Here is a 72,089-nt window from a genome sequence, read left to right on the forward strand (position 1 = left end):
TTTTATCTTTCAAGCTACGAGATGTTTTCCTACATTTCTCATGAAAAATTATGTCTCAGGAATGTAGGGTTTGGGAATTATGGCAGGTTTAAAAGAAAATATGAAGGCAAAATTAAATCTGTCCTCCACTCTAAAATCTGAAGAAGGCCTCTTTACCAAGGTCTGAACAATGTTTAATATCTGTAAAAGTAAGAATCAGATTTAAAAGTTGTGTTACACGAATAATGTCAGAAAGATGTGTGACATTTTAAAGTTGGAATGAGGTTTCTGAGTGAAAGTATGAAGGAGCAGTGAGCAGTTGAAGAAGGAGCAGTTAGCAGTTGAAGTTGCATGAAGATTGTTGAAGTCTGAAGAGTTCTCCATTGACTTCCATGTTAAAAATGGGATGTATTATGGGATGTATCTCTGGAATTATGAAAGTTATGAATGATAAAAGTAATAGCCATCGATTCCCGACCGAGCTGAACGTTTTGATGTTTGAACGGAGTTTCTGCGATGTTCAATGTGGGAGAAGAAGCAGCGCAAAATAACCCGGCGGAAAACTAAAGAATTTTGTGCGTAGCATAACAGATAGTTGGAATGCTGTGTCAGCATTCCCACTAAATAATGCTGTCATGTTTAGCTGGTATGTTTACTATCTCAGTTCAATGTGTCAGCAAGCTAACATTTCTTGGCATTAAATGTCATTCATTTGGCACGACTGTATTTAGTTGGAACAGTTAGTTGCGAAGAAGTTAATTAGGCTTCTTCGCATGTTTACATGACAAGTTAAGGGATCGCCAATGTTATAACATTTTATCTGGAGAGACATGCATGTGCATATCAACTTTCATGGTAATCTATTTAAACGTTTTCAAGACATTTGAAAGTGTCAGCCTTAGTGGCACTAGACTAGAGGAACCAAAGTAACTGCGCGTCATCCTCTGGGGACACCGAAATGTGTGCAAATCCATCCAGTAGATGTTGATTTGCCTTGCCATGCTAGTAGCACTAGAGGAACAGTCAGGGGATCCCATTAGACATTATGTTTCATCCTAAGGGAAACATATCTGTACCAGAATTCAGGGCAATCCATAGTTGATATATTTCAGTCCGTGGAGGAGCGACAGACTGACCCACTGTGAACGACAAACTGCCATATTTAATCTGCATGTGATTAAAAGAGCTTATCACAAGTTAAACATTTAATAACTGAAACTATCTACATGACAGTTAGAGTTGCTTCCTCCTAAAAGGTGTGTGTGTGTTCGTGTGTGTGTGTGTAGAGATGATAAGGGATGACAGTTTCTTAAAATAGTTTGACACCTAAGGCAACCATGGTTACAAGTATGAGGCCGAGGAGAGAAGGAGGGAGACATGGGCTATAGGATGAGTACAGTTAACTCATTAGGGTTGGGCATTTTTATATATGTTCTATACTAGACACAATGTGTGTGTGTGTATGTTTGTATACCTGTGCAGATTGTAATGGAAGAGTGCTAATAATAATAAAATTAAAGCTACTAAATGCCTTAGCTCCATTTAAAGGTTCCTGTAACTGCAGGCTTGTTCGCCAAGTTTTGTTGGCAAGCAAATGAGTGAGAAACAGGAAATCTCAGAGACAGACGTGAAGGGAGGAGACACAAGTTCAGCAAAAGTGTTTCATTTTTTTGAGAAACAATTTGTTGCTTTTCTAAAACAGTGTTTATGTGTGAAATAATAAACGGAATTTGCAAGAGGACAACTCTTACAGAGTATGACTAGCTGTATATTCACAAATATTAATGACCGTTTGTTTGTTTGCACCAGGAACCAAACAGCTGATCTCAGACCAACTATAAGGGATACAAAATGAGAGCAAAACCTTTTAACAGTAGATTCTTACCCTTGAATATATTTGTTATCTGTTATCTCAAATGATAACATGAAGCAAGTTTAAAAACATACCCTGTTATTCTTTAAGTGTATTAGATACATTAGGTTTATAAATTGTAAAACTATCTTTATGTGAAACATATTAAAAGTGAATATACAGTACAGTGCTGAATAAAAAATTATAATGTGAACTGTGGCGGCTGCGTTGTGACCTTGTTTTTGCTCATTATTTCTGTTTTCATCTCTCCCTGTCCACTTCCCACTCCACTTTTAAGTGTGAGGAACTTTTGCAAGTAATTGCAACACAGCTTGCAGTGCTTAAGTCCAAAGTCACACATATAAATAGTTGTGGACAGCAGGCTTTTGTACCATGCAACAATAAGAAAAGTGCTGCGGATATAGGAAATGTACTAGTGGGAGTGAGAAGTTTGCTCTCGCCCACATATCTATTCTCATCATAATAGCCAAAACTTCAGGAGACAATATTATCTGTCCCTCAATTTGTGCAGCACATTGCCCCGCTCGCTGATTCCACAGGGGCGTGAGAGTTTGAGGCTTTATGACATGCCAGGAGAGAGGTTCCCAGGCGATGTGATGTATAAATGAAGAGTAGTGGCTGCAGAGGTCTGAGCTGTCGACTCATATTATCTGCAGGCTTCCTCCTCTCATGCACTTGGCACCAGGAAGGTCAGGAGTCAGTCTTATTTCTGGACCTTGTGGGTCGATTGAAAGATTAGACCTTGCAAGCAGCTGGTACGGTCATTACCTCACTGCAGCAATTTCACATAAATGACTGATGAGCAGTACAGGTATGTCTCTGTTTAATCTGTTGATGAAGCATTCTTTCATTTTAAGTTTGGAAAAACAAAGCAGGAGGACCATATATCTGTTCCCGTTATCTTCTGAAGCAAATGGTCTTTCTCCAGGGATGCCTGCACAGAGAAAAGCATCAAATCGCATTCATCTGAGCATTTGGCCGCTCCCTGTGGGGGGGCTGCAGACAGATGGCGGAGAGTTGTTTGCGATGTTTTGAACTTCTCTCAAGTTGACCCAAATTAACTTGTGCCAATCACATTAACTGACTCCAGGGATCAGCAAGGTGATTCACGATGATGACATTAAAACAATATTGGTTGGAGTTTAGCAAAGAAATGCAACATGACATTTTGTTAATGTAGGTAATCATGATGTTAAAGGAGAATGTTCGGTGTCTATTAGACTTGTTTTTCATAACAACTTAAACCTACAAGATCCCGTGGATAATGATGCAACTGAATGTATTTATTCTTAATGTGACTTACATTCCCCCCAGACTTGATAGGAGAACAATGAGCAACTATGATCTGCTATGTTTAGTATGAATATCATATTGGGGAAAAAATAGATATGCTATACAATGTGAAGTCTGACTGCTTGTTTCCCTGTGAATAACAGCCTTTGTGTTTTTCGGGAAGTAGAATGAACAGAAAGCTTGGAATTGTCTAGTTTTGAGTGATACCAAACACAATGGCTTATCTTTTTTATTTTAAGTATGTTTTGCACATACACTTACACAGTATACTGTACAAAGTATGCCCTGTTTTGTCATAACATTGCACCTTGAACTTGATTATCTTGCTCATACAGTATATCTGTTTACAAAGGGTTGTCAGATTGCAGTAGGACATCCTGGCATTTTGACATCATGCATTGGACATACTTTGTATTGGGACAATAGATGTTGACTCAACGATGCACCCATAGTTTTCTCAAGAGCCCTTATGAAGTTCAGGTTTCAGCCGCTGCTATTTTGGCAGTAACTCCCCTGTCCATACTCCTGCTAATCCAAAAATCTGCATTGTCCGTGAACCTGAACATAGACTGTATACATGGACAGTATTTACCATACAAATGAGAGTGGTATAGATCTTCCTATCTAACTAAAAATGTGGAACCATTCCTTTAACTGGTTTATACAAGATATAACTCCCCTTCGCTCTCCTAAACAGCGAGCAGTTGTAAGTAGTAAGTAGTTTTGCTCATGTACCTCATTGAGAATGGAATACACTGTCAAACAAATCTGCAATAACATCGATGCACAAACAGTGCCGCATTATGATCTTATTTTTCCATCATGCAGTGACCATACAGCTTCTCTTTTTCGCCTTGAGATCTGACCTTCAAAGAGAATATTGAATTGACTTGGGGAAGGAAAGATATAACTATCTCTGCTTCTGACCTTTCAGTGATGTATCACCTCTGAGCAGTAAGTGATATCAATGGTTTTGTGTCGTTATGATGTGCCAAGTACATAATGTCAGTGTACCCGCCTCCAGGCATTTTAGGTAGTCTGTGCTGGACACGTGGACTTCACCTTATCTCCTGGGTCATTTGAGGGTGGTAGACCAACTAGCAACTAGCAGACTCTGGAACAGCCCGCTGGCCTTCATTAAAGCCCTGCGGCTATTTCATTCATCCGTGATGGAGAGGTGTGTGACTGACGCTGTGAGTAAATGGACAGTCTCACACTCCCTCTGTGTCATTGCTGCAAAGAACAACGTATCATTTTACATGCACTGCTGAGGCAAACTCAAGCTCCATTTAACAAATTACCACAACTCAGCAGAGTGATTGTGTTAGAAAGCCCTGAAATGTGAGCTTGATTTGATTGTATCATTAACACACCATGTGCTGCAGTACATATCAGTAAGGTTCCTCGGACACAATGTAAATCAAAAGCCTGGAAATATTGTCCCACTCCAAACTAAGGCCTGATTAAAAAATGAATCCATCAGGGAGACGTAACAGGATACGATACACAGATCCCTGTCATTGTGTATCCTTTCACTAATAGCATAGTATAACATGTCATTTATATTTTCACATTTTATAGGGGCCCATTTTAGTGGACATGCAGCAGTTATTGCAGATGATCCATTTGATGTGCTATCACGAGAAGAACAATGTATTAATGTAAAAACATTGGCTCCAGTTATTGCATTTGATCCCAGTTTTTATTTTCTGTCTACTTCAAATGCGCAATGAATCTGCTCCTGCTGGAACTCACATATTGAAGCAAACTATGACTGTTTGGATATACACTGTGCAAACATACTGTGTACAGGCTGGTCTATAAACACGTGGCAGTAGCTGAGGAGGGCTTACCTTAAAAAAAACAATCAAGTACTGCCAGAGCAAGAAGCATGAGAGCAGAAATTAATTCAAAGGCTTTATTGTACCTTTGATAACTTTGCTTGAGTGAAATAAACACTCTACAAGCTTATGTAATTTATTGGAAATGCAAAATCCCAGAAAAGACATGAACCAGCTTTTAACTTAATGGAAATATGTCAACAACCATTGGATGGATTTTGATTGAATTCAGAGCATACATTCTTACTCCCTATACAGTATAGGATTGATCCTACTGACTTTTTATCTGCGTCGTCTCAGGTCTGTAAAACTAATGGCATTAGCAGCTGTACTTTGTGTTATGTGCTTATTACGTAACAGGCATGTCATTGTGAGTATGATAGCAATTTAGTGTTCAGCTCAAATCCCTGCTGCTGGTGAGGCTTTATCTGTCCTGGGTTCATCACTTGACTGGGAAAAGCTCTTAAAACCTCATATAAACAACCTGCTTAGCACCACACGGCAGAAAGACACAGGAAGTAAGCTAGATATTCCTATCAGGAGTTGGTTTAGCACAAAATACGGTGCTAAAAGGAGAGTACATATTTGATTTTCATTTATTTGTGTTAAAGTAGCATTCAATGTGTTACACATGCACTAGCCTGGCTTCCTGCAGGTGTAATAATAGTCATTTTTATCTTTTCTACATTTCTTATTAGAAATTAGAATAACTGCACTTAAATCGTTTTGCAGCATCTTAATATGTCCTAGTCAAATAAAGACCTTTATTGAGGATCCTGCAAACAGTAACACACACAGTTGTAAACACACAAGCATAGCATCAAAGACCATTTCTCCTTTCACAGAGTGCTGTTTCTGTGTTTGTGTAAGCAGCAGACCGTGGTTCCCATAAGACAGGTAGAGGAGTCCAACTGTGACGCACTGCTCAGCTGAAACAGAAAGAGATGTTGAGTTAAGTGGGTTCAGATAGAGATCGGCTTAGTCAAGTGCTTGATTTTCTCAGTGTTACTCAGCTTTATCAGGAATTCTCACTGTGGGTTAACTAACTCCTACTTCTTCCTCGCTCTGTAAATGCTCTTTTAGTGCACTGCTTTGCTTCACTTTCCTTCATCTTGGCTGTGTTGTTTCAGAAGGTTCTGCAGATAGTTCAATGCTTTGGTTTCTCCAGAATGGCAACCTCTGCTCTTCTTCTTTCTCAGCCTGCTTTCTCTTTTTCATCAACAAATCTTCCTCTTCTGCAGTCTGTCTTTGCGACTCCTGACTTTTCCGTGTGTTTTATTTTTATTTTGTTTTTAAGATATATCTGTTGTAATTTATTGTCGTTTATTGTGATTTGTAGTAATGTGTTTTTATTACATGTACAGCACTTTGGCTCGACCAAAAATCGCTTTTAAATGTGCTATATAAATAAAACCTGATTTGATTTGTTAGCCTTGAATTCTTGGCATTTTACATCAAATGCCATAATATAACTTGGCAGCTTCATGATGTACAACTTCTTGGCTTAAAACGACATTACACATGAAACCAGATCTTGTGATGTTTTCTTCAATACAACTCAGATGTCCAAAAGTGCATTTGCAACATTTAGAGCTGATTCTTTGTTTATTCCGCCACCGCTTTCCACTCAATTGCACCTTGAGGAGCAATTACAAGAACGTGAAAAATCATGATGTCTAGTATACTGTGTCTAACAAGTCGCAGGAACAAACAGTTCCTATTCTGACAATATACAAAAAACAACCTAAATAAGGGGTGTGTTATTGTTACAAGCTTCTTTGTATCCTGCCAAATACATATTCCTGTGGCTTAACCAAGTTGGGAGCTATTACGACAAGGAGAGAAGTTGCCTTGTTTGGTTCTGGACGCAAAAGCAAAATTCTGCTTTAAGGCTCGACTGTGCTGCCTGATTCTGAGAAATTCAGTGCCAGAAATGTCAGCTGATGTTTCTTTGTGCGTACTTCCAGAGGCAGCAATGTAGCCCCCAAATTCATTATCCCTGTATGAGCTTCAGGCGTTGCCTCTTCTCTCTCTCTATTTTGCGTTTACCAGGAGCTGATAAATGGATTTAGTCTGTATTACAAAGCAAACCTATGTGGTTGATAAAGGCCAAAAACGTGGCACTGCTTAGCACATATGTTTCTCTTGGGAAAACTCCTGTACAGCCCATCTCTTGTTACACTCCTCCACTCATCAAGGTTAATTAAAAATGTCACCATGGCTTCACACAGTTTTTAAGCCACCTCCGGAAAACGTTCACACATTGTGTATCTCCCTCTGTTTTCCCTCGAACTCCACTACAGTTTCTCTCTTTTCCTCTGCTCTCCACAAAGGGTCCTTTGGCCATCGTTAGAACTTAATGAACTCAGTTTAATAATCCAGGGAATTAGTGTAGATCAGCATTGCTGTATCCTACAGGCATTGTGTTGCTGGCTCTTCCTAGCGTTTAAATGAGTGTGTGTTAAATGTGTTGTGTTCTTATTGCGTCCCACACTCCGCTATCAAGGGGACATAATGGGATGTTCCACATCTTTCCCTAATTAGTTTCGGAGAGTGTGTTCATTAGACTTAGCAGATTTAGTTAACTTATCGGTATCTCACAATGGCCCAATTCCCCCAAGTACACTGATGTCTGGGTGATTAATCATCTCAGTCTGCACACTGTAATGAGGACTTTTGAAGAGTCATAAGTTGCTCTTAATGTATGGAAACATTAGGTATATGCACTGTAGCCCACATGTATTGCAATATCCTTGAGGCTCAAGTGCACCACAATTAATTGTGTTTACATTTGTTGGGTTTCTAAATGAATTTCAGACTGATGTTTTTAATGGCTTGCTTTACATGTCAGAGTACACACATTTCTAATTTCACAAAGCTTACAGTGTTGATGGAAAAAAAGCAGCCTTTTTCTAGGGCATCATCCCTGGAGGTTAACACATGGGTCCCTCTGTCACTTTCCCCCGGCCAGCTATGATATTGGAAATTATTCAACATTAGTGTGCGCAGAGCCCGGGTAGACTTGGGGTGTTACTCCCTTGCAGCGGGGTGTCACATTGAAATAGAAGTAAATTAGCTGTCACCGAGGCTCGGCTTGGGATCTGCTGCTATGCCTCAGAGAATATCCCTTTTGTCACAGGGTCTCTCCTCGCTGCCAAGTCGATGCAAGGCAACAAGTCATTATAGCTGCAAGAAATAAAGAAGCACACTATAATTTGAGTCAAATGGCTTTCTTTATCTGAAGATGAATTGCCACCATAGAAATGCACATGGCTGGATCACAGCACCAGGGTACATCACCTGCAGTGTGCAGTAGTGCTCATAGAAAGCAGTAGCATTAGGGTGTGATTAAGTCTCTGCTTCTCCAACAGCAGACAGTTTCTCTCTCATTATCTACGGGCCAACATTATGTGTGTGTATAGCAGGACTCATTACCAGCAGCAAAGCCCAAGGGGCAGGGCAGATTGGCTCAGTCTCAAGACAACAGGGTGAACACAGCTGGCTTTAAAGGGTATCCGAATTCATCATTCCACCATTCCCACATTTTCTAGATAATCTAAATCTAAAGGAAGCTACACAAAGTATTCAAGTAAATATGGTAGGTTTAATTAAGCAAAAAGGCTTTAGCGTACATCCTTTTGGTCAGTGCAAATCTTTAGTTTGGTTTGACAATACATCAGAATGAATGACTTTTTTTATTTGAATTTGAGAAATTACAAGAATAAATAAACACAACTACCTTTGTTTTTGAAAACTCTGCTTCCTCATTTTAAAACTACACAATGATTTTTTTTAAGTAGAGAAAACGATCAGATAAGGGTTATTTGTGGGGGTGTTTCATTTAACAAACATGTCTGAGGTAAACACAAAGAAAACTAATTATAGTGCAACATGTATAGTAACACATCAGCAGTATTAAAACTGTGAGTCAATAATCATGACTGAGAGGAATGAAACAAATATTATGATGCCGTTATGACCCCCAGTGCTCGGATTGAGTAACGCACGGCAAGCAATGCTTTTATATAGAATACAGTATTTATTATTACATTAAAAGAACAATACTGAGAAAAATGATCAATCTTGTCTAATTAAGATAGCACTGTGTATACTTTGTATTTAAAGTCAATTACACACATTGCAAACACATGTATCTTGACTTACAGTACAACACTGCTACAAGGGACCACGTAACGTAACATAACATAGCTACACAATAAAAAATTAAAGTATCAATATGATGCCAACACACAAAAGCATAACCCGTACGCTGTACAAAATGTTCGTTTCTGTTACTTTCTATGTGAACTGTGTAGTGTTTGAGAAAATAAATATTAAAAGGAGCACTGACAACATCTTGTGTTCATATGAACAATGATACAGAGCAATATCTGAAGCCTCTAACCTTTCTTCTGCTGTTTTATCAGTAGGCCATCTTATTTAATAATAATAATAATAATGATGATGCACCTGTGATATACACAATAAACTTCTTGTTTTCCTCTGTTTTTCATTTTATGTTTAACATAAATATTTAGTCTCATTATTGATCAAGAAATGATCAAACAAATTCTGCATTATTTCACTAAAATATATGGCATTCAGTTTCAGTATTTTGTGAACGGTCCGTTACAGTAAAGGGCTCCTTCTGCTTACTTAAAACTCTTATAAATATAACAATGCTATTTTTTACATTTTTTGTGTATTGTGTATTTGTGTATTGTGTGGTTTCAAAATATCCATACACACTTCACAAATGTCCTCATATTTGGTGACATAATGACAGGCTTTTTTTGACTGACTGTCTAACATTAGCATTAAAACACCTTGACTGGCATTATACTAGTAAAATACTCACTATTTATAACCAATAACTGAAACATTGAAGCTAGATTTATACATGCTGCCATAGGGGGGCAGCACCATACTCCCTATGGAGGTCCAGTGTGTGGCTCTAGGAGGAGGAGTCCTCCTCCACAGGGTGGAGAGCGTTCCTCCTGAGCAGTGTCTTTAGTGTCTCCACCTCCCGCTCGGCTTTCCTCAGCTTCTTACGTAGTGTCTCGTTGGCTTTCTGGAGCCTCTGGTTGTCCTGGGAAAGACACAGAACATGTTAAAGAAGCTCAGTAACTGTGGTGCATTCAAGTATTTTGCATTTGTTAGGAGAAATGACACTTACTGTTTCCAGAGATTCATAGTTGGGTTTGTTTTCCTCTTCTGGCTCTACAGGCTTTAGTGCAACGGACGCTCTGTTTTCCCATTTGGCACAGTGTCGCACTTTTCTCTGGGGCACAGGGCTGGGACACGAGGTGAGCGTGGGCGCCGCTGGGACCAGCAGACAAGGCTGAAGGACGCCCGCCTCAGGGTCTGCAGTGGAGAGTTGGGGTCCATCTGTCTGGGTGCCACTATGGACCTTCTGAGGCCTCAAATGGGAGGCAACTGGAGAGTCTGGGCTCCAGTCTTTACTTTCATCTGGCGGGTAGGGGAAAGGACATTCATCTGAACCTGGAGAGCAAACCATTATTAGTAATCATTTCATATGGAAAATATACTTGACTGTCTCAACTTCTCAGCCTTTTATTAAAAAGGAGAATAAGCTCACTAGACAACAACCACAAAACAAAAATACTGAACTCTGTCTCATATGAAACAAAGGCCAGATACACCATATGAGGAATAGCACGTCACACAGACTCATTTATAGAGGGGCTGTGCTAATATAGCCCCCTTGTTTTTCATTTATGTTTTGGTGTAAGTAAAATCGAAAGTCCTTCTGTTCTGAATATAGCAGCTTTCTCATGGCAGGTGGGTAGCTTCAGTTTTACTGTAAGTGAAACGGTTCCTACTGACAGCTGAAGGGAAATCACCCTGACAATAGACCCTGTGTCCTCGGCTGCAGAAAACTGAAGTGAAATGCGGTAAATTATGAGTTTTATTGTTTTCATTGCAAAGTGGCAGGCAGTGATTACAATAAATAACACTGCCAGGTGGCACCTGCTATAAGGACTTGATTGGTGACATGCAAGGTGCATGTGTGTGGTGTGTGTGTGTGTGTGTGTGTGTGTGTGTGTGTGTGTGTGTGTGTGTGTGTGTGTGTGTGTGTGTGTGTGTGTGTGTGTGTGTGTGTGTGTGTGTGTGTGTGTGTGTGTGTGAATCAATAGGACTGGTAATGCTGGTAATGAACTCCATCACTCAAACCCACCCTCAGAGGGGCCCATGCTGACAGGCGTGGTGCTTGGCGTCGGACTGTCGATGGCGTTGGTCATTTTGGCGTTTTTCTTGCACTCAAACGCCACCTGGTCCTTGCACAGCTTATGGCAGTTCATCCCGCAGTCTGAGAAAGCCAAAAGAATGCACACAACATGTCAGAGCAGGAACTAGCGTTAGTCGAACATCTACAAACTGACATTTCTTTGAACACTATCACTTCTATAAAATGCAAATCTCAGACCTCTGCATGATAACTGTCAGGCAAACAAATAGCTTTCAGATCTTTTGAGGGAAGGGGGAGGGGGAAAAACTGTGGTTCAGGCTGCAGCCTCTCTTTTTTTTTCATGTTCTGCAAGTTCAGCTATCTGTGTGCAACACAGAAAACCACACTACACCGTCTTAAGATAGCTTCACATTACCTGCTCGCCACGAGACACTGTGTGTACCTCTACTGATTTTTAGACATTACACTGACATGTGGCCAAAGATCAACATGCTTAAGTTGCACAGTGTAAAGTGAAAGAATCACCTTTGCATCTGTAGCCTTGCTTGATAACACCCCACAACTGTGAAGAAAAACACAACTGTATTTGCATCATTGAAGCCTAAACAAAACTAAAAACAATGTCACATTTGGTAAGAGCTTTTAGATTGTGATATAGCTTGTTAAGCCGTTTCTATATATTATCATACACCAAATGTGTGTGCTGACTTACAAATCCTGAGCAGTTGTCACAGAAAGTGGGTTTCATGTAAGTGGCCTCCTGGAAGTTGTGGACAAAGCCAAGACCCAGTTTGGAGCAGATGACACTGGCACGCATGAAATATGCCGTGATCTCCTTTCTGCTGATAAGGCCTTCCCTGAACAACCACAACACATACACAGTATAACTTAACAGAAGAAATTGAGCTGTAAATGAGACAGAATGAATGGGAAATAAACATTTTCATATCTTAACTTCACACTTTAATGTTTGGTCATGTCTGACCTGATTTATGTGTGTGCACTCTCATGCCACATGGGTAAACACCATACCTCTCTGTCATTGTGTAATGTAAAACAGAATCACCAACTATAGTGGTTTTCATATTAAGGTATAAATGAAGGATCACATGTTCTTCTGTGGCTTGTAAGAATCATGTACCATTGGATGTGCATGAGAAAAAGACGGAGAATATTTAGAGGTGAGGGTTATGGTTAGTTCTACCGCTATTTTATGTTTCCTGTTGCTACACTCATCACTACAAATACCACTTTTTCTTCCTCTCCTCTGAAGTCATAAATGAGCGTGTGTGCTCGACCTGTCAGACGAAAACGTACTTCTCTTTGTCCATGACACAGAAGGAAAACGGAAAGCTAGCAGCAATTTTCTCAAATTCCACATGAGATATGAAGCCGTTCCCGTCGTGATCGTAGTTCTTAAACACGGACTGTGAAAGACAAGAGGCAAACGCCATTGTTACATGACTGTTAAATGTACAACAGGTGCAAGAGAAAGCTGACAAAATGGCAGCATCCAGAAGAATGGTTAAAATAAATTATTGATAATGGTGATAAAACAGCTTTGCTCAGAAGCAACGTCAAGGCTATACCCTAGAAAATAGGAAGCACTTACGTCCACCATTCTCTGCACATGTTTGCTGATGGTTCGGGGGTCGGGTTTAGGAGCCACTCCTGATGCCCAGTCCACAACCAATGGAGGTCTTGAGGGGGTGGCTGGCTGATAGAACAATTATTTGTCATTAAAAAACAAGCCTGAACAACATGAACAATATCATGTGAGCAGCTCTCTTACTCCAAATCCAATAACGGCTTTCAGACACAATACTGGCGATCTAAAACCATTTTTTAAAAGCTGACTAATGCTCATGACATAAAAGTTTTTTTTTTAAAATGTTGGCAGTGAGTAAAATGAGAAAATCGGCACACGTGATTTGTAAATATGTAGATGGAACCAGAAGCTGCTTAGCTTAGCTTAGCAGAAAGAATAGAAAACGCTAACTTTGCTTTGATCCCCATTTCCTGTCTTTAAGCTAAGCTAACTGGCTGTTGGCTTCATATTGAGCATACAGACATGAGACGATGAGAGTGGTATAAAACTTCTTATCTAAGTTCTTAACAAACTGACAAGAAAGAGAATAATTGTTTCACAAAATGTCAAACTATTCAGTTGAGCATTAAAAGCTTTTTTTGGCAATTTAATTTGACTTCTAGCTAGTTGACAGGCTAGCTGCTTCCCAGGGTTTCCAGTCTTAATATAAACTAACCGGCTGCTGGCTACACCAAAAATATTTAGCATACCAACATGAAAGTGGTACAAATCTTTCCATCTAACTCTCAGTTGGTTGTTAACTTTAATGTCTCTGCTTCTATAACTCACAGGTGCTTTACAGTTCTTGGGTTCCCTGGTGTAAGACAGTTCATAGATCTCATCCTCAGTGTAGTAAAGGTCCAAGGACAGCTGCAGGGAAGGAGAGGACACATGTAAACACTTGGGAAGTAAAGTTTTTTTGTATATTATTATCCTTGAAACATGTTTTGATGAGCGCAATATTAGGTCACAGTTTAGCTGTTGTTTTTTCATGGGCATTCTGTCAAGTACGGCTAAAGCACCGACACAGCGAGCACAACAATATAACAATCTGAACTCGCTCTCATTCACACTCAGTTCATCACCCACACACTCATAGATCATAGACTCTCATCACACCCACATGAGCACGGACAATCCACATGCTGTAATGCACTCATTTGCATCTGTGCTTGCATTCAATACAATCTAGTGAATTACATGAAGCTAAATAGCTATTTTTAATGGAATCTTAAAGAAATGTTGGGCTACCGTCAACAGATGGACCAGGTCCTTGTTAGCATCCAGCCTGGGAGGGATCTGCTGGAGCTGGATCAGCTCATTAATGTGGCTGTAGAGTGCCTGGAGCTTCTGGACATTCACCTTGTTGTCCTCCACATAGTCTGACATGGCTTCATTGACTGAAATCAGATCTTTGAGGTGGACGCCCAGTATAGGGATTTTAAAACCTGTACACCTGTTGTAAGCTTGTCGGTAGTTGTCATAGTTTCTGCAAGAGGATAGCATGTCTGTCATCTCGTTCAATTCTGGGGGGGGGGGGGAAATAATATTTTATTTGTTCAAATGGATTGGCTCTATTATCAGCTGTATTTTATGTAAGTTGGTTTCACTTTACCTTGGTGACCTCACTGGATACATGTGAGGTGGTGTCCTTCAGTCTGGAGATCGAGCTGTGACAAAGCCCTCCCACTACTGCCATTAGTGTATTATAATTGTGCATAAGATGTAGACTCTAGTGGATGCACACAAAAAAAAAGAGCACACATATCAGTCTATCCGCGCACTCACATAAACACGCACAATTAAACTTGTTCCAGGTAGGCCTGGTTATATAATCCACCTCACTGCAGTTACATAAGCCACTTACATTGTTGGCTTTTTCTTATTGCGCTCTGATATCTCACTCTTTTTTGGAAGTGCTTTCCCCTCTCTTTTCAGTTCTCTAATTCGTGCTGTCACTGGAGCATTATGGTGTGAAATTATTTTTCCACACCCGTGGGTTTTATGGTTGACAGCAGTGAGCAGCAGCAGACTGGTGCATTAGTGTAACAGTGCAAGAGGTCCTCCAGAGTACAAGCCTGCTTAACGGCTCCCTGAAGCCGGGGCACCTCTTCCCAGCAGGCTGCATGCAGCTTTACAATGAAATGGTTTTAACAAGCAGGGTCTGCACTCACGAGTCATGTCCCTTTTTCCCACTTCCTCAAACTCTTCGCCATCTAAGTGTGTTCCACTTGATGACTCCATTAGCCTTCATTCAGTTAATATTTTTCTATTGGAAACATCTTTGGGTTTGCTAAAAGCCTGCATCAGAGCTCTTGAGAATCATCACCACCTCTGTGAATATTCATGATGCAACTGGCAATTATGTAGCATCTATAGAGCTGTTCAGGATGTGACAATAGACTGTCATTAGTTAGATAAGGTGTTTGAACAATAGCACGTAGATGTAAGCAAGAGAAAATGTGTCAACGGAGTTCCATTTTTCAACCAGGAACAGAAAGTGTAAGAGTAAACCACTACCTGTGCCACGTGGATGAACTTGGTGAAAACCTCAGCTCTGAGCTGAGCGGTGGGCCTGCTCAGCACCATCAGCTGAACCCACTGTGAGACACCGTTACACAGGGCGATGGAACGCTCCATCGGGGGGATGTCCTTCATGCAGCAGCTTCGAATGTAATTCTGATAGTCTATAAACTGAGAGAGCACAGAGAGGAGCATTGACTTGCTGCACGGAAACTGCAAGGCATTTCCCGTGGGGAGGAAATAAACTAACGGTATTCAGATCAAAGAAGATGCATGACAAATAAACAAATCACCAATGTGCAAAAGACAACCTATATACACTGGAATATACTCACTGATATCCTGCAGAAGGACTTGAATTCCAGGAAGGTGAGATGCTCAGCCCAGCTCGATGGGCTCCAGGTGATCAAAAAGAAGAGAGACCTTCCTCTTTTTGCTTGCTGTTAGCTTTGATCTTCTGGCTGGCCTTCCACGACCAGTCCCGCCTCACTTCTAGCACACCACCATTGAACATTAGAACCACCAAAGGATAGCATGACTTCTTAAACTGGCTAATTATAGTTTTAAATACAACGATATGGTTGTGTTTATCAGAACTGAAATTGGTTATGTGGCCCAACTTCTTCATTGTTTTTAAGCTTTTAGTCATGAAGCAAACACTTCCAAAGATACCAATACACTGAATTATGTGCATTTTTGCGAATTATAACTTTTATCTTGGAAAGTCATATTTTAGTTCTATTTAAACTACTTTTTCAACAAAAAATATCTTCACCCAGTTCAGTGGTTCCAACATCTCAAATGTGAATATTTGCTGATTATTTAAGTTTTATTTTATAGTTTATTATAGAAATAATAGGACAGATGAACTGATAACTCATCTACAGTCCAATGGGTAAAGCACAAGTAGCAAAGCGGTTAGGTGTTGTTTAATAGAAGACACATCACGTATTTTTGTCTTCTAAAACCATGAAAAACAAACATATGTTTGATCTATCTTGACAGCTACATTAGCAGCCTTGAAGTTTTACAGTGCACAGTTCAAAGTCTGTTAAGTCTTGATCGTGACTGATTTCAGTATTTTCCGTGACTGAACAAAAAACTGAGTGTCGTGTCGGCCTTATTTCGCAGTTCCAGCTGGTCAGAGACTAACACTTACATCCATTTGGTCTCTAGGAGAGCGCAAAGATTGCTCCTGGCCCTGCGCTCGGATCATCTCCCGGAACTCATCCAGGCTGTCGGACAAGCTGTGGTTCAACCGGAACATCATCCAGAATTCCTGGATCCAATGCCTGGAAGTCAGAGAGGATACCATGTGAGTGACGCTGAACACACAACTACAGTTAGAGTCTTACAATGATATCAGTGTGTTAAACTGACCTGATTAGGTAGCATATCCTTTGGCACTCCATCGGCTGCTCATTATCCATCGCTGTTTTAAATGTGAGGAATTTTGGTTAAGAAGCCGATGTTGACTGATTATTATCTGAGAAAAGTGTGTTTTTTTTATTGTCTATTAAGTTGAAGCTGGGGATTTACGTCAGGAGTCAGCTACAAGTTTTAGGAGAACATTGTATCTGCTGATCCTTGACATTGCTAAGGGCAGAACCTAATCAACATGTGTATTTGTCTGCAGGGCTTCTTTTGTACAAACAGCTCATTAATAAAAAATAAATACAGCAACTAAACTAAAAGGCGGAACAGAAGTGGCATTTGGTGATGTGGGAGGAGGCGACTGGCATGGGAAAAAAACTCTGATGAGCATCACAGAATGAATCATTCTGGCATACAGGAGAAAGTGAAAAACAAATGTCCAAAGAGAAGACACAATCAATGCCTCATATACAGTGGAACAACTGTTGATTAATGTGCATTGTTTAGAGGTGGGAGATGTTTTATCAATGTCGTCAGCGCACTGCCATACATATTCCCACAAAAACACTGCCCTACCAATCTATATACAGTACACACAAAAGCATGTCCTTATGATACGAAACAGACTGACACTTTAGCTCTCAATTGGCAGAAATCAGCTTGAAGTGATGCACATAAAAAGGCTAATTGCGTCATGGGAGCAGAAGAACTGCCCACGCAATCCCAAAGCCAGACTGTGAAGAAGGCTGTTAATGGCCCCCGTGTCTCTTCCCTCATCCTAACCCACTCACTGAATTTATTTGATGTCCTTTTGGGTCTTCTGCTCAGAACGAGAGGGTTAAAAATAGCAAGGGGCATTAGGCGTTGCATGCTATGAAGTGGGTTTGTGTGAGCAGGGGCCTCTTTAAGCAATAGAGGGTCAGTGTTTATTTATAGCTGAAGTGGACCTGTATGTGATGAGGCAGAGGTAATTAACACCTGAAATGCCAAGGCTGATCACGGGGGCCAGTAGGCTCCTCTGAGAGGTTTTGTGACGCCACTGCTGTTTCCTGAATGGAAGACTAGATTACAGGCACTTCACTCAAGTCACAAGGCCAACAAAAGGAAAACATTTTCTGGGTGTGAATATGGGAAGATGAAAGAGACAGAATCGAACATTTTGAATGAGTCTTGGTACACAAAGGCCTTTCCTGGAAGCCATCCACTATCGGTCTGACGTCATTTCAACCTTAAGGGTGTGGAATAGCCAGCAGATATCTGGACCAAGGCTTCCTATTCCTATGCTGCTAATTATTAATACGATTTTTTGAAGCTAATAAAAAGATTAATCATTGTCAGACTATAGTCAATAGATCTCGAGATTGAATTTTGGTTCAATGAGTTCTGCCTCTTTAGCTTACAAGCAATCAACCAAAGCCTGCTCAAAAGTTTATACATTTCCGATACAAAAATCTTGTCCCGTTGCCTACAGGTTCTGCAAATGAATCCAGGATATGTAAATGTAGATTGACATTACGATAACAGACTATTACTAAGTGCATGATGGAGAGGGGAGGGGAATTATAAGACAGAGATGTAAATGGTGCACAGCGTTGACAGAGTAAACACGAGCTGCCACTTGCCTATCACATTTTACACTGACAGCTAAGGCTGCATTGTGAGCCAAGTAACAGCTTGATTGCCCGTTGCTGTTGACAACCAAAGAAAAGCAGCACAAGAAAGATCCAATGTTGGATTTTGGTGCTCAAAAGATTGGCATTGATAAGCAATGTGCTTGATGGATGGCATGTGTTTTTTTTTCTCGAGGACCACTTCTTCAACAGCCTTTCTCATTTGGGGGGAGTTTTTGTATGTTATGTCATAAAGGTTGTATCTTAAGATTCATTTGAATAAAGTAAATAGCAGTTATAGCCTTATGTTGAAAGGATATAGAGTAGTGAGCTTGTCCAGCAGGTCACTGGAGGAGATGTGGATACGGTGCATGGTCAGGGTGATGTTCAACAGGTGGCTGCTCCCACACACACACCCGTCCGAGTCTGCAAGACAAAATGCACACAACTAAATTTACCCTCATTGCTCCAATTAAGAAACAACGCCTAACACAACAGCAACACAAGTCACAGAAGGCATCCACTAAAATATAAATGTTGCATTAAAGGTAATTCAGTTGAGTTGTTTATGAAACCAGAATCTGTGGAATCTAACTTAATTTAAGAAAAAGGCTAAATAATATTCTCAAAAAACTAGCCGCTGTAGCTTTCAGTACTACTAGCAGTAGTAGTAGTTGTTGTCCCCAAAAAGGAAAAAAGGAGCTTTTTCTTCAGATTTATTTTTATTATGAATGACTATTTTGGGATAAATTCATGGGTAAGCCACTCTTTGCATATAAACCTGCGGATGCAGTTGTTCATAGATTATTCTAGATTTTTCTTTTGATTACAAATAGGATTATGTTATATTAAAATGTGGACTGGGTAGAGGACAAGTAATAACCGTTCTTCTATATGACGTTTCAACACTGAATAAAACGTATTATGTGTCACGATTATAACCTGTGAAAATCATAACGTAAACATTTCCATCAATGGATAAGACATGGTTATGAATGCATGATGAATACACTAACACATTTCATCATACTATCCACAGACCCCTTTCCTCCGATTGTGTGAACCTCTGCAGCTTGCTCGTCTCACCACCTTTCTCACTTCCTTTTTCCTTGCGTATATATCTCACTTCCTCCCTTTGTAACCAGACCACCTTTTCTTATCTTGATAGTCTTATTTTACTCGACAACTGACATCTTGAGACTCACAGAGTAATAAACTTCCCTGTTGACCATTAAAAGAAATGAGCCTACATGTGTCTGAAATATTACATGACATCACAATGCCAGGTCTGACCTTTAATAGCAGAGAAACGCATTGTAATGCCTGCATAAGCAAAGCAACAAAGCCACTTCTCTTCCAGTAAACTCAAAACCACAGCTACGTGCAGTGAATTAGTTGCTGACATAAAAAGGAAGAGCATTTGATTTAGTCTTTGGAAACATTATTTATACATCATGGGGCTGTTAACATTATTCCTACAATATGTAGAGAACACACAGTACTGAAAAATTGAAAGCCCAAGAAACATTTGTGAGTTTTTCTCCAGCTGAGACTTGTTTTCCTCTAAGCTTTAGCAGTATCTTGACACCATCAAGGACATCAGGCATCTGTGGACCCACTTTTAAACCATATCACCTTGGAAATATCTCGGACGCCATGGCAACATGTTTTCTAATCTTTGTTATCTGTAAGCAACTCACCACTCCAGCCGCAGCTGACTAATCCAGCCCTCATAGCCTGCATGGGGTGTGTTTTTGTTTGTAACACACAGCCACAACCAGCCAAACCCAGTGAATATCATTACCTCACCAGTCAAGTCATTAAGAGAGTAAAGGAGAAGGGAAGTTAAACGATTTCTAGCAGTGAAAATAACATGGTTGGTTACGCTTTGATGCAGTGAAGAAATGTGTATATAAAGCAATACCCATTCTTCTTCTTTCTTTACATTGTGGTGAACTGGGCTATAAGCCTGTTTTACCTAAATTATCAATTTACACTCTTCAGTTCAAAGTCAATCCTATGGCAAATGCACAACAGGAAGTCATGACTCTCCATCAGTAAACATTGCTCCATCCTTTTTTTTCACAACTTTCTTCCGACCACTAACCCTCTCTGCGCAGGGTTAATTGAAGGAGGAAATCCCCTCCGGACTGTCTGTTCCTGACATGGAAAATTAGGAAAGCTGCCACCGCTTCACTGGATCCTGTGTGATACTGTCTTGTGATAAACACAGCCAGGGCACGCAGCACCCGGCCCACTTTTAAGGTTATCTCAGACATTTATCACCCTCTCCAAGGCTCCGTGTCGCTTTTCCTTGTTTTGACAGAGCAGACTGGATGGTCTCTTGTTTTAGAGGGAATCCAAGTCAGACACAGAAGATGGTATCTCTGTGTTCTCTGTAAAAACGTCTCTATAATAATTCAGGACTCAACTTTACAAGACTTGTGATTGAATATATACTTTCGAGCCGTGATTGACGTACTGTACCAACTGTACGGCGTACATCCAGAGATTGTGGAGAATTCTGACTTCTTTTATAAAACAGGAATTCATGATTTGATTTAAGAAATTATTATCCACAATTTAAGTGAGCTATACAAACACGTGAACACGACATAAAGAGAAGTGTGAAAACTAGTTAGAAAGCAAGCTAAAAGTTAGCTATAGTAGCAGTGGATAAATGATAGATAGAAAGCAGGGGTTCCTACAGCTTGAGGCAAAGTTCAATTTCAGATTTTATGACTTTTTTTGGTAATGAAATTCAAGATTACTCTACATTAACCAAAAACTAAAGAAATACAATCATAAAGTATCATTGCTAGTTTGTTAGCAGTTTCTCTATCCTCATCAGAATGACGATAATCTGAAAAGCTTTCGGTTATAAAATAGATGTGACCAATTCATTTGAGATTTTAAATCGAAATGTCAGACGAACAGTATTTCTATAAAGCTTCTTCTATTGTGTTGGGCATTTTCAAGACTTTCAAAATATTGATTTATGACCTGAATCTGATTTTAGATCATTTATTTCAATGTCAATATTATTTCACATTTGAAAACATGATGAGTTTCATGTAAGAAATATTATATCTAATAAAATGAAAACCTTTATAAATACAAAATAATTAAATACACATACATTGGGGCCCAACACTGCCTGTTCGGTGCAGAGCGGTTTAGGAGGTGCGATGATGATGATGTCAACAGCTATTGATCCACACTCATAGTGCTGGTGCATTTCAACAAGGCTGGTTCAGCATCTGAAGGACCACTGTTAGGGGAGCGAACCTTTTGGCTCAGCGAGGCTTGAAGCTGCCATCAGGTAATCCTTCAAATAGCTCTTACGTGCACTCTCACATTTGAAAAGGTGGCATCAGGACTCGTGGACCTTAGGGGTTCGCCTGTGATGTGGGCCAAGAGAAGCGAGGCTATGTTCTATTTTATCAGGAGAAGCTGTTCAAGGACATCCCCAGTCAACACACACTGTACTCAGTCAGATACCATCATGTGCAGTGACACTGAAATTACTTATTGAAGCGTCAATATGCTATAACACTGATCCTGAATTTTAACTCTTCTTCCTCGGATTAATTATCTTCCCTTCGTGAATCTGAAATGAACAGCAGGCTGTCCTTGCTACTGGGTTTACCGCTCCACAGTTATGGGATGTCGTTTATGCGCAGCCCATTGTAACGCCTCTTCATTGCTCCTGTTCCATTTGTGTAACCAGGCAACGGCAATTTGAAAGCTTGTCTCTTCAGAGACGCAATCACCATAACTCTGAGAGCACTCCAGTCAACTTGATGAAGCCAATGATTATTGCTTGATTGATCCAGCTACAGCCTACTCAATCACTGCTGTTTTCTCATTTAAAGAAACCTCCATATAGCTTGCTTATAATGAATCATCAATACTTTAATCGTAAATACAGTGACTGTAGAACCATAGGAAATTATATAATAATCAATCAAATATTGATATTTTACAGGTAAAATAAAACTAAATCTGACTTAGAAGCATGAGTAAGATTTCAAAACATAAAATCCTACATTAAACACAAATTAATTCAGCAGTGTTAAGGAATCCCATTTCACTTTCAAATGCAAAGCTTCCCACTCCTTTTCGTTAGAGGCCTGCCCAAACTTGTTGAATGTTTGCAAGAAAAAAGTAGTGGGAAAACAGAGTCTTCTGGGAAACCACAACAAAATGTGATTTCACGTAAACTAAGGCTTATTATCTTATTGTTTCTCATAACAGAGTCAAGTAGTGCAGGAAAGCATGAGTCAAACAGAACATTCCAAAGAATAGGGAGATATTGTTGTTGCATAAACATGGAGCACAAAACACCTGTGTGCCCAAACTCAACACAAGTGCCAAGGCAGGTCAGCTGGACTTACCAAAAGACTGCAGACAGGCCTGAATGAGCTCCTCCCAGCTCCCCCCTTTGGTGAGGGGACCCAGGGACATCATGGATTTAGTGGGGACAGGCTGGGCCGGGCTGGGTTTGTGAAACCTGTGAGGACGGCCTGGAGGAGAAACTCTAGACCTGGAGCTGCATCCTGGAGTCGCCCTCCTTAAAAAAACACCAACACAACAGAGGGCTTGTTGTAATGAAAGTGGGCCTTTCTCTTTTTGCCCATGAGGACGTATTGTACGTGCAGCAGTTTCAAACCATAATCTTCTGAGACCACAGGCTATGACACATAACGATCTGCGTAATTGTCACAAGAAATTGGAGCCATTGTTTGAATTTAACCCCCCCCCCCCCCATGGAATTTAGCTTTTCATTGTTCTCATTTCCTTCCTTTAACTGGGGGAAATACCGGTTGATTGCGGACATCCAGTTTAAACTGTTGTGTGACCAGTAAACAAAAATGTGTTCGAACATGGCTGTTTTAAATGCAGCATGTCAGAAAGTAACAGCAATTGCGATTAAAGAACCTGTGCGTAAAATCATCCGGTAGCATCAATTTAGTTTTACGCACGAACATAAAGAGGCGCCTGTTCATTTACAACCAAGAACAGTCACTAACACAACTCCGATAACTACACATAATAAAGAAACTGTTGAACCTATGCGCAACCTACACGCCAGCCAGAAAGTCCTGTATAAAAAACCACGACAAGATTATGAGACTTACGCATCGTCCTTTCCCTTCTCATCCGACGTTATACTTTCGTTTTGGCTTTTTCTTTTGATTGACATCCCATGGCGAGGTACTGCGCGACGAGCGGCTGAACTAGGCTGTCCATCTGTGTTCTCCTCGATGGGAGCATCTCATCGCTCCGCTGGGCCCCGCGGTCTCGGCAGCATTGTGCTGACTCGTCAATGAACGTTACACAATTAAGAGTCACGCAGTCTGTGTGAGAGTGGGCGGCCGTGGCGTGGAGCCGGGCTGTCACTCACTCACTGCAGCCTCTGAGCTCCACCAGGCGGGACCACTTGCGTCAAAAGTCGTGATCCTACAAGGTTTTCACTTTACAACTTTGAATAAATAATTACTTTGGATGGTATCTCTTTCACGGGAAAATCCAACTAAATGAGAGGCAGTTAATACATGTTTTGTGATTTCACTCATTTGAAACTTTAAAAAGCATTGAAAAAAATATTGCTCCTATGTTGATCATATTTGAGTCTCCAAAACTATAGTCTTTATTGGCGTCCTTGACATGAATGCATTTTGGAAAATCGGTGAAATGTGATGCCTTCTAGTTTACTGAAACCTTTTTGTTTATTCAGACTGCTGAACAGGAACAGGGTGGACCTTCCTCTAAAGATAACAGTGGTTGTAGCTTCCATTAGGCTTATAAGGGTGAAAGTTATTGTACATTTATGTAGATAGTCCAAGAGACTGTTTCCAGATGTTTTTCAACTTTAGGAAGAATCTAATCACACTTCATATTATGCCAATGAATAACAAGTGTGCTGACATTTGATAGCTGTTACATCCAAGGGCATTAAACATTTTAATTTAAGCGATGACATATCATTATTCAGAACATTTTAATATCACAATTGTTTAAAAACTAAATCTTGTGTGTTTAGATGACTTTCCGCAAGTGGAAATGGCAAGCAAACACACCAGAGTATGAACAGATATCATGTGAAAACCCTAAGAGATAATTGGAAAAGCAATTAATCACAGATCTTCTATGTCTATAAAACATCCAGTTTAAGCAAATGGGAAGCTGTTTAATTAGCTCTGAAGCTTTGCGTTTGGCCCTTATGCACTTCACTTTAACTGAGCGCAGGAGGAGCCACACATAGCACAAATCCTTTTAAGGTGCATACAGTTTGTGATTAAATCTGAGACAGTGCTGTGCCTCCCTCACCCCTGAGCGTCCTCCCTTTGACGAGTTGCCTCCCTTTGTGCTGTCCACAGACGAGCAGTATGAGTTCACATGTTTTCACAGACGGAGTGAAATTGTGAGAACCTATTAGCAGCTGGCTGCTTCTGATAAGATAGATTGTCTGCACCCATTGTGTCAATGTTGTTATCAGTGATACCTGAAGCCTGCCCTTATGTGCTCCAGGCACACATAAATCTGATTTTAATGTTTTGGTCATTAAATTCTGCTGGCAGAATATTACATGATAAACAATTATAACAGTGTTAAAATAACAATTGGCATATTTGTAATGATTTTTGTTATAGGAACAAGTAAAGCCGCATACACAACTGTTGCCTCGTGTGTCTCCACCATACAGTCCATGGTCCTCACCCAACCTTAGACCAACAACACAAATAATTAAACTCATATAGGTGCACCTCCAATACAGTGAGGGACTTGATTCAAGATAAACCATTTTTGACATAATATGATAGTTTTGGTAGACCATATTGCTACATCTGCTTTAGATCTGGAACTCTGAATGGACCCCATGCAAAAATAACAAATCACAGGAAGTTATAATCTCTTTCAAAAAGTGACAAATAGTAACCATGAGTCAGTTAAATTTGGGTGGATGTTTTTACATTTCTTATTCTTATTCTAGTAATTGTACATGTGTTTAAAACTAATATGCATGCATCAGCTTCAAATGAGTATGTTGATTTGCATTTTCTATTATGAAGGTATGATATCAGATTATGCACACATGGATGCAGATCATATGAAGATGAGCAGTACCAGTTCAGACATCAATCCTGTGGTCAGACATTGCTGCAAAATATAAATATCCATTCAGTAACAGCTGAAGCTGACAGCATAGTCATTTATGTCTTTAGCGTGTAAATAAAAATGGCTGGGCTGCTTTTATGTAAAGTGTTTTATCAGTTTGAAAATGATCAGATTTCTAAGAAAACAAACTGTTGGACTGGTGTCCACCCCCCTGGTGGGATATTTTGAGTATACTGACCTGTGCTTATTGAGAATAAGCTGCTGCAGTGTATTTAATATAAATAAATATTTCACAAAGATGTGATCATTTTTAAAGTGTATTACATAATGTATAAGCTCTACCTGTTCCACAACCACATAGACTACTTGACACTAAGCAAAATGCATTGCCGTCTGCCACATTCTCTTTTTGTTTCACTAGGGGGCAATACAGCCACACATTATTATAATATTTACTTCACAAAACAAATAAGTAGATATGCAGTTTCTATAGCGGATATATATAATAATACTTATTACAAGCTCAGAAACATGTACAAAAAAAATGAATCAAACTTTAAATACAATCTTGTTAATTTCAGGCACATCAGAGGCTCAACTTTAAAGGTTGAACTTTGAAAATCTCATTAGGTATTCAGATATCAGCATGGTCTATAAAATAATACTCAATGTAGCTCCCCTCCCTTGAAAGAAGTTGTCCAGCTCTGCTCTGAAACCACATGCAGAACTACAAGGTCCACCCCGGGGAGTGTAAAAAGGTATGGGCTCTGTAGTGTTTAAGGACTTGTTAGCGGAAAACAAACTATGAACAGACTTGGCCAGTCACAGTAAACTTCGATCAGAGCTGCCTTCATTTCAAATTAAGTTGTTGTTGTCTCAGTTCCTGCTGCTGGTGCGCCGTGGAAACGGAGTTGTATTTTCTTAGCGGAAGCAATAAGAACCTTTTCAATTCAATAAAAATAATTTCCATTAATATTGGATTCAAGTCGTTAGTTAGTTTGGGTATGTTGCCGTGTAATAACTCCAGCGAGGCGGTCATTATTGAAGGAAAAAAAAAAGCCTACGGTGATCAAGGAGCCCGAGGCAAATCTTGATCAGCCTTACATATTTTAAATCGCTGGATAAAACCTTGTTAACATAATTTAAAAAATATATGATAGTAGTAGTAGTAGTAGTAGTGTAGTAGTATAACCTTTATTTAGCCAGGAAAATCAATTAAGAACAAATTCTTATTTCAATGATGACCTGACAGGAGGCAAAAGGCTTCCTGAGGGGATTGGGGGTTGTGAGGAAAGAAATGATAATGAAGGGTGAGGAAGTCGATGTTGCAATTACCGTGAAGCTTTTGAACGCAGCATTGACCTCAGAGGTCGCTCACCGCCTCGTGGATATAACGTTAGCTCTGCCAGGCTAGCTAGCTAGTAAAGTAAAATCAGAAGTTGTTGCTAGCTGGCCAATGTAACATCCGTCGACAGCTGTATTTCCTTAAATAGCAGCTTTCTTTTTTGGTAACTGCTTAAAACAATTCATAACCTAACTTCAAAATGGTTATTGACGACGACACCAATCTGCTTAATATCCTGAAGGGAAAACGGGTCAAACTGATCCTCAGGAACTCATTTTACCTCGGCATCGTGGAACGCATAAACGCCAACAAAACGTTGATTTTGGCCGACGGTCAGTGAAAAATGTTGTTTATTTTTATAAAGTTAGCACAAGATTGTTGAGGAGTGAACTCTATAATGATTCAGTTTAAAATGTATTCGCTCTATGAAGGCTAACATATCAACTTAACTCTAACTTAACTTTTGTTGTTGTTTCAGTTTGTGGCAGTAATGGCTGTAAACTCCCTGGCTCTAAAATGTTCTTCGGCCGTGAGATTCTGAATGGTGAGTTCACTCTTACATCGCATTGTGGCATTGGGATATATATATTTTTAAATCCTCTGGAGCAGAGAGCGGAGCTGTGGATTATTGTTATTGATTAATGCATCAGAGATGGGCGAGTCTTGATTCATCCGGATCATTAACCCGGATCCTAGAAATGAGCTGGTCGTGACGAGTCTCCCTCTCCATTAACCCGAGTCCTTGAGTCCCACACTTGGTGTGACGTACAAATTAAAACTATAAATTGCGTCACTCGCTACTCTCTTTATAACATGTAAAATCACATTACAACGTACCCCAGTCCATCTGCCTACCCTTTAGCAAGTATACAGGATAGCTGCCTGCCAGAAGTTATCGTTTGGCTCAGGGGAGGGGACGCGGATCAGTGAAACTTCCTGCAGACTCGTGGGGACTCAGAGGAGCCGACGGCTCCTAACCGTAATAGCATAGCAGATCCAGAGATCCATACTCGTCATGTGCACGAGCATAGCCCCTCCTCCAGCACCCGGCTCCCGCGCTATCAACAGCAGACTCGCAGATTCGCAAATCCTGACTCGCTGTGCAACACACAGCAGAGCAGACTCGTGCGGACTCGGAGCCGTAACCATATAGCAGCAGATCCAGAGATCCAGCAGACTCGTCCTCATGCATGAGTCAACAGCAGACTCAGATTCGCAAATCCTGACTCACTGTTCTGCAACACACAGCAGAGCAGACTCGTGCGGACTCGGAGCCGTATATAGCAGCAGTTCCAGAGATCCAGCAGACTCGTCCTCATGCACGAGTCAACAGCAGACTCAGATTTGCCAAATCGCAAAATAACCCTTTTTTTTGTGATCAACATTTTTTATTAAAGCAAAATACACTGTGTAGCGGAGGTTAATATAACGTCAGTTTAATAGATAGATAGTACTTTATTGATCCCAAATTGGGAAATTGTTGTTGTTACAGCAGCATAAGGCATTTTACAATAAAACAAAACTACAAAATATACAAGAATAGAAAGTAAAATAAAATATAAAATATACATGTCGAAATAGAAAATATACATGCAGATATTACATATATATATATATATATATATATATATACAAATATATATATATTCAAAATATATGGAATAATAATATGCTCGTGAAATGCCACAACTTTTCGGTTTCACCGATAGGATTTCTACGGTCTTGGTGATGCTGACTCATATGACTCGTATGATCCGGATCTCTTCAATGACTGACTCAGAAGACCCTGAGTCCGTAAAAGGATCCGGATTTGCCATCTCTATAATGCATCAGTGTTTCTCACGGCCCCTACACACGGCGGCGTGCGTTGACGCTTCAACGCTTCTGCCCATTCACTTTGAATGGGGTGACGTCACGATTCGCCGAACTGCATTCTGGGAGCAAAGCGTAGCTTTCTCGCTGTCACGGACCGTCCACACAGCAGCGTTAAAAAAATCTTGGAGGTGGGCGTATCTGAAGCTTGGGGATTTTTTGCGAGCAAGGCACCAACAACCAATCACATGAATCTCCTGCCCCCGACATACGAAGCAAAAAAGTTTGAAGTAAACTGGATATAAACTCCCCAAACAGGCGAAAACATACCACTGTCTCTGCCACCTCCCTCCATGCCTGGCTCCTCCGGTTTATATCCCGGTAGGTAAATAGGGACTGGTCATAAAGCACCGGGTGATTCCCTACCGCTAATTTCTCCTCCATTTTTTGGAATATGAGGAAATGAACTGCGGTATGTCACTCCCAGCTTACACGCCGTTTGATTGGCTAGAGCTTGAACGGTCAGATTTGCGTACACGGGATTTGATTGGCTGACGCTTCCACCTCAGCCTCAAAAGTTTGAACATTGTTCAACTTTGAATCCTGAAATCCTGAAAATCTCCGCTCGCCTGCCCACAATGCAGTTCGGCGAAAAGTGAGGGAAAGTGACGTCACCCCATTCAAAGTGAATGGGCAGAAGCGTTTCAAGATTTTTTTAACGCTGCTGTGTGGACGGTCCGTCACTGTCAGGCCCAATCCCAAACCACTCCCTCGACCCTACCCCTCCGTGGCGGAGTGAACTCCGTCTGTAGCCACACTCGCAGCTGAATGAGGCTCCCTCCTGTCAGATGGAGGGAGTAAATACAGCGGCAAGCTTTGGGACAAACTCCCCTCTCTCCGGCAGAAACAAGAAATGCCGTAACTGTATGTAACAACGGTTTCAAATCCGCATCTCTTAGACAAAAAATGTAAATTAATAACTCAAATAAAACTCCAAACATCTTTCATTGTGTTACTTTTTTGTAAAGCTCTTTTAGTTTAAACCTGATGTTTATAAGCTTCTTAGTTTTTGCAACAGTCTGTAAATATACACAACTTTATAATAAATGCACACATTTACCTTTTTCTAGACTAAACACAGGTATGATCCTAAGTTAAAAAAATATGAGGTTATCATGAGGTTGTTAACATCGCAATTTATCAGTGGATGTTTGCTGGAACTACTTGTAAACAGCGTGTTTCCTGATGGACACACACAGCGTGACTCCGGTCAGGTAAGACCGGTCTCAAGTCAGCACCGATGCAGACCATGGATGTATAATAGAGTGGCGAAGTCACGCCCATCTACTTCCGCCCCATGGGACCTTATTTCGGAAAAATAATGTATTGAAGTCAATGGAGAGAGAAAACTTATCTTTCGATCCCGTTTGAATTGTGCCATGAATTACACATATGATGTTTGTCAATCTTAAAAAATCATTTCCATGTAAAAAAAGTCACAGTTTGTCGTAAAACTGTTGAAATATAAGACTATGAAAAATACGCAACTAGAAAGACTACAAATCCCAGAGTCGCGTAAGTGATGTCACAATTGTTTTCCTCCACTAAGAGATAGCTAAGATCAGCGCCATATAGATATAATCTATCTATATGGCGCTGGCTAAGATAAGATAACTTTCACAAGATGCCTGTGTGCTTAGTACCAGGTTGTTATCATACCAGCAATGGGTCTTGCTCGTTCTTTCGCTTCCCGTCTGATGAAAGGACCAGGAGTGTCTGGATCAAGCTAGCTAGTAGCTAGCACGTTAGTTAGCATTACAGCCTTGTCATTTTTATTAGCCTTAACATGAAGTAACATGAAGTAACCCAAAATGTTAAACAGTAAGAGTAGTAGTCATATTTCGTGAACCCTTTGAATAGTACTGTCACCGGTGTGATCATTCTATAATACACAATTTAAGCCCGGGGGAGAAATGCTAACGCTAGCATCGGCACTCTTCTCTACTTCATGCTATCTGCACAAATGGTTGACATTAAACATTAAAACGACCAGGCAGTTCAGAGAGAATCAAAGGAAGGCAGGCAGGCAGCTTTGCATGACATTCTTCAGGACGTGTTTCATTGTGGTGATGGCAGAGGTGGGAGTAAGTCCTACATGTGCAAGTCATGAGCAAGTCTCAAGTCTTGACCTACAAGTATCAAGCAAGTCCCAAGTCACTGTGGTGAGAGTCAAGCAAGTCAAGTCAAGTCATTGCTCAGGTCAAGCAAGTCAAGTCAAGTCAAGTCATACAAAATTCTGATGAATAAGCCCAGTTTCTGCATTTAAATCAGTTAAAAGACAGTGGTTATGAAAATGGATTCAACCCACACTATGATCTTCATTACATACACAGTTAATCATTTGAAATCTAATTTAGACCGATGACAATCATATCAGATTCATATTAACCCTAGAACTGCAGACAATATAGCTAGGACTCAATCAAAAAGTCTGTTCAAAAAGGCAGAATTCCAGGTAAGAAAATCATATATGGCATTTGCCATTACACATATTTAATTTAAACTTCTGTTAACACTAGAACCGCCAACAGCGTCAGCACCTACATAGATATCATTTTCAAATCATTTAATTTGTTCCTCTTCATAATTTCCTTATAAACTAAGTAGGACGATTTAAAACTCAGTTAATTGGGTTAATTTAGAAATTGCTTCAGTTTATCATCATAACAGATCAAAAAGTTCAGATTCATTTTACAATAAATCAAGGAATGATGCACTTCTACAAACAAAAACAACATAATTAAAACATTTAAACAAACTACTAAAAGTAGATGAACTACATTATTCAAAAGTTTACAGTAACTTCTGATAATAACACAGGGGAAATAAACGAGGCATCTCTTTTCCTCTCTCTCCCTCTCCTGACAGCCCGTCAGTATCAGGGTTAGTACAAATCAATCCCTTGGAGGTTCTAGTGTTCATTTACCGTTTTGTCTTCTCTTTGCAATGCTTAATCGATTTGAAACCAAGTCTAACGTAGCTTAAACTTAACGTTAGCTTTCTGTGGGGTTTTTTGTAGTGACGAATGAAGTTGGATGTTGTGGTGGTCGTGTCACTGATCTTTATGCTGCAGACCCTGCATACCGCTGTTCTCTTCTTATTAGCGTCATCGACAACATAGTCCTTAGCCGCGTTCACACCAAGTACTTTCCTGTACTTAGTTCCGGCACTAATGGCGCGTTTCCACTACACGGCCTCGCTCGGCCTCGCTCGGTATGGCTAGGCCTCGTTAGGACTGGCTCACTTTATGGCGCATTTCCATTACAGTTTAGGAACTGGGGTAGTATCGTAGTATCTATAGTAACGCAGTGTAGGCGGAGCCGTGACGTCATCTTCAATGAGAACCCCAGAAAAACAACACAGCCGTTAGCTGTTAGCACTCAGAGCTCACAGCTCCTCATATATGTTCAGAAACTAGACAAAAGTTAAACAAGTACAAACCACAGACTGCCTGTGTCATGGCGAATACAGTCGCTGCTTTATTTATGTCTGTATAGGCCGTTGTTGTGAGTGTGGCCGGTCGGAGCATATACTGCGTTAGCTTAGCCAATCTCCATTTAGAAAACACACGCATTTTAAAAGGTTTTTCGCCTGCCGTCTGTCTGCAGACTTGACAAAGCATTAATTCATGGTTTTTACTAACCGGTATCAGTATGTTGTTACTTCGGCATCATTTTGAAACGTGTATTACAATTAAATCACGGTCAAATATGTCCATCTTGTTGTAGTTGTAGCCCCCTTGCCAGCGATGCTCTCTCTAGTTTAGCATACTCAGCCCGACTCAGCCTCGTTGTCTCTGGCCCTAGACCCACGATTTTATGAGGCCAGAAAAACTGTTAGGATTAGGACCCGCCGGCCGGTACTAGGCCAAGTGGAAACGCAACCAAAGACGGGCCGCTGACGTCACAGCCCTCTTAAACCGTGCTCCGCGCTGTAGTGGAAACGCGCCATTTGGAGGTCCTCTACCTGAACCCCTGCAGCCATGAGTGGCTTTTAACTTGGAATAAGCCTGGTGACCCTCAATAAAACAAAATATTAAACCTAATTAAAAATTAAACACTATACCCTGCCTTCTTCATTGTAAAACCACGTTGTACATTTTACACATATATAATCTGTTCAATATTTAATATTTAATATTTAATATTCCATATGTCATATATTTTTGAATATATATATTTGTATACATAATATCTACATGTATGTTTTCTATTTCAACATGTATATTTTCTATTTTCTTTTCTTTTCTTTCTATTCTTGTTTATTTGTAGTTTTGTTTTATTGTAAAATGCCTTGTCTTTTATGCTGCTGCAACAAAAACAATTTCCCAAATTGGGATCAATAAAGTACCATCTTATCTTATCTTATCTTATCTTATCTTAATTACCAACATCCTATTGGAAAATTATTGGGCCCTTAGATATCCTATCAACACCCTTAAAGGTGGGGTAGGTAAGTTTGAGAAACCGGCTCGAGATACACTTTTTGTTATATTCCATGGAATGCTCTTAACATCCCGATAGCAATGAATATCTGAAGTGCTTTGACAAAAAATCCATAAAAAAATGTCATCTGTGTAGTGTCTCTACTTTAAAGAGTCCTCTCCTGCTGATGTTCAGGTGTACGTAGTCCCTCTACTTTAAAGAGCTATCTCCTGCTGATGTTCAGGGTGTACTGTATATCAGTATGTAGTGTCTCTACTTTAAAGAGTCCTCTCCTGCTGATGTTCAGGTGTATATCAGTATGTAGTGTCTCTACTTTAAAGAGTCCTCTCCTGCTGATGTTCAGGTGTATATCAGTATGTAGTGTCTCTACTTTAAAGAGTCCTCTCCTGCTGATGTTCAGGTGTATATCAGTATGTAGTGTCTCTACTTTAAAGAGTCCTCTCCTGCTGATGTTCAGGTGTATATCAGTATGTAGTGTCTCTACTTTAAAGAGTCCTCTCCTGCTGATGTTCAGGTGTATATCAGTATGTAGTGTCTCTACTTTAAAGAGTCCTCTCCTGCTGATGTTCAGGTGTATATCGGTATGTTTGTGTCTTTACTTTAAAGAGTCCTCTCCTGCTGATGTTCAGGTGTATATCAGTATGTAGTGTCCTCTACTTTAAAGAGTCCTCTCCTGCTGATGTTCAGGTGTATATCAGTATGTAGTGTCTCTACTTTAAAGAGTCCTCTCCTGCTGATGTTCAGGTGTATATCGGTATGTCGTGTCTTTACTTTAAAGAGTCCTACAATTAGATGGAAAACAGCTGCAAAGAGACAGAAAATTACAACAAAGAGACAATTAATCACCATAAAAAAATATTTTAGTAGAGAAATGTTTTCATTGAAGTTAATGTGTTGAAGGGAATCCTGTAAAAAAAAGTTTTATTCAAAATGGCATTTTATCAAAATGCAATTGAGTGCAACTTCAACGTAACTGTATTTTTGGTTCCTATTAGATAAGATGTACTTTATTGATCCCAAATTGGGAAATGTTTGCGTTGCAGCAGCATAAAAAACAAGGCATTGCACATAATTAGAAATTAAAAGAGTAGAAATAAAGATTTCAAAAATTTGAAAGATATCAAAATAGAAATTAAAAAGTAGAAAATATGCATTTGACGTGAAGATGAAACATAATAGAACATGTTGCTTACTTCCCATTGGAATTAATAAAGCATTTCGATTGTTTACATTTCTTTATATTATCTAAACACAATTGCGTTTCTAGGCAACAGCATGGTTCCATTCTTACTTCCTGTCAGCTGATGTCCTTCACTCGTTATTTGGAATGGAACCATCAGAATTATGACATCATCTTTTGCTTTCATGTAGAATTCTGAATTCTGCATTGATCTTCTAGAATTCATCAGAGCACCAGAGCAGCAGAGCAGCAGGCAGAAGCAATTTGTCCAGCTAGTGTCAGATCATTGCAGAAATAGGTTTTGTTGCAAGCAAACATTAGGGATACTTGCAGTGTTTTTTAGCGAGATAATCTTCACAAGTGAACTCAACTTTTGTGGGATTTTTGTGACGTTAATTCAGTCGAACAATTACATTTAGTTTGCTAAACAACAGGTCATTTCGTCACAGCAGTAGAGATGGAGATGAACAATAGAGATGAGCTGGCAGTCTGGCTCGAGATTCTGGAAAAAGAAAATCAGGAAATGGAGTTGTTGCTGGAGCAGGAGAGGACTCCCTTAAGGGATAAGTTTGAGATTGAAGGCGCTAAAAAGACGGAAGCGATGCTCAAAGCATATACAGCAGCTTTGCAGTTTCAGCACAATGTGAAAGTGAAAGCCCAGGAAGAGGTCGAAGCCGAGATGGCTGCCTTGAGAAAGGCAAACCAGGAACTCAAACAACTGAAAGAACCCTGTGTTGAGGAGCAAGATGTAGAGATGGCTGCTTTGCGTGAGACAAATCAGGAACTCCAACAACAGAAGCAGCGTTGTGTGGAGGAGAAGGATAAAGAGATAGCTGCCTTGCTGAAGGAAAACAAAACACTGAAACAAGAGAAGGAGCGTTGTGTTGAGGAGAAAGATGCAAAGACGGCCGCCTTGCAAAAGACTAACCAAGAACTCAAACAACAAAAGGAGTGTTGTCTTGAGGAGAAATCTGTAGAGATAGCTGCTCTGCGTGAGAGAAACCAGGAACTCCAACAACAAAAGGATCATTGTGTTGACAAAGCTGTAAAGATAGCTGATTTGCGTGATAGAAACCAGGAACTCACACAACTGAAGGAGCGTTGTGTTAAGGAGGAGGCAAAGATGGCCGCCTTGCAAACAACAAACCAGGAACTCAAACAACAAAAGTTGCGTTGCATTGAGGAGAAAGATGCAGAGATAGCTGCTTTGCTGAAGGAAAACCAAACACTGAAGCAAGAGAAGGAGCGTTGTGTGGTGGAGGAGGCGAAGGTGGACAAGAAAGAGGTTGTGGAGGTGAAAGTGGAACCAGAAGTGAGGCACAATGTGAAAATGAATGCCCTGGAAATTGACCAGAAAGTCTTGCGCGGAAACAATGAGGAACTGAACATGAAATATGGAAAGCTCCTCAAGATGCACGAGAAGGACAAAGCAGTGATGGCCACCTTGAGAAAGGCAAACCAGGATCTCAAACAACTGAAAGAACCCTGTGTTGAGGAGAAGGATGCAGAGATGGCTGCCTTGCAAAAGACAAACCAGGAACTGGAACAACAGAAGGAACGTTGTGTGGAGGAAAAGGATGCAAAGATAGCCGCCTTGCTGAAGAAACAGCTGAAAAAACCACCACAGGCACTCTCCGTGGTGAAGGAGGAGCTTGTGGAGGTAAAGATGGAGTTGGAGGTGGAACAGGAAGTGAGGGTGGATCCACCTGAGCAAACCAATGAGCCGATCCCAACAACGCAGAGGAGGACAACACCACGGTGGAGAAGATTCATCAATTCCTTTTCTTGTATCCGCCCAAACATCAACGATGACTAAAAAGGAAAACATAAGACTCAAAGGCAGCCCTGACATCGGCTTTAAAAACTTTAAAAAACAAACTCACAACATCAAAAATTAGTAAGACATTAAAACATTTCAAGTACAGTCTAAAGCTCAAAGTGAGTGAGCAACAACATATACTCACAGCCAGTCAGGATATATATTTAAACACTTAACAGTTATTAGATCTGGTTAGACATCAACAAAGGTTCCAGAAGAGACTCACAGTGATGTGCAGTTTTAGCCACTAGGGGCAAAAAAACAACCTTAATTTTAAAATAAATAAACTATTCCTTTGCTTCTAGCACCCCTAAATAAGAGGAACATTTAGTCATTACAAGTTATCAGGTTTATGTTATATCGTCATGTTTGGTTTATAGTGTTCATTTTCATATTTAAGTTATATTTTTCATATTTACTTAATAGTTCATTTTTATATTTGTTATATTTATCATGTTTAGTTAATAGTCAATTTTTATATGTATCTTATATTTTTCATATTTACTTAATAGTACATTTCTATATTTATGTTTAGTCCATTGTTTTCTTGTTAAGTTAAAGTCTTGTCAATCAATAAAAAAATAATAATGATAATGATAACAATACTGACACGTTTGATTTATTTCACGTTTGTTTCTCCTGTCTAAGTTTAGCTTCTTGCTTTTAATTTCAAGTCACCAGAGATTTAGTCTGAGAATTCAACTAATAATAACAATCAATACAAAGACATTCAAATTCAAAATAACACTAGAATTCTTTCTCGTTTGTTCCTCCTGTTTTTGTCTAGTTACCTTTGTATTGAGTGACTTTAGCTCACCTGGCTCTGCCCTGATCAATACACTGACTTAAAGCTACTTCAGTACTTACTTTATTACCTTGTTTACATTCAACAATTATCATAATAAATATAAACAAATTAAAAAACAACACTATGTATTTGATTTCTTTCAAGTTTGTTTTAGTCAACTATTTGATTTTAAATGCAACAGCACCAGCAAAAGTAGATTTTTTTTTACATTTCTGCTGATGTCCAGGTGTACAGTATATCAGTATGTAGTGTCTCTACTTTAAAGAGTCCTCTCCTGCTGATGTTTAGGTGTATTTCAGTATGTAGTGTCTCTACTTTAAAGAGTCCTCTCCTGCTGATGTTCAGGTGTATATCAGTATGTAGTGTCTCTACTTTAAAGAGTCCTCTCCTGCTGATGTTCAGGTGTATATCAGTATGTAGTGTCTTTACTTTAAAGAGTCCTCTCCTGCTGATGTTCAGGTGTATATCAGTATGTAGTGTCTTTACTTTAAAGAGTCCTCTCCTGCTGATGTTCAGGTGTATATCAGTATGTAGTGTCTTTACTTTAAAGAGTCCTCTCCTGCTGATGTTCAGGTGTATATCAGTATGTAGTGTCTCTACTTTAAAGAGTCCTCTCCTGCTGATGTTCAGGTGTATATCAGTATGGAGTGTCTCTACTTTAAAGAGTCCTCTCCTGCTGATGTTCAGGTGTATATCGGTATGTAGTGTCTCTACTTTAAAGAGTCCTCTCCTGCTGATGTTCAGGTGTATATCAGTATGTAGTGTCTCTACTTTAAAGAGTCCTCTCCTGCTGATGTTCAGGGGCCTCATTTATAAAGGGATATACGCTCAAAAAATGGCGTACGCCAGTTTCTACGCAATGTTTGCGATTTATAAAATACTAACTTGACGGGAAAATGTGCTGTCCTCCACGCAAACTCTAACCCATGCGTACGCACTAAGCACACAAACGGGAGAGACGAGAAACTGCGACACCGTTGGCAGAAGGAAGAATGGAGAGAAATATGTGGAAATAATACCATAAATAAAATGTTACCTCTCATTTATCAAATATGAAGAATTCATTTTCAAACATTGATTAAAGCCAATCTTTAAATGATTAAACAAACGCCAGTTTGAGACTCCTCAGTGCACACAAAAACATAACTTATAATAAATACGGATATGTTATTTAAAACCACCTCGAATATGTTGTGTTAATGTTATGAAATGTTTTCTCATAAATGATGCGGTAAGCAGGAGGACAGAATTACGTCTAAACTGACGCCGTTTTGCATTTCTATAGGTTGTAGATACGAGCATGGTTTTATATACTATCACGTTTAATCGTGTTTTATGCCGTTTGCCAAGACTTGATAAGTAGCTCGTAAAACACAGGAGGTATGGAAACTAAGAACACCATATGTGGTAAATTGTACAGCTAATATAACACAATCCATTAGTTGTATTTCCTTTAACTGGTGGATTATGGATATATAGTTGCTGATCGACAGCTGGAACACAAACCACCAAATACAACAAAAATAATTCAGATCCAGTCGTCATGACTCCACTCCGGAGGGATTCCCTGATCATTTCTTAGAGTTTCTCATCAAGGGGGTGTCTCCTGTCCCCGGGACAAACACACTGCCTAAGGAAGGTTATGTGTATTTTTTTTGTCATTAACTTTTTTCGGACCACTTATTTATTTATTTTGGTGACGATCCGACCTCCATGCTGCTACTCTGGTTCAAACTGCATCCACCAAACAATATGATTTATCTCGACCTCCCCAAAATAACCAAAATCTGACACGGTGTGAGATGTCTTTTTTAGCTGTTCTATCGTAATTTCCTGCGATCTTCTTCATGCAGTCAGTCAAAATGAATGAATGAATGGGCGTTTCTTTGACTATGTATAGGCAAATATGGGCGTTACGAGTCGATTGTGATTTATAAAGGGAAACAGGCGTAGGGAGTGCCGTACGCACTTCCCTCGCCGGTACGCAATGTTTTGTGAATCGGAAAATGGCGGAAAATGTATGTACCTATTTTTGTGCTTTGTACTACGTAAGCAACCTTCCTACGTCAATCCTACGCAAGGCGTTATGAATGAGGCCCCAGGTGTATATCGGTATGTAGTGTCTTTACTTTAAAGAGTCCTACAATTAGATGGAAAACAGCTGCAAAGAGACAGAAAATTACAACAAAGAGACAATTAATCACCATAAAAAAATATTTTAGTAGAGAAATGTTTTCATTGAAGTTAATGTGTTGAAGGGAATCCTGTAAAAAAAAGTTGTATTCAAAATGGCACTTTATCAAAATGCAATTGAGTGCAACTTCAACGTAACTGTATTTTTGGTTCCTATTAGATAAGATGTACTTTATTGATCCCAAATTGGGAAATGTTTGCGTTGCAGCAGCATAAAAAACAAGGCATTGCACATCATTAGAAATTAAAAGAGTAGAAATAAACATTTCAAAAATTTGAAACATATCAAAATAGAAATTAAAAAGTAGAAAATATGCATTTGACGTGAAGATGAAACATATAGTACAGCGGATAAGCACAACAATTGTGCATTTTATGAGAAAAGCATGACATTTCTAACATAGTTAGTGCATACCATAAGGTTTATTTTCAGATGTGGAGGGAAGTCAGATTTGACCTGTGAGGACCGTGAGAGGTCAAATCCAAGATGGCCGCCAGTCTCTCGGGTCAAATGTTCAAACACGTTTAATTTTGGAACCAAACATTGTAGAAAAACATTTAAGGTGTCATATCCAACTAAATTAGGGATGCCCAATCATTTGATGATACTTTTGAGATCGCCAGAATTCAAGAAAATGCATTTAGGTGAAGATAAAGGTATATATGTATATATATGTATATATGTATGTGTATATATATATATGTATATATATATATATATATGTATATATATATATATGTGTATATATATATATGTGTATATATATATATGTATATGTATGTATATGTATATATATATATATATATATATATATATATATGTATATATGTATATATATATATATATACAGTGCAATAAGCTTCTTAGTGCAATAAGAAGCTACAGGGACGTTAATCTACGTCGGTAATATTAACTTTATTTAATACAACATTTACGGTACAAGATTTAATAATACAGCCCATGTAGTATAATATTTTACAAATGATGAATTACAGCAAACATGTGCAATATATCCATTATTACAGCTCCGTGGGCTGGCAGTAAGGCGATATTGGTCCGTTCTTATTGTGCATCCATGGGTAAAGATAAACGCATGTAGTGCTGAACACGTAACATGAACGTGCCGGGCGGCGCGGTCCCGTGGGTTAGATGCGCGTTCATAATGCAGAGGGAAATAACTCACAGAATAACGTTATTAGCACATTTTTACAACTTGAGGAACAAATGTTTTTAATAAGGGCTATACAAGTGTTCATACTGGGTAGTTTATTTAGTTTAAAAAAAATTATCCAACGATTTACAGACCACTCTTTCCCCATGTAAGTCAATGGGAAAAAGTGTTTCCGGGCCTGGCAACCAAAAGGAAGTGTAGTACCGCTGTTTGGCCACCACGAATATTTTCATCTGAGTCCGGCGCACTTCCTGGGGCCTTGATGCAGACTCGCTGTTTGAGGGCTTGATAGCCCACTCCCCCTCCACACCGCTCCACACTCGTTGGTTTGGAACAGCACTTAATGTGGCGGACCCTCCGTGCGAACGGAGGGGTAGTGTGTAGGAGTAGGGTGTAGGGGGCGGTTTGGGATTGGGCCTCACTGTCACTACCCGATCGGTCCACCCATAGATATATATAAACACTAGATGACTCACCCGCGCTGCTGGCCAATGGAGACCGACGTTGCCACATGGCCGCCATCTTGCTACAGGCAGTGCTCTCATTCATAACATTATGGTTTACTATTTAAATAACCATAGCTTGCTCAATTTTCAACCAATTTTCAAACGGATTGGTTTTTTATAAACATCAAAGATGTAGTTATGATACTGCACACTTATAATCATGGACTTTCATATGAAAATAACATTAAGCAGATAAAGCAATAGCTATATACACACACACACACACAAGGTATTTATATTAAATATTTGCCGGTGTATATATTTCCATTTATTTTATTATATTGTTAATATTTAAAATAAATTATAAAATTTAAATATATTTATATTTTATATATAAAAATCGGTCTCATGTCACCACTCTGTAAGCCAAGAGTTGTTAATTTAGCAATGCCTTAGCTTGAAGAACAGGGACACAACTAATGACAATAGCATATGGTGGTATATTATTTAGATATTCACACCTTTATCAGAAGAACCAAACCAACATAAAATGAGCTCACAGACAGGCCAGTTCTGTCTCATTTATCACAATTATTTTTGACATCAGATCTTCATATCGTCCTAGTTTTGTATTTAGTTTCTAGATTTGTAAACAAATCCAGAACCTTTGAAATACGTTACCACTTCATAGCACGGTGCGCTGAGTTCTTGTAGTCGAAAAAAGCCCAAGAATAATATAAACTGTACCCTGTGTCCTTCTGTAGTCCATTTACTGTTGTTTGTCTTGTCTTACCCCGGCTGATATCTCACTAAATCCACTGTTTTAATTGTTCCCTATATTGCCCCTATGCCCTGTAAGGTGTCCTTACCTTTGGGTGTTATGAAAGGCGGCCCCCCAAAATAAATGTATTATTATTATTATTAAGAAGAACAACTTGGTGTGGAGGGGATGTAGGAAGCAAGGGCAGGTGGGGAGAGATGGGGCTTCAAGGTTCAAGGTTATTTTGTTTTAAATGTGTCTTGGAGATAAGGACCAGCTGCACACAATAAAATACAGTATAACACAAAACCAATAAGACACATGGCACACCAACAATCAATCATCGTTCAGCCTCAGCTTTGGTATTCTTTCACAACCATTTTATGGGTTTATTAGACAGACTGAGCAAACATAAACATATGTGGGGAACATAGTGCTGCGTATCAGGGCTGCGAAGTGCAGAAAAAGGCAAAGGAGGTAGAGAGATACAAAGTTTCATATGCTGAAGCAACAGAAAAGAAAAAACACCAAACGGACCCTAGAGATACCCGACATTTTAGTCTAAAAAGAAAGGGTCTGGTTTTAGGGTGAGAGACAGAGAGTGTAAGGACAATCGAGGAGCCAGTACCTGTGACTGAAGGTGGTGAGGCCCATCATGGAACATGAAGATTTAATAAATACATAGTAGGTGGCGATATATGCTCCTAGTGGTAGCGATTCGCCATTAAACAAAGAAGAAGAAGAAACATCAGGGGGAAAGAGACGGGCCGTCTCCACGGCAGCGTTAAAAAAATCTTGGAGGTGGGCGTATCTGAAGCTTGGGGATTTTTTTGCGATCAACCAATCACATGAATCTCCCGCCCGCGACATACGAAGCCAAAAAGCCCGAAGTAAACTGGATATAAACTCCCCAAAACAGGCGAAAACATACCACTGTCTCTGCCACCTCCCTCCATGCCTGGCTCCTCCGGTTTATATCCCGGTAGGTCTGGTCATAAAGCACCGGGTGATTGATTCGCTACCGCTAATTTCTCCTCCATTTTTTGGAATATGAGGAAATGATCTGCGGTATGTCTCTCCCAGCATACACGCCGTTTGATTGGCTAGAGCTTGAACTGTCAGATTTGCGTACACGGGATTTGATTGGCTGACGCTTCCTCCTCAGCTTCAAAAGTTGAACATTGTTCAACTTTGGATCTTGAAAATCCTGAGAATCTCCGCTCGCCTGCCCACAATGCATTTCGGCGAAAGCGAAAAAAAGTGACGTCACCCCATTCAGAGTGAATGGGCAGAAGCGTTTCAAGATTTTTTAACGCTGCCGTGGAGACGGCCCGAGAGGGAGACACACAAGCACCCACTACGGCACGTAACACATGTGCACATGTTGGAGCTAATGCCCTTTGAAAAGGACTGTTTTTGTGAGCTTCTGTCTCATGCTGCCACTCTGTAAGCTCAGAGTAGTTGTTTTTGCAATGTGATGCAGCCTTAGCTTAAAAAACAGGGACACAACTAATGTCAACAGCGTATGGTGGTGACTAGGGATGTCCCGATCCGATCACGTGATCGGGGATCGGAGCCGATCACGTGATTTTCACGTGATCGGGGATCGGGAGAAAAAAATCGGGGATCGGATTTTTTTTTTTTTTTTTTTTTTTTTTTATAGAATATTTGTATACATTTTATTTAATGTTACAAAACAAAAATGACCATGTTCACGTCTTAAAGTCATCCTGAGGCCTTAGTTTTGGGTTAAAATTACACAACATCATGTATGTGTTGCTTCTTTTGGGCTTGTTTTCATAGACCTGGTTGCTTATTTCTCTCAAATCTGGCAACAGAATGGGCGCAGTGTCTAATAGTAGCAGTAAGCTAACAAGAGGCTACGTTCAGCTGGTGACTCGGGAGTCGGGACAGAGAAAAGGTCAGGAGTTTGGAAGTATTATAAAATTGAAAGCGAAGGCAGTGTAACAGCCAGATGCAATGTTTGCAAGGCGGAGGTTCCGCGTGGTGGAAAGAACAGAGCTACGTTCAACATGACCAATCTAATACAAACACCACCAACAACAACACGACGAGTACACAGCGGCCACTCAGGTAACGGCACTGAAACAACCGACACTTTCAGAGACTTTTAAAAGGAAAGAGAAACTGCCCCAGAACAGTGAAAAGGCCAAAAAAATAACAGCCAAGATAGCTGAATTCATCGCGTTGGATGACCAGCCGTTATCTGTGGTGGAGAACGTGGGGACAATTTAAGGGACTTGAATGCTTTCCTCCTTTTTTTTCTCTTAATGCATTGCATAAAGATCGGATCGGGAAAAATCGGTATCGGCAGATTGTCAAAATCAAATGATCGGAATCGGATCGGGAGCAAAAAAAGGTGATCGGGACATCCCTAGTGGTGACTGTCAATGCCATACTGTGTGTCGGCAATGTGCTCCCCGAGCAAAAACACATCCTCTGGACCTATCCTCTTCCGCACAATGTAGAGGACCTCTAGCAGTTTGATGGGCTGTGATCGTCTGGAAACTGCTGATGCCTGGCGAATTACCCACTCTGCTGCCCTGACAACACTCACTGTGCCTTCAGGCGGAATCACCATTGTTTCTTAAAGTCAGCAGGTGGTAGCTCTTGTCCTTACTGGCAGATGCAGCGTCCGTCACCAGGCTGGCACGGCAGACATCACAGGACAGCTTCTTGAAAGTCCGTCGCACAACAAATCCTGAAATTAGAGGTGGACCGATTAATAATAATTAATAAGCATGGAGAAATTAGAATTTTCGACGGACTGTGAATATTTCTTTTTTTGGACTATCGTCCGATTAATCGCCCATCGTTTTCACCGCAGATTTTGACTATTGGCACAATCGGTTATAAGCTAAATACACTATCGGTCGACCTCTACCTGAAATGTACACAAGAGCGTTGTCCACAAGACCATCGAAGTGGGTGGGAAGGTAGCTGTGGTCATGTACAAGGGCAGGAATGTCAGCAAACGGGGATGGAAGATCTTCTCCTTCTTCTGCAGAGGACATATCTACAGCTGACAGGTTTGTAGATGTGTCGATGTGGTAGGACTGGGCAGCAGAGGACATTGCTACAGCTGGTAGGGACTCTGTGTCATCCTGTGCCGTCAAATTACCTTTGCTGCTTGGTTTAACAACCCCACACCGGGCCATCAGCTTCCGGAAGATGTACTTGAACTGGCTGGCATTAGGGTTGTTATTCCAGCCACCTTAAAAAAACACAAGATATGCAAGTATATTACACAGATATTTCCATTGACTGTCCAGCTGCAGGTGGAGAGGATGGGTGGGGTTATCCATGATGGACAACAGCCTGTTCAGTGTCCTCCTCTCCACCACAGCTTCAAAGGGGTCCAGCTTGATGCCGAGGACAGACCCAGCTTTCCTGATCAGTTTATTGATCCTGCTGGTGTCACCGGCTCTGATGCTGCCCCCCCAGCAGACCGCAGCAAAGAAGAGTGCACTAGCCACAACAGACTGGTAGAAGATCTCCAGCATCTTGCTGCACACATTGAAGGATCTCAGCTTCCTCAGAAAATAGAGTCTGCTCATCCCCTTCTTGTGCACAGCGTCAGTGTTGATCCTCCAGTTCAGCCCATTGTCTAAGTGCACTCCCAAGTACTTGTAGTCCTCCACAACAGCCACATCCTCTCCCAGAATGCACAGGGGTAGAGGAGACGTCCTCACCCTCCTGAAATCAATGACCATCTCTCTGGTCTTGGCCACATTCAGAATACTCACAACATTAGGCTGAGGTTCATCTTCGGCTCTTCTTGAAGTGGTTGTGCTTCTTGTTGCTTCTGGCTAAAATAAACATAATTAAAGACATTTTGAGTGTTTAAAATGTGCTGTAATACACAACACATTATTTATTCCTAAACTTGCAGAAAGAAAAACTAAAGTGTGACATTTAATCACATATTTATATATCAATCTTATACACCTTGAATTCTTGTTGGCCAATGATACACATACCCTTTGAAGATGAGCTGGGAAGTTGAATACTGTTGGCACAACACCATCTTTAAGCCGGACAGTCTGCCCCGTCCTGTCAAAGTCCTCACTCCTGCAGTGCTCACTGCAGAGCAGTGTCCTGCCACAGGAAACAAAACCGTCCCTTCTTAGGGCAACTTCCCACTGCCTCCTCCTCTCTCCGGTTTTGGGAAACCTTAAAAACATGAGAAAGGTAGCCAGATATATCAATTATTGTCAACATTTTCCTCCCTTCTTTCCTTTAACATTAAGGGTAAGGACAAAAATACACACCGAAATTATCATATTTTTGGGGTGTATGTATGTATGTATGTATGTATGTATGTATGTATGTAAGTAATGTATACTTTAAGAATAAGACAACCACACTAAGAGTTATAAAAAAGGTGTCCAAAAGAAACATTAAATAATTGTGTAAAGAAATGGTTGCAACATATTCTAAAGAGGCTGGGTCAACATCAATCTTGCAATACTATTATCTCACATAGCCCCACTGATCCTGTGTAGCAGGACTTGTAATGTACATACATCCACTAAGTAATTAACAATTATCCTAATTATAGTCATAATATTGTCATATCTTACACGTGAAAGGTGATTCCACGGGTTCTTGTTTGCAGACTGCAGCGATTAGAGCTAAATAATTAAATATTAAATAATAGTGAAGTCACGTTGTAATAACAATAACTAATCTCTATCAGTTCTTTTTCTGCTTTGCCAAAAGCCACTGTGTCAAGTGTCCTATTAGAGTTGCCGTATGTAGTTGTCCAATATGGCGGACCATCTCGCACATGCGCAGTACAGATCGGGCAGGTGGACCGATCGGGTAGTGACACTCGCTGCAAAAGTAGAGCAATGTTCTACTTTTGAAGCTGAGGCGGAGGCGTCAGCCAATCAAATCCCGCGTATGCAAATCTGCCAGTACAAGCGCTAGCCAATCAAACCGCGTGTATGCTGAGAGAGCCAGACCGCAGTTCATTTCCTCATATGCCAAAAAATGGAGGAGAAAATAATCGTAGCGGTAGGGGAATCACCCGGTGCTTTCAGTCCCTGTTCACCTACCGGGATACAAACCGGAGGAGCCAGGCATGGAGGGAGGTGGCAGAGACAGTGGGTGAAACTGGTAGGTTTTCGCCTGTTTGGGGAGTTTATATCCAGTGTACTTCGTTTGAATGGACAGCTAGCAGGCATAGACAGTATTTAGCCAGCATGGAATGTTGCGTAAAATAGCACCATAGACATTAATGTCATAAATATTCATCATATAAAGTGTGACATGTAAAACCTTTTATGCAATTGACAGCAGAGATTCATGTGATTGGTTGTTGGTCGCGTTGCTCGCGTAAACTCCCCAAGCTCAAGACGCCAAGCGGCAACGCACGCCGCCGTGTGTAGGCTGCGTTAGGGTCAAAAACACTAAACTCACAACTTAAAATGAAAGCGTTTAGTTTATTTAATAAAAGAGCACATTTGCACATGTTCAATGTGAAACGTGACAGTAGATATAGATTAGTTGCAATTTAGTGCTATAAATATATATATAACAAAAAAAAATTATATATAAAAAAAAAAAGATTATAATTTTTTTTTTTTTTAAACACCTTGAATTTCAGGGGGGGCGCGGGGCTCCGCTGTAAATTAGTTCCACCTTTACCAGCTTTGATAAACATATCAATACATTTGTTTGTAGATATATATCTATCATATGTTTTCATTACAATTAATTATATATATATATATATATTAGGGCTGTCAAGTTAACGCGTTAATAACGCGTTAACGCAAAAAAAAATTAACGCCACTAATTATTTTAACGCGATTAACGCATGTGTATTTTTTGTCCTCGGCCGCCGTAGTTTCAGAGCGCATCGAGTTTAAAATACCATCTACAAGCTGATGCTGACAGCCCCGCTCCTGCTGCCCGCTTGTGGCAGACTCACCGGCAGGCCCGGACTGGCCATCGGGAGGACCGGGAGGGTGTGTGTATGTGTGGCGCGAGCGAAGCACACCTTACGTGTTGTTGTTAGCATCTGGTGCTAGCTAGCTGAGCTAACGGATATAAGGAGCTGTTTCAATGAAAACAGAGGAGCGACATTTCGCCGACAACTGCGCCGAGCACTTGACTTTATGCAGGTAGCCAGACAGCACACTCAGCACGGATAGTGCGCGCAACACAGCTCATACACACAGGCATATATGCCTTGAGCTGCACATAGCTCCAACAATCCATCACAGTGTCTCCACATTCACGCACGCACACACACACACACACACACACACACACACACACACACACACACACACACACACACACACACACGTATTATTGTATGAGAGAGGTTCTAGGTTGAATTGAGGCGAATATTTGTAATGTTCAGAGGTTGTTGTGTTTAATATTCATGAGAATATTTGTCATTGTTCAAATGATAATAAACAAACATATAAAGCATAGTTGTCCACTCATATGTTGATAAGAGTATTAAAAACTTGAAAAATATCCCTCTAAGGTACATTTAGAACAGATAAAAAATGTGCGATTAATCGCGATTAACTATGGACAATCATGCGATTAAATATTTTAATCGACTGACAGCCCTAATATATATATATTATATATCATTCTGAAAAGGGCCAATCTGCATAATGAGTACTTTTACTTTCGTTACTTTGAGTACATTTTGATGCTAATATTTTTGTACTTTAAAGGGGACCTATCGTGCAAAATGCACTTTTGTACGTCTTTTATATATGAATATGTGTCCCCGGTGTTCCAGGGAACTCACCAAGTGTCAGAAAACACAACCCTCTCTATTTTCCTCCATACCCAAATCTCTAAAAAAGGGGCTGCAACGGATCTGATACAGACTGATCCAGATTTGAACACTTCTATGTCGTCACAGAAGTGGCACTACGGCTATTGGGCCAACTCTCCACCTATCAGGGGAATGTGGGGTTGGGCCACGGCCGGCCATTGCCGCTCGAAAGCGCTGGAGACGCTGTAGTACATATGCCAGGCCTGTAAGTGGCGCTGTAGTCTGCCACAAAAGCAGCGAAGAAGACTTCCCACCCATAGTTACCATGGTTACCCTTCTGTTTATTCTCCGCTGTGGCTTTTTTTCTCCCTCCCTGAGACAAACGTTTGCTCCCGCTGCTTTAATTCAATGCAATCCCTCCCCGTCGAGGCAAGCACTGTAATTCTCTCCGGTTAGTCCACCAGCAGATGACAAACACCCACCTCTCCGCCTCTTCCAAGGAACGAGGGGACCGTGCGGCAGAGTTTCAGTTTCAGTTTCTTTCGCCGGTCAAGATGTCCGTTAAAGTTGAAATCTTCCGGACAAAATTAGAAAAGTGCCGGTCAAAGGTCTTCTTTGTTATTTATTGAGCTTTAAAACAAATGAATAACGACTCTATATAATAAAACACGGAGGACGGAGATCTCTTTTTCTCCCCCTCTTCTGACAGCCCAGCAGCTGATCAGAGCACGGCTCACCTCTCCTGCAGGGGGGCGTGGTCAGCAGAATCAGACCCGTAGACAGCAAACCGCACACAGAGCGAAATGAGGCATGGCTAAAATGCATGATCTGTTTGGTATTTTGAAAACAGAAACGTATAAATATACCTTATATAGGTATGGCCCTACAATATATCATTTAAATATAGCATGATAGGTCCACTTTAACTTGAGTAAGATTTTGAATGCAGGACTTTTACTTGTAACAGAGTAATCCTACTCTGGTATTTCTTCTTTTATATGTATAATATCTGAGTACTTCTTCCACCTCTGCATATTACTATTGAGAAATATCTTAGTTAAAGTTTTGACATCTAACATGGCGTGTTTGTATATTTTAATCAACAGTGGAATTGACCAATGGAGCCAACACTGGCAGCAGGTATGTAATCGTGTCATCTTCGAGAACAACCTTATATATACACAGTCTATGGTGACAACACACTGTGCTGGCTTTGACTTGCTTTTTAACTCTAACATGCAATGTGTTGTTGTTGCACAGCAATGTCTGTGAGTCCAGCCTTGAAGAGCATTTGAATGTGAAAAAGTTTCAACCATACAGGAAGACAATCACATTGGGTGAGTATACAAATCATTTGTCTGGTGTTTTTGCTAAAGCTATATCCAAGCTATGTAAGCATGTTTACTATTGAGTGGATCCTTTACTTTTTACAGATGATGAAGAGGAGTTTATAAACTTTGTCGTCATAGATGAGTTTCAAGAAAAGTTTGTGTCTGCTGTAAGTTGATTTTAGGTTCCTTTTCTGTTACAAAGATCATTAAAATTGCACCTTTTTCAAGTCCACGTGAGCAAATAATGGTGATGGCATATTTACTGAGACCTGTTGTCTCAAAATCTCTCGATAATGTCTTAAGTTTCTCTCTGTCAGGTGATGGACATCAAGAAGCAGCGTGTGATAGGTGTGGGAGCTGATGGAGTCGAGGTATTTGACCACGGGAGACTGTGTTGGCTGCAGGTGAGAAGTTCTGCATTCCTGCTTTTCTTTTAATCCTTCCCTCCGTCTCTAGCTGCCTTGTTTTCCTTCATGAAAATAATATAGATTCATATTTTAAACTGAATGTGTCTTTATTCATTTAGATTGCCACTAAACACAAGGTGTACCTATTCGATATCTTGTTACTTGGACCTCGGGCCTTTAAGAACGGTCTTTCCATGATCCTGGAAAATAAGCACATGCTGAAGGTAAGCGTTATAAACACACTATAAATACTATTCAGTCAAAGTTCTGATTATTAACGTAACAACTATGCTGTGCGTTTTGTACAGGTCATTCATGATTGCAGAGCCCTTGCTGGATGTCTGATTACTCAGTTTGGGGTAAAGCTGACCAACGTATTTGATACGCAGGTACATGTTCAGTGTACAATGGCCTACTTTCTCTTCTGTATGTTTAATAGACCTTACTTTTTACCTGCTCTTTTTCTGTTTGTGTTTTAGGTAGCAGATGTCATGTGCTTCTACTCCAACACTGGAGGTCTTCTCCCGGACAGAGTCAGCACTCTGCAGCAGGTGGTTAGTCTCCACCTGAAGGTGCCGTCCTCCCAGCTCCTGTCCCTTCAGATGAAGTCACAGCTCACAAAGGTACAGTCACATCTCATTTGAGAACATTTATTTGGTGTATAGTAGTGTTTTTCAATACAAAATTGAAATGGCAATATGGATTAGTGTAATTTTTCGCAGGAGGCACTGTATTTGTTAAAGGCAAAATATGTTTCAAAATATCATCCTGACTTAAGTATTGTAATTCTTCAGAGAGGTCCATGATCACAAATCGTGTTCTACAGACTTGTGAAAAGAATATTTATTTGATTCAGATCCTTGCAAATAATTACACAATGATCATTTTTGATATATGTTTCTATCAAAATGTGAATAATGATGCAAACTAGATCATTCCCTCTGTCATTGCTAATCATATCCCAGTTTTTATATCAGTCAATAACAAAATATTAAATATGTTTTTCAAATATTTTAAGCCAAACTGTATAGTTGCATCTGTATGAACTGTAATCGCTGGTGTGTGTGTTTACAGGAAGAAAGGGAGATGTGGTACAAGCGGCCCTGTCCTGTTCCCCTGCTGAAGGTCATGGCTCTGTCAGCGATCCACCTCCAGCCTCTCAGACTGGTGCTGCTGGATACTCTCATGACGGACTACATTACCCTGGTGGATTCATACCTGTGCAGCAGCCAATATGAACCTGGTGAAATGGAGCATGTCAGCATGGTGGGTAGTTCACACATGAGCACATGTCCAGGGCATAAAGAATTATTCATATACGGCCCTGCTGCCGGCCAAACAGCCGACTACTCATTTAAGACCAGCCGTCGACTTTGTTATATTCAATTTTGATTCTGTTTCAAAACAATGAGAGCATGCTGCAAAACAGCTGGAGAAATATTCCTATGTAGGGCCGTGCCTGATATCAACCAATACAGGCACGATATCAGACACGAGTAGTGAGGGGAAAGTTGTCATCAGTTTTTGACAAATGTTATCTAAATTATTGTCAACAAAGCTAGGGTCGGTTATGTATTTAGGAACATCTTTGTTACACTTGCTAAAGTACTCTTCACATCCAGACAGCAATCAATAAAGGAAATTCCCTGACAAAAGAAAGACACAAATCTGCTAAGTGTGGCTGTTGCAAGATGGTAATAAATGATGCCAATTGCTTTCATAAAAAAGCTCATTTAAAAGACAAAAGATATGATGCTGAGTTTTCAAGTGTATCAATACAAATGCTCACATGCCACCAATTACATTGTGTCACTGTAATAGTTGCTCCTGTCCCTACTGGCTGCCATAAGAACACTTCCTGATAGGATTGAACTGCTTGAGTCTCACATGTTTTGTTTTTATTTTTTCAGTGAATGAGGACTCTTGATTTTGCCCCACATCCCTTGCATTGAAATGTTGTTAGGCAGAAATCTCTTTACATGTAGAGTAGGCAGAAGAAACTAAAACATCAATCAGGATTCTTTTTACTGGCTGTATTGTTTCAAGACAAACTTAAATAAATAAAATGTGAATCCATCCTTATAAAAAACACTAGTCTTCAGTCTTCCCTTTTGCATCCTCAGGAGAGTGTGTTGGAGCTGCCTAGAGAGCTCAGACAGCTAGAGCAAATGCGTATCGAGCGACAGAAGTGGGCTGCCGACCGTTTCCCCGCCACAGAGCAAGGACTGCTGGCTCGCTTCAAACCTCGGGCTCAGTCTCCATCCCAGACCTCCCCTGCAGCGGAGGAGCACGGGCACAGACAGGCAGAGTCCTTTGAACCTGCAGCTGATGAGTCACCTCCACAAGCTGATCCTCCCCTTCACGAGCCACCAAAGAGCCCTCCGAGAGTCGCCAGTGTTTCCCCTGACACAGCACCTCAGGCTCCAGTCCCAGACCTCAGGAAACAAATGTCTGTCAACAGTCCCCTGTCTCTCGGTGTAAGCAGAGGGTGCATAGAGAGGCCCATGGACACAATGGGTAGAGGAATGACCTTTGGGAAGGAGCAGTCATCCATCCCGGCCTTACCTGCCATGGGAAGGGGCTTCCTCCTCCAAATCTCACAAGATCAAGTTCCATGTGTGTCGTTTCCTAAAGGGACCAGTAGATGGCAGTAAATATTCGTTTCCGAGGTTTGTCTGATGCCAGGTGATTTGTTTGATTGCCAAGCGCTCTAAAATGTTCAAAAAAAATGTGATGCATTGTGAAAAGTCTTTTGAAAAAAAGGCACTAATATTTAGTTGTTTGGAAGTTGCTTGCCAGTTCATTCAAACATGTTTGTATTGTTTGTGACAGAACGTAAGCCTGTCTGTTGTGTTTCCTTTAGCATTTAGCCCCTAAATCCTTCTCAGTTTATTTTTGAATGAGTGATAATTGATTGCATTCTTGACTTTAACATCTAAAAAACATGTACAAGTCAAGTGTTTTATTATTGTTTATTTAAAAAAAATGGTAGCCTTGGCTTTTGTAACAAAAACTACAACCAAAAACGGCTCCCCATGCCCATTAAACCATACGAGTGTACGCTTAGTGTGATTTATTGCTGGTACAGCTTGTCTTCTGTGTTGAAGTTATATGATTGTGAAAAAGCAGCGACAGACGGTGATGGATCTGCCTTTAATTGAGTAAAAACATTGTTAGCTGACATTTCTTTTGCTTACAGATGACTAATGAAAACCATTAGTCTTGGCACAGGCTTAACAGTGAGACTCTGCAGCCTCCGTCAGTGCTGCAGTTCAGATGTACATGATCACAGTTGGTGGCCAGCACCTGTCATGTTCTACAGAAGCAGATCTTATCCATTTAATTTGCTGCTGGAGGTGCCATGCAGACTTTGCAGAGGCACCGCTCAGCCATTTGTTGCCTGGATCATCAGAGGTTGGTGGCTAGGATCAAAACGAGGCATGGCCACAACAGCAGGGTCTTGCCGCTGCACGAATGGGCCCCCATATTAATCACATCTTATTGCTATGGTTATCTTCATGCAGAGACTTGGACCCTTTCCAGAGCTTTCTAATTGAAAGCGTGAAACAGATAAGGTAGGATTTTAATTAACTAGGAAGCAGCCCGGCACAAAGCCTTGCATCTCTCTTAGCAACCAGCTCCTCAGCTTCTGCTAAACACAAACAGGATGGATCCTACCCATATGCCACCTTTAACCCTTTGAAATGCTGCTGTTGCTCAATCTGTATGTGGCTGGGTTCAGCATGGAACAAATGACATTATCCTAAAGCTGATTCACTTGATTAGATCTTTAAGCTGCTGCACTGACATTTTCAGAAGCTATTAATACCTTCTCTTGACTTTTATATGGAGTATGCATTTCATTTGGAAGTCTTGTAAAGCTACAGAATGGGAGCTTGCTTTATACATGTGCGTCACTCAACAGTGAAGTTGTGAAGGGGGTTAGTGTGTGTAGGGGGGGGGGTCTCTCTGTGGGGCTGTGGAGGACAGGCTCCTGTCATTGACAACCAGATTGGGGCTCTTATTTTAGAGGACATTGCATTTCCTCTCCGTCACAATAATGCCTTATGTGCAGCACTTCCTGTTTCTCAAGCCTGGGAGGAAGGAACAGGGCGCTTGTCACACGGTAGTCACTGCTTCCTCCCCTCCCTCTCCCACTCCCCCTGCTCCCAAACTTCAGACAGTGTTGTGTCCTTCAGAGGGGAAAGATGACTGCACCTCCAGCATCACAGCAGGATGCTCCCGAGCTATTTTTGGACTCAAGTCGGAAAGGTAGCGCACAGACATAAACACAAACTTTAGGATGTCCAGCTGTGTTGATTTAGCATCCGAAAATGGTTGCTCAACTGTGTAAGGCCCATTATTGTTTTGACTGATAAGTGGGAACCTGCGGGCATGCTGTTTGCTCAAGGTATAATGGAAATAGATCACCCATAAACAATATTTATGACTTTAAAAGAAGACACAGGTTACCCTAAACTTTATTTTATATTTCTGTACTTTCTTTCAACCACAGTTAAGGCCTCTGGGACATGTACCAGACTGCATTATGGATCCTCTGCCTTATTGACGGCTCCCAAAACAAAGGTATTGTGTGTGTCCCCCATTCACCACCACCTTATTTACTTTCCACTATATTACTGTCATACTATAGGCTCCAGTTATAACAAACCCAAAGCGACAAGGTATTCAAAACAGGCCCAAAGTTCCTAGGCAACCATCCCACCTCGTTGAGTGTTAGGCTACAGATTTGTTCATAATTAATAGTCTTTTGTTAATTATTAAAACAAAAGGAGAATTGACCACAAGTTGTAGTCCCTCAAACTGCACCATGTTTGGATGGTCATGTTGTTTTCTGGTTAGCACTCCGAACCACTTCATTAAAATGCATCGCTGCTGACTAAGTGCACTTTCGGATTACGGTGCATTTCGTTTGCTGAACACACAGTTTGGACCACTGGACTGTGATTAATCGTATTGTTTGTGAGCATTTTAAATGTTTACTCATGATTAAGACCTGCCACATGGACATTTTTCAGCTAATGACTAGCTTCATTTAACCTGGTAGTTGTCTAGGTGGCAGACTTGGCCAGAAGCAACCTTTTTGATTGGCTTGTTGGAAAAACTCGATCTGTGAGGTCTTACGTGAGTAATGCAGCACAAAGAGAGAGACTGATAGGCCGTATTCAGCAGATCCCAACTGCTGTGGCACAACAAATTAGACGCGTGTCAACAAAATAATCTCAATTTCATTATTCATGTAACCACATGTAATCCCTTTGTGTGCGTGAGCCGCGAGGAATATAATCAGATATCAGGTTCCACTATGACACTGAACTATATCCCTGTAGCCAATCTTCCATCTGTTAGGAAAAACCTATTGTTGAATCCTGACCCACCCCCCTCCCTCACCCCCTAACCAAACCACCACCTCTCCCTCTTTCTTTCTCTCACGTTACAAAATGACCCTCTTTTACTCTCCCCTGGTTGTATTCAATGGGAGAATTTAATATTTAACGTGAGAAAGGCTGACCTATCCATATGGCCGCTCAAGTACAGCAAAAATAGGAACAAAACACAACATCAATATTTCAGACAGCTTTACTAACCGTGTGTATGTATTCCCGCAGTCAGGAAACCAAACTCAGGAAGACCCCTCAACATGAACACATTCATTCAAACACACTCATAAACAGATGGAGGCACACAATATGCATCTTTATAAACTGCTGCGCTTTGTTTACTCTGGCAGCATGGAGCATCGGGACCTTAGGGCCTCTCCATACTGTGACCTTCAGCTGGGACAGAAGAGCTCAGATAGAGGGAGAGTGACAGGTGAGGGTGCAGATGAGAATGTGTTTGATGCTGAGAGAGCGGGCCGAAGGAATGTCAGACTTCAGCTGGTCTCGCTGTGCATGCATAACTACATACGAAAACTTTATTGGGGATGCTAGGAGTGTCGCTCTATGGATGGTAATGTTGGTTGCCTGGTTGTCCCATCACTTTGTTACAGACCGAATTATTTTAACTGCTCAATGGATTGCCATGAAATTGTGTATGGACATTCATGGTCCCCAGAGGATAAATAATGACCCCCTAAAAGTTAATCTAGAACATTAATCAGGCCAACATTTCGAATTGCCTATTATTTTCCTTGACCAGATACCCTCAAAACTATGTGATATTCTCATCAGACATAGCTTTTATAATGTTATCATACTAAACTAAGATGGTGAACAAGGTAAATATTAACTGCTGAATGTCCGTTTTTTGTCAGTATGAGCATGCTGTTAGCAGTAAGCTCATAGCACCACTTTCTCTAAAAAGTTAGTCCTTTCAACCATAAGCCTAGCTTTAGGGGGAGAGGCTCAGGAAACAGCAGGATTTAACAACAAACATCAGAAGAGCAGCTGAACGCTCCTGAGCATTTTGGCCGACACTTAACCAACCGCAGAGTAGCTGGCCTGTTTGCAGTCCCCGGGGCTCAGTACTGCACTGAGAGTATGACAAAACGAGCGGGATGTTAATGATTTGTGCAATGAACATGATGCCAATGACAAGCATGCAAATTAATGATGCAAGCCCCCCTATGAAGCTTTTAATGTTCAGAAATAATGTATTCTTAATTTTGATAAAATAAGGGTATTAAAATGTTGTAAACCTGCTAACTTGGACAAATCTAAGAATGTCCATGTAGCTATGACTTTAGCAAGCAATATCAGATTTTATTTCATCAGTGGCTTTCAGAGATTTTCAGGCTTTGCTTGATTGAGAAAGGCCGTTGTTGGTCAAAGGGAAAGGTGTTTATTCACCAGAAATTTTAGAAATGAGTTATTAGAAAACTGGCAACCCCCTCAGCTACAAATGTCTTTGATTAAAACGGATGGGAGATTAGCTTTTGGCAAGTTTGTCATAATTAAAGCCAGCTTTGTGTAAGGTGTGTGGGTGTGCACGCACAGATGAGGGGGTGGTTGTAGCCACAGGGAGGGCCTGGAAGAAGAAGGCATGGCGGGGGCTCCCTGTGGCTGGCTGAATTAGTGCCCGCTGGTTTGGCCTGGCAGCTGCTCTCTGTGCCTGGCACACTGTCAGCCTGGCACCGTGGCAAAGGGTTGTCAGGGCCAACCAGCAGACTGTTAGGGAGGCGGTAACACCAGGCCCGGCCGAACACTACCCCTCTCACCATAGAAGGCTTTGTCTTCCAGCCATACTTGCGTTACTTGTTATGGCAATATCATTGGATTAGTATGAGATTACATTGAGTAATTAAAAAGGGTAAATTACAATCATATCAAAAGGGAAAATGTAAATGTCAACCTAAGCCGGTTATGACATTTAACCATAATGAAAAATGTGACCATTAAGCTGTTTTAAGCAGCGTGCCAAAACAGTCAGGTGTCACGTTCACTGCACTGTGCCCCATGATTGGCTGACGTAAAGTCTGTGTGATTCACTTAAGTGAAATTCAATTAAATGTAAACTGCTTTGTCAAGAGTGCTCAACAAAAGCCCTAATTGGTTAATTAAATGAAATACACAGAGCAATGCCATCTGTTTTCACACATACTTGTTACTGCGGTTATAAAATCCAGTACATCGTATGCATTTTATCGATTCACAGAAATTAAGCCTGATACAATGATGTAATGGAGGACATTTTTAATACCTTGAACCAAACCCAACATCCAATCTGTATCAATGTTGAATCTAAGATGGCATGCTTGACATATTTGAATTAATAGCCATTTATCGTGCTATATCAGTATTATAGTGACATACTGAAAGTGTCATCATGTGTGCTGCAGGCTGCTAAAGGTGTTTATTGACGACCCTTGTGTGGGTCTCACCGATGGGATTTGGGGATGTGCAGGGCCGGCTGGGCCTGTCTTGGCCCAGATGCAGCGGCTTCTGTCCAGGCATGGCACGGGGGTATCTGAGGGGCCCAAACACACCAGCTGCTATCTCTGTGTCACAGACAGCTGTATCTGAATATTCATACAAAGCACAGATTAAAGTGTGCTTGTTTGGCCCCACATGGTGTGCTGTCCAACACGCCCAAGGTGTGGAAGTGGCCAAAGAAGTCATATAGGTGTGTCCACTGCAGGCAAAACTGAAAAGTCCAACGAACCCTGAATCTAACCTCTGCCCGGGCGAGTGGGGCAGGATAGAGGGGTTAAATATATGTGGTGTGGTTCCCATAGAAGCATGGATCAGGGCTGATCCGACCGATACGGCTACCAAGCAATGATTTTATCCAATTCAAAAACTGATTTTAGCCGCTGTGGCATGTTGGCTCATTATCATGTTTATATTTTGGCCATTTTATGTTTGCTGATGGGAGGACCGCACAGCAGCTGCCCGTCTTTTTACCAGTGGCTACTCCTTTGGCTGTAATGCTTCAGTCCAACATCTCCTTTGGATGATGCCATTCATCTCACGCCAGTAGGAGACGAACACTCACATTGAAATCAACGGCCCCCTTCCACAGCCTTGGCTTAGTCAACCTTGGCCTTCTTTGAGATGTGATTTGGAGCGAGTTTAGGTGGTTGGTTGTGGTCAAATAATCTGCTGGCTGACAGCAAAAGATTCTCTGAATGTGTATTAGTGAGTGTTTTGAGACTGGAGTTGTATAAAATGAGCAGATGGTGTTTACTTCCCTGCCTGAATAGGTGGAGTGAACCAGTGGGCACACAGAGGGAGATTTGTGGGTAAACTGTTTTACCTCCCTTCTCTTTGTGTTATAATGGGGAAGGCAAAATGGTTGCTAACTGCTGTCGGACAATGGCTCAGTCCTAATGAGAGCAAAGTGTTTTGGTGCTGCTGGTATAATGAGGATGAAGTGGGGCAGCTAATTATTGGAACCATCTGAAGGTATCAGAGCCAGACCAGCTTTATTTTATTTCCACTACAATACGTTATTCTTCAGCATTTTCTAAATCACCATAATTGTGAATCCAAAGTGTTTTCTCTGAAACAGTTCACAAATGTGTGATACATTAGCAAACTGAAACCGAAAGGATTTCTTATCACTACAGTGAGCGGCCTACTGTATGTTAATCCATGACAGGATAGTAAACCATCAGGGGCTGTATAGTGTGTGTGCTCAGGCAGGTGTGTGTGATACAGCCTTATCTGCCGCCTGGCCTCCTGCCGACCCTGAGAACGAGCAGCAGGCTGACACAACAGCAGCAGGCTGTAAAATCCACAGGTCGCGAAAGCTGTCATTCTCACCGGTGGGCATCTTTACGGCGGCCATATTTGTCTGGTGGATGTCTTGGTAATTTATGGAGGAAGTAGTTTGTGGGTGTTCCTCTCTCATTATACCCAGTGTCCTCTGCTCACCCACAGCTGGATCTGTCAAGTGTCTTTAAAGCACATCAGAAATAGTTACTGCCCTAAATTAACTTCCATGCTTCTGAGCAGTGGTTAAATAAGTCATAAGATATTTTACTAGAAAGGTAAAAGTACTAATATGACTATTTAAAAAGCACTTTGTTTTAAGTAGTAAGTATTGCGTTAAAAAGCTTATTAAAGTAGGCAAGTATAATCAATAAAATGTTAAAAAAGTATAAAAGGAAAAGTACTCACTGTGGTAATATTCAAGTATTTTATTATTATGATTGATGCTGTAACATTTCAAACTGATTTGAATATTCTAGCTGGCTGCAATAAATAATTTGTATTCACGTTTATAATTTCTAACTACAGCTATCAAATAAGACTTCTGAGATGTAGTGGAGTAGTGGAGTCAAACATAGCATTACATTAAAACAATCAAGTAAAAGCACCTCAAAATTGTACTTCAGTAAATCTAAGTTACTTTCCAGCACTTCTTTGAGTGAACCACTATTTAACTGCTGCTAGTCGTCGATCATATGAATGCGTTATCCAGAAAACTTCATTTAGTTTACAATCTGTGATGCATTACATCATTCCTCTGTAATCGCTCTGTAATGATCCCTGATAACGAGCTGCGTTTTCCAGGACATGATTGACTATTGGCTGATTACAGAGTGGTTTCTATCCTCTAGTAGGCAGTACACACTCTCCTCATCAGCAACAAGCTGCAGTGATTGCTGTTCTGATGACCGGGCAGAATCAAGATGGCGGTGATTGCCCTTGCAGAGAGCAACCTGTAAGCAGCTCATTTATAAACAAAGGGAGCGTCTTAATGATCTTATCGGAGATTTTAAGTGTGTAGAGACACTGCAAAGAAGAAAAATAAAAAATGTTTTTAGATGGCATTATCTTTTAAAAGATTATATATTACAATCATGTATTTGACTAACTTTAACACATCTTAAAATGCATGTAGTGTGTCTTCACATGATAAACCTACAAAAAACCAGGCACTTCTCCACTGAAATGTGCTATTTTACAGTGAAAACCAGTGGTGGAATTGAACCAAGTACATTCACTTAAGTTATATATAAGAATTAAGTACAATTCTTATATATTTTTACTTTACCTGAGTATTGCCATTTTTCCAACTTCTGTTTCTATCCCATGATTTGTGGAGACAACATCACTTTTTACTCTTCAATTTGTATTTGACAGCTTTAGCTACTTTTTACAAAGAAAATTGCATGAGGAGATTATTTCATATAATGCAGGACTGTAATTGGCTCCACATTGAGGAACTGCAATAATAAAGTGCTCTTACAAGTATGTTGATAATAGAACACCGTAAGAGGAGCAATTCTGCATAATGAATCCATTTAGATGTTTATGCATTCAAGCTTTTGCATAAGTAACATTTTGAATTCATGACTTGTGTTTCTAGAATGTTCAGACTATGGCATTTCTACTTTTACTAAAGTAATGGATATGAGTACTTCTTCCACCCCTGGTGAAACCCCTTTTTTTAATAATGAAATCACAGAACTAAATTAAGCTATCTTCCTCAATGATAAGTTAGGGCTTTTTAGACTGCATAGGTCATTTATATCATTCTCTCTTACGTAGAATAAAATAACTTTATATCGTGTAAATAAAGATAAGAGCCACATGCTATTTCATCTTTCAAATGTATGGTTGCAGAGTGTTGGTGTAACAGAGCCCTAAAAGGAGACATTTTTGCACAGTTTCCCATCAACCCTGCGCTCTGTGGCAGCAGGGCCAGAGCACTTTTCTGTCATTACCAGGGCTCCAGAGGAAAATCAGAGGAAAATCAAAGGAAAATGGTTTCCAGGTTTTACTTAAATCTGAAGAGAGAGAGGTGAAGGGAGGTGGGGGTCTCGGCCACAGGTAGCTCTGTCAACTGCAAAGAGACATTTGGGAAAATCAGGACAAAGCCGGTCACAATGACATGACACTGAACATATTTAAGGATCAAGATTTTCAGTTGATCACCAGTCTTTCATGCTTTCTCTGCTTTATTAGTCTACAAGAAGTTAGAATTAGAACAATAAGCATTGTGATGTTGGACAGTGACAAAGCCCTGCAATTCTATGAGTTACGCGGGGGGATGACACCCGTTTAGGGGGGAAATGGGTGTAGATTAGGAAGGGAAATTACACAATGTCTAAATTTCATTGTCTAACATGAGAAACGACAACAGGGTTCCTGAGTTTTCAGTGAGTTTCATATCAGCCGGTTTTAATGGGGGCATTACAGGGGCATTACACCATACATTTGTACTTCTCTTATATTAGGTCTTTTATTTTTTGGTGTCTTCATGCTAAACAATATACAGTAGAACAATACATGTTTAAATAGCTTTACCATCTCTGGAAGGAGTGCATTAAACACTCTAGTGTAAACTTCAATTCAGCATACTCAGCAGGCAAGGTGGGGTCCTCCAGCAGGATTCCCACGTTGTCCCCCGCCTTATTGTCCGAGGAGGAGCCACGTTGTCTACAGAGGGTCCCGTTCTCCTTTGTGCCCTGATAGGTTTACCAGCAGCAGCTTAGAATAAAGAGTCACTCTCTCACATAGGACAAACAGGAACCAGCCTGAATGTAGCCCCGATGCTTATCTGTTTCTCACACGTCTGCTTTGGAAATGAATGCCACGATGCTATTTTGTCAGTCCTTCGAATTAAACTGTATAAAGCCTATTTAGAAACAAAAATTGGTAGGGAATATGCTCTTTTTATGCTTTCTTGCAGACTTAGATTTGAGGATTTGTTTGCCCTTATGGTACATATGAAGCTATACAGCCAGGTTAGCTTAGCATTGAGACTGGGAAAAGGGGAACCAAGTAGCTCTTTTCAAAGCTAAAACATATGCCTTTCAGCACCTTTTAAGCTCACTTAAACACACACGTTATACTCTCTTTACACTGCAGACAAAAGCTTTATATGCTCAACCTGGGCACAAAAGTTGTATCGATATCATTTAACTCTGTACTCCCTCAAGCTCCTTCCCAAATTATCTTTTAACTTGTGAAAATGTAGAAAAAATGTGTTGAACTCAAATGTTGCACAACAACATTTTTTATAATTTATCAACATCCTTGTGTAGACGCTTGGGATATCCAAAGAGCTCTCAGCCCAACACAATTGCAGCAAAGTGACCCAACACATGTTATTTTGAGGCTTCCAGTGTTACCCAGAATCCCAAAAAACGACACCAGCTTTAATAATGTAATCCTCCCATCTTCCCCTGCAGAACACTGGGTGCCAGAAGGAGGAAGAGATTGATGATGGGACAGAAATGGCCTGGCTGAAGGGATCACAGCGTCCACCTTCTGCCATCTAGACTCACAGAGGACATTCCAGCTTCTATGGTAGGAGTTGGGTTTGTCTGGACTTTTTCCATCTAATGTAGAGAAGAAACATGAGGATTTCTAGAACGGGGGGTTACGTATTGTAACCCTAGTTATATAAGCACAGGCGGAGCCCTCTACTGGACTCTATGGGTACTACTCTCTACCATGCTATGCGAGCATTCACCTACTGAGTTGCATAAACGTAGCCGGACAATCGGGGCGAGCCTACCTGAATGCGCGTGCAGGCCCACAATATATAAGGCGGCTACGCCTCCCGACTGTCATCCTACACCCTCTTCAGCGAGCGGCATAGGAAAGACAGGGCCCCCAGGTAGAGGGCTCCGCCTGTGCTTATATAACTAGGGTTACAATACGTAACCCCCCGTTATATATCACACAGGCGGAGCCCTCTACTGGACTCTATGGGTACAGTGGGTGGAGCCCCGATGTATAAACGCCCTGTCGTCCAACAACATCGACCCATCACACTGCCCCTGACCGGCCTTTGGTTAACAGCCACCGCACCCCAACTTCCTCTCATCCGGTTGTGACCGTGGAGAAGTCGGGACCGCAGCTTGGATAGAGCACACTCACACACGCTTACCTCGTGTAGAGTGTGCATGGAAAATAGTGAGGAAGGCTCTCCCCGCCTGCCCACAGGCAGGCCCTGTATGGGGCTTACTGCGCACCATGTTTCCCGGGTCCCTAAGGAGCATGGGAAAACATAAGTGCATTATGTTCAGGGGGGGGTCAGATACCTACTGACCCACAGCCCCCCCCTCACCAGTCCTGTGTTGCCCCAGCAAGCACAGACAATGAAAAGGAGCCAGACATGTCCAAAAGATAAAACCTTATGAAGGGGCCTGGCTTAGACCAAGACGCCGCCGTGCATATGCCCTCCACACTCACGCCGTTGAACAAAGCTGTTGATACAGCCATACCACGTGTAGAGTGTGCATGGACCCCAGCGGGGAAGGCTCTCCCCGCCTGTCCATAGGCATGTGAAATGCACTCGCAGAGCCATCCTGTCAGGCGTTTCTTGGACAGAGCTTTACCGGCCACACCATCCCAAAAGCACACAAACAGCTGTTCAGTGCGCCTAATGGAAGCCGTGCGCTCTACATAACATGCCAGCGCATGCACTGGGCAGAGGAGGTGCAATTTAGCCTCCCTGTCCCCAATATGGGGTGGAAGAATAAAGCCGTTTAACTGTATAGCCCTCGACCTGAACGAACTCCATAGGTTCTTGGGAACAAAGGAGGGGTTCGTTCTGAGTGTCAAAAGGCAACTTGGGTGCACCGACAGAGCGGTCACCTCGGACACTCTCTTGGCCGAAGTCAGGGCAAGCAGCAAATCTGTTTTGACAGTGCTTTCAGGGAGGAGAGCTCCAGAGGCTCAAATGGTTCTGTGACTAGAGCCTCGAGCACCAACGGCAGATCCCATTGCGGGGAGGAGGCCCGCCTCCTGACCCCCTGCAAAAACCGCGTCATAAGCAGCTGACTGAAGGCTGACCTGCCGTCAAATCCCTCATGGCAGGACGAAATGGCTGCTGCATACACTTTAATTGTGGAATGAGCAAGCCCCCTGTCCACCAGTATCTGTAAATAGGACAGAATAGAGCCCAATGTACATGATAGAGGCTCTAGACTCCTTTCTTCACACCACTGTTGGAATCCCAACCACTTCGTAACAGGCTGTGGTGGATCCCAACCACAGGTTCTCCGCTGCGCTAAACAAGGCGGCGGAGCTGACTCCGTCCTGCCTGTTGATGTAAGCCACTGTGGTGCGGTTGTCGCTCCTCACCAGCACATGTTTGCCCTGTAGTAAGGGTTTGCAGTGCTGTAGAAGCAGTACTACTGCCCGTAGCTCTAGAAGGTTGATGTGCCGAGTTTCTGTCAGAGGCCAGCCACCACCTATAGCTCTCTCTAGGCAGGTCCCCCCCCATCCTGTCACGGATGTATCTTGAACACCGTGACGTAGGAGGTCACCCGCCCCAGTGGAGTTCCCTTCCGCAAAGGCTTTGGGGACCCCCAGTATCGGAGGTTGCAAACCACCTCTGCAGGCGAGTAAGTAACCCCAGCGGTACCACGAGGTGAGCAGCCGCCATGAGACCCAGAGTCTGCATGATGGTCAAAGCTGTCAAATCAAATCAAATCGAGTTTTATTTATAAAGCACATTTAAAAGCGATTTTTGGTCGAGCCAAAGTGCTGTACATGTAATAAAAACACATTACTACAAACACAATAAAAGACAATAATTTACAACAGAAATATAAAAAAGAAAAACACAGGGAATAGTCAGGTGTCATGCTCCGCTCTGACTAGAAGGCCAGAGAGAAGAAGTGTGTTTTTAGTGAGGATTTAAAAACCCCTAGTGTCTCGGCCGACCTCACATGGAGGGGCAGAGTGTTCCAGAGCCTGGGGCCAGCTGCTGCGAAGGCTCGGTGCCCTCGGGTTTTGAGCCTGGTCTTGGGCACTATCAGCAACAGCTGGTCAGCAGACCTTAAAGCTCTGGCTAGGGTGTAGCGATGGAGGAGTTCGGCTATATAGGCAGGAGCCAGCCCATTTAGGGCTTTGAAAACAAAGAAAAGGATTTTAAAATAAATTCAGAACAGAATTGGAAGCCAGAATTGGGGTGATTTTTGTGGCCAGTCAGAAGACGTGCAGCTGCGTTTTGGACTAGCTGCAGGCGTTTAATTGAGGCCTGGTCCATACCCACATACAGAGCGTTGCAATAGTCCAGTCTTGAGGTAACAAAGGCATTAATAACCCTTTCTAGATCTTTAAAAGATAAATACTACTTGGTCTTGGCCAATAGTCGTATTTAAGTGACTAGTGAAGGTCACTCCAAGGTTCATGACAGAGGGGAGGATGTTTTCATTGAGAGATCCCAGAATATCAACCGGAGAGGCTGGAGGTTGGGGTCCAAAAAAGATGACCTCAGTCTTGCTCTCGTTGAGGTTAAGGACATTTTGGCTCAGCCAGGATTTTATCTCTATCAAGCAGTCCATCAACTGGTGTAGTGAGTGTTTGACATTTGCTTTGAGAGGCAGATAGATCTGTACATCGTCGGCGTAGCAGTGGAAGGGAATATTGTGTTTAGTGAGAATTGAACCTAGGGGCAGTATGTACAGTAAAAAGAGGATGGGGCCCAGGATAGAGCCTTGGGGAACCCCACAGGTAAGAGGGGCTTTAGCAGAGGAGAAGGTACCTAGCTGCACTGAGAAGCTACGGTCTGTCAGGTAGGACCTGAACCATGCAAGGGCAGAGCCTAGGATGCTATGGTCCACAGTGTCAAAGGCAGCTGTCAGGTCTAACAGCACCAGGACAGCTGGGCTACCTGAGTCGGCGGCTAGGAGCAAATCATTAAAAATTCTTAAAAGGGCTGTTTCAGTACTGTGCATAGGTTTGAAGCCAGACTGAAACTTTTCATGGATGCCATGCGTGGTTAAGAACGACTGCAGCTGGACATAGATTGCTCGCTCCAGTGCTTTAGATAAAAAAGGTAGCTGGGAGATGGGCCTAAAATTTGCGAGAATGGAGGGGTCGAGATTTTTCTTTTTAAGTAGTGGCTGGACCACGGCATGTTTGAAGGCAGCTGGGACACATCCTGAGCTAAGAGAGGTGTTTATTAGTAATAAAATACTTGCTCCAACTGATTCAAAAACATCTTTGAGAAGGCGAGAGGGAATGCTGTCTGAGGTGCAGTTTGTCGGCCGCAGGTGCTTGACTACATCCGAGAGAGAAGAGAGGGATACAGGCTCAAAGTGGTCGAGGACAGCAGGGCACAGAAAAGGAGCAGGATCTGGGGTAGCACTAGTGTGGGCTTGCCTAAGTGCAGATACTTTTTCAATAAAAAATGTAAGAAACTTATCACAGAGAGTAGGTGATGGCACAATAGAAGAAACATCACAGGGATTAATGATCGAGTTGAGGACATTAAAAAGAACCTGAGGTTTATGGCTGTTTTTGGAGATTAACAGAGAAATGTGCTCTGTTTTGGCTGCTTTCACTGCCGTCTGGTAGTCAGAAAGGCAAGCACGAAGGATTTCTAGGGAGACATGGAGTTTATCCTTTTTCCATTTTCTCTCTGCACGCCTGCAGGTGCGTCTGAGAGCACGAGTACAGTCATTGAGCCACGGCTCTGAGAGAACTTTGGTGCGTCTAAGCGTAAAAGGAGCAACAGAATCCAGTATTAGGGTACATGTCGAGTCAAACATGGAGATAAGCTCATCAGCACTAAAAACACAGTTCACCTCTAATTTACAGATCAGGGAAGCATTAAAAACATCAGAAAACTGTGAGGCAGTCAAGGGGTTAATCGAACGCAGACGACGCGCAGGGGCACGTGATTCGACTCTTGCGGAAGGGATCGAAGTTGTAAACAGAACCGGTAAATGGTCTGAGATACGCGTTGCTGCACAGATTTCATCCACAGAGACAGACAGTCCAAACGATAATACTAAATCTAAAGTGTGTCCTTTTTCGTGTGTTGGGCCAGCCACGGACTGAACGAGACCAAAAGAATCAAGGAGATTTAAAAAGTCCCTAACCAGAGGTTTGGACTCGCAACACACATGGACATTGAAGTCTCCGGAGATCAAAACACGATCATATTTCACCATGATCCCGGACAGAAAGTCAGAAAAGTCATTTATGAAATCCTTATTACACTTTGGCGGACGATACACGACTGCGCAGAGCACAGACGAGGCCGGGTTCAGTTCAAAAAGCTGCAACTCAAAGCTAGCGTAGCTAGTTACAGGGTGAAGCAATCGGCATTGGAGGCTAGCTCTAAACACTGATGCTATGCCCCCACCATGGCCGGTGGTACGGGGGGAGATGAAGAATGTACAGTCAGGAGGAAGAAGTTCAGAGAACGGTGTATACTCGCCAGCGTGGACCCAGGTCTCCGTCAGAAACATAAAATCCAGTTCACGAGAGGTGAAGAAGTAATTTAGCAGGAACGTTTTGTTTGCTATCGACCTAGCATTTAGCAAAGCCATGCAAAGTTTTCGCTCCGGGCTGGCCGAAGGTGTAGTGCGTCTCAGCTGACGAAGATGTGCGTATTGAACGCCGCGCGGGCCGGGAGCAGTCAGTCGGGCAGGAGGAGCTGTCAGCGTTGCCCCCTGTCGCAGTCTGCAAACTGCCTGAAGCAGGGATGCCTGTCTGCTCTCTGACAGGGTGGCACGTAGTCTGCCTGCATCGAGCAAAATCCCCAGATACCCCACCTGCTGGTGAGGTATGGGACTGCTCTTCAAATTGACCGCAATCCACTTGGATCAATTGGGCTGTCTTTGCCTCTTCCCTGGACCTGGCCATGACTATGAGGTCGTGCGTGGGGATAGCCAAACGGTAGTCAGTTGTACTCATAGGCTACCCTCTGGAAGGCAAAACGCAAATACTTTCTGTGCTTTGGAGCAATTTTCGACATGAAAGTAAGCGTCCTTCAGGTCGATGGTTGTGAACCAATCGCCCGGCTGCCCTAGTTCCAGTAATTGGTTTACATATGGAACATTTTGCAGGCAATGTGCTGATTCAGGCTGCGAAGATCCAGAATGGGTCTGAATTCTCCTGTCTTCTCGGGAACCAGGAAGTACATGGAGTAAAGCCCCTTTTCTCTCTCCTGAGAGTGCACAACAGACACCGCCTGTTTTTGCAACAGGGCCTGAACTGAATCTCTTTTGAAAGGAAACCTATCTCCTCCTGGGATGATATACTTGCCTCTCTTATGCCCCTGAATGGAGGAGGGACGCTGCAAAACTGGAGTGAGTACCCCAGTTTCAGTGTCTCCAACCATTCTGTCAGTACACAGCTGAGCTTCCATTCCCCATAAAACTGTGTTAGGGGACCTGCAAGCAGCTGTGGAGTCGCAGCTAAGAAGCTGTAGCACTCTCTGGTGGCCCACTCCACCGCCAAACCTTCCATAAAAGGAAGATTGGCTAATGAGATTGTCTTATCATCTCCTCAATTTGCAAAAATAACAAAATATACACAGCTAGATCAGATTGCGTTCTTTTTAGATGCGACTTTAGAGTAGAGGGGAATTATTGAAACGGGATGTACAGTGTTCCACGGCACCCGCCGCTGCGAAAATGTGGGGCAGGGCTGTAAAGTGGGGGGGCCAATGGCCCCTTGGCCCCCCTGCTTCCGGCGCCCCTGGTGGGACAGTGTTCTGTCCTCTGAGGATGAGCAAGAAGCAGCATACGCCAAGCTGCGACTACTCCTCATCCACGTGACCAAGGAATTCGATCCAAAGAGCCCTTCCGTAGACACGGGGGCTCCCAGGAGATCATCACGGTCTTTTTTCCTCTTTTTTTTTTGGAAAGTGCCATGCGCCGTGATCCCCCAGGGACATCACACGGCAAGCAGCGGCGGCCACACCGTAGAACAAGCTATTAATTTGGCCGATGCTGCGGCCAAATAATCGCTCCGATCCGGTGAGGTGGGGGCATCTTGCGGAAGAGCAATCAGCGAGACGCCCAACACACCCGTGTTTATTTGCAGCCGCCCTGTCACGTCAATTGTAGGTTATTTTTACTGAATTTTCTGCGTTCAGTTGACAGTAGGAGGGTGACATGTATCATGAGAGCGAAAGTCAGACTGAGCATTGAGGTTAAATTGTGTAGACTGCTAGCACCAAAATAAAGAAGGTTAAAGCAACAGTATCAGGGAAGAGCCAACAATGTATTGATCAAAAGTCAATTGATCTCAGTATTCTCACTGTTGATCAGCTTTAATTAGATCTTTCTTTAGTCCCCAAGGGTTCATTATAGCTGATAAGGAAATCTAGAGATGCAGAACCAAACAAATGCACACGTATTCCAAATGAGGCATGACATATTCTTTCCTGTACAAAACTGGAAGCAGATACATTGTGTCATAATTTAAAGCAAACATGCTTAGCTTAGCATAAACAATCAAAACCGGAGAACAATCCTCTCTCTTATAAGGGAGGAACTTCCTTCTGATTTCCCCTACACTTGCAGCAATACTGTTATTTTACAGCGGGGGAAGTTGTTTTTGTACGGAATTGCAGTCATTTTTCACGCTCCCGATGACTGCCAGGGTCCCTTTTTCCCTCGCCTTGCAACATTTCCTTATCAAAGCAATTTTGCTAAACGGTTACTTATTTGGCTTTATATCAAAAGCCGTGTGAGGTTCTGTGTGTATCGGGGACTGATCTCAAGGCTGTGAGCTTAACATACTTGGTTCCCAGCATAGATCAGCCTGGCATGAGGTAGCAGGGCGCGCCCCAGCTGCGAACATGTGTGACCTGCCCCCACTGTCCGGGGGGGAATGACTACACGCATAGTTTGATGTGGGGGGGTTCCCATGTCACAGCTGAGATCATGCTGATGTTGTGGACCTACTCTACAGCATGTTTTTATTTTGTAGTCCTCTGACAAACCTCTGGACTCTTAAGAGACCTTTAATTCCTGGTCCCACTCTGCTCACTGTCAGTCTGTGCATCCCCGGGGGTCATTCCCATCCATGGGAACATTGGTAGTGACAGCAGGATCCCTGGAGGGGATGGTACAGGGAAATTCTTGACAGATAATCACAGCAAAGCCAGAAGGCATAGTTTTGTAGTTCAAAAATGCCCTGCTGCAGCCAAACTTAGGCGTTGTGAGGTTACAGGGGGAAGCATTTCTTAAAAACTCGACTCTCGGGCCAGCCTGGGGCTCACTGTACAGACAGGCCACGTGCTTCTTCCGGGAGACGTAGGGAGGAGAAGGATGTGTCGGGATAGGTCAGTCTTGATGATATAGGTGAGAGCGAGAAGGCTGATTAAGGGCCAGGATGTGCGTGAGACATCCTCTGATGTTCAGGAATTCCCTCATTAACGTGGGTCATTTTGATGGTCAGTAGGAATCAGCCTGCGGAATAAACAGGGGTGGTTCCTCCTGCAACTTCAAATAAACATACTTGTAATTTAGTCAACATGGAAGTGTTTGTCACACATGCACATCTATTAACATTTCCTTTGTAGAAGCCCCAATTGTTGCATAGTTTCCTTCACATTAAAGGGCAATTTATGCCCATTTGCTTTGGGTGTATGTTTATTTAATCCATATACTGTAGTGCATACATATAACAAATCTCTAACTGAACATGTTGTAACAAAGTGATAAATATGGAAATGTCATGGATTTGACAAAGCATCAAGCATTATGAGCAAAGCGTAAAATTAGAAAATGTCTTCCAGTTAGCCGGTAGTTAAGCGCTCCGGATAATATTGTTTTAAATAGTCTGAATTGCAGCAATTACAGAGACCATTAACGTATCTGTTTAGTGTACAGTTCAGTGCTGGGGCCACATCAGTGCCCTGATTTTGTTGTTGTTTTTTTTCCCTTTCCTGGCTCCCCCCCCCCCCCTTCTCATGTCTGACAAATCGTTTCCAGCTAATTTACGATGGTAAAACTGAGGCAGAACAATACCCCCGTGGACGAAACACGCCGTGAGCTGTAGCACATGTCCTAGAGAAGAGCGAGGTGCACTCAGGAAACACTCGCTGAGATAACAAGATAGTAAGGAAAGCAGGGCCACCGAAAGGGCATGTGGAGAGAAGGAAGAGGGTATCGCTTTAATGCTAAAACTGAGCATCACATGAAAATGTTCTTCTCATGTCGTCAATTTGAAAATATAAAAAATGTTAAACCCAATAGCCTTTGATACTAAAATACAGTTTTAGTGAGTCACATCTGACCTGGTTATTAAATTATAGAAATTGTTGCACAAAACAAGCTTCTCTTCAGCCGAGTCACTTGCCTGACATCAGAGTCTCTGACGTCCGACTAGCTAAAACCTTACCAGGACAAACACATGTCCATTAACATGATGGCGCAGCTAGGCTACGACCCCTGCAGCCAATCAGAGAGCCGTACGAGTGCACGTGTACACACTGTGTCTCTGATGCACACACACAATGCTCAACCGGGCCTCCTGGTGAAAATAAACATTTGATCAAACAGTTTAGATGCGCATCTGCTGAGGTTGATTACATGTATTTAGCCTAGACAATCATTTCTGGATCTCATGTGCTCTGTAATTACAGACAGCACCTGTGCATGGCCCACCTGCAGTCATTACCACAGAGCAGCAATCTCACCGTAATTATAACAACAGGGGGAAAAGGAAACATTGGGCAGCAGTACAACTCAATAACTTTACTATTAAAAATGCTTCTGCGTATAGAGGAAGAACACAACAGGATTCCTGGAATAATGAACTATCAGAAACTGGTGCATGAAAACATTTAAAGACCCTGACCCCCCAGGCAGATCTGTGTAGAAATCTTGCCAGCTAGGTTAGGGTTGAGCAATACAGGTGACATGGAGGACAGCAGGATCAAGGTTATCAGTCAGGAGAATTGATGAGCCTCCTTGTTTTCACTGAGCCCAAGTATAGGCATGAG

General features: G+C 41.6%; 2 protein-coding genes across 2 annotated transcripts; one reads left to right on the forward strand and one right to left on the reverse strand.

Moving 5' to 3' along the window:
• Nucleotides 1–9,002: 9,002 nt before the first annotated feature.
• On the reverse strand, nucleotides 9,003–23,611 carry LOC117473473 (RAS guanyl-releasing protein 1-like). The gene is given in 19 exon segments (XM_034119092.1): nucleotides 9,003–10,075; nucleotides 10,163–10,488; nucleotides 11,186–11,317; nucleotides 11,723–11,759; nucleotides 11,910–12,054; nucleotides 12,515–12,624; nucleotides 12,810–12,914; nucleotides 13,575–13,655; nucleotides 14,037–14,312; nucleotides 14,401–14,517; nucleotides 15,306–15,479; nucleotides 15,644–15,691; nucleotides 15,693–15,749; nucleotides 15,751–15,797; nucleotides 16,464–16,600; nucleotides 16,689–16,751; nucleotides 18,613–18,718; nucleotides 22,690–22,865; nucleotides 23,434–23,611. Coding segments are annotated over 19 exon segments (2,337 nt in total). The 5' UTR covers nucleotides 23,499–23,611; the 3' UTR covers nucleotides 9,003–9,940.
• Nucleotides 23,612–26,791: 3,180 nt separating this feature from the next.
• On the forward strand, nucleotides 26,792–53,014 carry exd1 (exonuclease 3'-5' domain containing 1). Its single transcript, XM_034118712.1, has 11 exons — nucleotides 26,792–27,091; nucleotides 27,238–27,303; nucleotides 49,333–49,366; nucleotides 49,487–49,563; nucleotides 49,660–49,724; nucleotides 49,875–49,961; nucleotides 50,084–50,188; nucleotides 50,273–50,353; nucleotides 50,444–50,587; nucleotides 51,039–51,230; nucleotides 52,088–53,014. Exons 1-11 carry the CDS (start codon nucleotides 26,959–26,961, stop codon nucleotides 52,616–52,618), a joined length of 1,515 nt encoding a protein of 504 aa, XP_033974603.1. The 5' UTR covers nucleotides 26,792–26,958; the 3' UTR covers nucleotides 52,619–53,014.
• The last annotated feature ends 19,075 nt before the right edge of the window (nucleotides 53,015–72,089 follow it).

The sequence above is a fragment of the Trematomus bernacchii genome, unplaced genomic scaffold, assembly GCF_902827165.1.
Source record: "Trematomus bernacchii unplaced genomic scaffold, fTreBer1.1, whole genome shotgun sequence".
In the NCBI taxonomy this organism is placed as follows: Eukaryota; Metazoa; Chordata; class Actinopteri; order Perciformes; family Nototheniidae; genus Trematomus; species Trematomus bernacchii.

What these genes read in the sequence shown, in the direction of transcription:
- exd1 (XM_034118712.1), top strand. Translation starts at nt 26,959, where the DNA reads ATGGTTATTGACGACGACACCAATCTGCTTAATATCCTGAAGGGAAAA. An exon ending in CAGGAAGACAATCACATTGG is followed by an intron (nt 49,564 to 49,659) that starts GTGAGTATACAA and finishes TACTTTTTACAG; the next exon opens with ATGATGAAGAGGAGTTTATA. An exon ending in TGAAGTCACAGCTCACAAAG is followed by an intron (nt 50,588 to 51,038) that starts GTACAGTCACAT and finishes GTGTGTTTACAG; the next exon opens with GAAGAAAGGGAGATGTGGTA.